Source organism: Platalea leucorodia (assembly GCF_965183815.1).
Source record: "Platalea leucorodia genome assembly, chromosome: 1".
NCBI classification, from domain to species: Eukaryota; Metazoa; Chordata; class Aves; order Pelecaniformes; family Threskiornithidae; genus Platalea; species Platalea leucorodia.
In genome coordinates, this window is record NC_138823.1 from 90,230,150 (window position 1) to 90,302,238 (window position 72,089).

The following is a 72,089-nucleotide window of genomic DNA, read 5'->3' on the forward strand; positions in this document are numbered from 1 at the left end:
TCAAAGAATTTTCTTTTACTTGTGTCTGTTATGGAACTGCCTAATTACTACTGTTAAAAATAGTCAGTCTTTGATAGGAAGATATGCTGGTGCCTGTTGAAAAAGAAACCTTACCTCCTCCTTTCTCTTATTCCTGGCTATGCAAGTGGCAGCATAGCCTTTGCCTTCATTATCACACTACAATACTTGAGGGAGAACTGCAATGACACTAAAACAGCTGCAAGCCCAGATTTTTCTGTTGTGTTTGGAGAGTATCGCTGACACCTTGGCTTTGAGTAATTGCTGATCAGCACAGAAAGGATCTGTTGTCTATGGTTCTGTCTCATTTATGGGAGCTTGTGGACAATTTTCCTCTGATGGCATGGAGGTAAGTGCCTAATAAATGGTAGGTTGAGTGTGCATGGAAAAAGCAAAACAGGATATCACACCTACATTAAGAAAAACAATTTGAAGGGAGAAGCTGACCAGTTTTGTTTTGTTTGTTTTTTTTTAATGTGTCTAAAGATTTGGAATAGTTCCTTTACTAGAGATTTTTGGGTGGTGGCATCTCATACCTATCTCAGAATGGAGTCTTGTTTAAAATAGCTCTATTTTTGCTTTACAATGAAAAGCCTAAAAAAATCACTGATCACTTCTAAGAGCCTGTCTAGGAGACTTTCAAGTACCAGAGTCTAAAAAGAAACAGAATAAGAGGTATTCAAACCATGCAGCTTTTTCAGTGGAGGGACAAAATGCTTTAAGTTAGGCACTTCAAGTCACCCAAGAGCCTTTCACTTTCTATTAACTGGGTAGGGAGGCTAGGCTCCTTTTCAGACATCAAATTTCAATGCATAAAGTAGACTGAATTTCTTTTTGATGACACTCCTGCTTTGAAGAACCTGCTGGTTCCCTATCCTAAAATAAATAAATAAATAAATAAATAGCGTTAGGGAAAACCCCAACTTTATAAAGTCAACTGCAATTTTGATCGTAGCTTATTGTATATCTGAAAACAACAGTAACTTTCACAACAGGATGACAACACTGAAGACTTCCCTCAAGTACTGCAACAAGGAGTAAGGCTTTCCTACAGCATTTTTATGGCTTCAAGGATATTTTTGGTACTGCTGAAAACCCTTTGGCTATGATTCCATGTGCATCTGCTACTCTGCCATTAAGGTATTGATCAGGAATAAAAGACCCATGTACTGGATACACACAGCAGTAGGAGTGCTACCAATTTGTTCTCCCACTAAATGTAGTTGATTGCTTAACTGTTTTAGTCTTCTCTTCATCAAGGAACAACTTAATATAATTTACTGCATTATTATATATTACCTGCTAGTCACATACCTGTCTCCTGTTTTAGATTATAATGCAGCATTAGCAGAATGCTTCCCTCTGCAGGGGGACAATAAAATACCGTGGAGGCCTGTCCCCATGTCACCTGCAAAAGGCAGAAGAAGCTAGAAGCCTTTCGCAAGAGCAGCTCCTGCTCCCTGTAATGCCACGCAGAGGTAGCTCACAAAGAGGACAGGATCAGCGAGAGCTGGGTCCTGTCCTTCCTCGTCCGTATATCTGCTCACAGAGGTGACTAGCCTGTGACACCTACATAAGGTTGCTGCTCTTGCCTGTACAACCAGGGAACGTTAAATCCTTTTCCAGGTGCTCCAGCTACAGTGTCCACACACCCTCCAGCATATGCCAACATCCAGCCGGTATGTGCAACAAAGGTGCATATGGTGATTAAAGCACAGATATTATGCCTTGGACTGGCACACCATCAGAAAGGAAGAATAATCTTGTGATTAAAATGCTGCTGTATGACTCAGGAAATCTAAGTCCAGGTTCCAGCCCCACCACAGATATTCTTGAATGACCACAGAAAAGTCACTTAATGCAACCATACAATGGAAACAAGATTTCCTTTTCTGTGTCATTCCTTTATCTTGTGTGTTGAGACTGTTTACACACAGTGTAAAGATATGCTCCCAGTGTGGCTAAATACAGAGACTTAGAGAGGCACCTCTGAAACAAGATGACACTAAGGCCCTTTTCAAATGCCAAGTGAAAAAAAAATATCAAAATATCTGAGAGCAGACAAACAATAGCATCAATTCACTCACTAGCTACTGAATAAAGTCATACAGACATCTTTTGCCACCACTACTCATGAAGTAAAGAAAGAGCTATACTTCTCACTTTCCCTCTTTTGTCAGTGTGTGGTTTTGTGAAGGCTGGTGTTCACGTGCATTCAGGTCCACTAGGGTTAAAGCAGTTGCCTTGTTCAAAAGGGCCATGTTAATAGATCCCAATGCAGGATGGAGGTAGTAGTTATCTTAACATTTCTGCTGCATTTAGTTATTTTTATAGCTCTGGACCTTTTTTCCTGCTGAGAGAACTGAATTAAAAAATGACTTTGAAAGACACTATAATCAACCACTGCTGGCTGCAACTACGTTGTGTATTTGATGTCTTCAGAAAGTACCTCTAGTTTAAAACCACAAATCTTTCAGTTTGAATTCTCTCCTGTCTCTGTTCTGTTTTGTTATTTCAGAGGTGTATTTACAGGAATGATCTCTAGAGTATATGGGCTTATATAACAAAGATATAAGAAAAAGTGAACATCACAAGATCAACATTTCATCAGCTATCTTTACACTGAAAAATTGACTTTTTTTTCTGTTTATGACTGATATTTACAAAAGAATGCCTCATGGACAACGAAGGAAAAAAAGGGCATTTGGATTTCAGAGCTGTAAAAGCTAATTCACACTTGAGAAAATTATTAGATGGAGACTTTCAGATCTGACTGGTCATAAGAGAAACATAATTGTAAAGTAAGCTCAAACTCAACAACTGCCTTTTAAGTCCAAGTCAATTATGGACAAGTCTGCAGTGTTACAGCTTCCGAGCACATGAAACTTAGCTACTACTGAAAATATCTAGCAAGGAATTCTTTGCTAGATATGAAAATGTATAAATATGATATATTAAAATATATGAATATGACACTGAAAAGAAGTGAATATGATAAATTTGGAAGCCTCTATTTTTTGAAGTTAGCTAGAATACTTTCTTTTCTTTGTGCAGCTATTGCTACTTTAACCTCCCCCGCCCCACCCCGCTTCTGAGAAAGTAATTTTTCTGCAGATTTTCCTTACAGCCTTAATCCTTTCCTTGCAGTCTTGCCTGCAGGGTAACAGAACCACGTACTTCATATTTGTGAGGACAGCCCCAAGGACAGCCTGGGGTCCTCGCTCCTCTGGGTCATTCAAGTTCTCTGAGAGACTTAGACATTGCTTCTTTGGCATGGCTTTACAACAAGGTAAAATCCAAGCAAATAATCATCAGCTCCTTACTTGGCATGCCTCATTCCATACCACAGACTATCACACCTTACACAGCAAACACAGGATTGACTATTTAGCCATTATCTTCCTCCCCCATTAATGTTTTCCCCACCTTTCATTCCTCAGGCTTTGACAATGAAGTGTTGATGTCTTCCTCTCTCTCAGGTTTGATGGGTTAAACACTTGCACCTGATGTTTGAGCCAGGGGAAGGTCCTTCCAGCAGGACCATGTGAGTATGGAGAGTATCTCTCACTGCATGGTCTCGCCAGGGGACTAGCAACTGACTCTCCTCCACAGGGAAACTCTGAAGCTGAAGCCTGCGGTCCAGTCACTGTGGCTGGCAGTTTGCTCTGTAGAATTGTTTGGGATTTAAGCAGGGTCAGTTTGCCTGGCAAACTCAACTGGTGCTGGCTGGGTAATCACCTAGAAGATATGATATCAGAATATTTTCAGTGCATCCCCACATCTTATACAAAATTAAATATAAATTAAAGCTTCCAGGGCAGAATCCTCCTTTTCTTCCAAAGGCAGTGGTAGACACTTTATATAATATTATCTCCTGACCTTGGTGACAGGGAAGGTCATGGAGCAGATCATCTTGAGTGCCATCACGTGGCAAGTGCGGGACAATCAGGGGATCAGGCCCAGCCAGCATGGGTTCATGAAGAGCAGGTTCTTCCTGACCAACTTGATCTCCTTCTATAACAAGGTGACCCACTTGGTGGATGAGGGAAAGGCTGTGCATGTTGTCTACCTGGACTTTAGTAAGGCCTTTGACACTGTCTCCCACAGCATTCTCCTGGAGAAGCTGGCTGCTCATGGCTTGGATAAGTGCACTCTCCACTGGGTAAAAAAATGGCTGAATGGCCAAGCCCAGAGAGTGGTAGCGAATGGAGTCAAATCCAGTTGGCGGCCGGTCACGAGTGGTGTTCCCCAGGGCTCAGTATTGGGGATGGTCCTGTTCACTATCTTCATTGATGATCTGGATGAGGGGATTGAGTGCACCCTCAGTAAGTTTGCAGACGACACCAAATTGGGTGGAAGTGTTGATCTGCTGGAGGGTAGGAAGGCCCTACAGAGGGACCTGGACAGGCTGGATTGATGGGCTGAGGCCAACTGTATGAGGTTCATCAAGGCTAAGTGCTGGGTCCTGCACTTGGGTCACAACAACCCCATGCAACGCTACAGGCTGGGGGAGGAGTGGCTGGAGAGCTGCCTGGCAGAAAAGGACCTGGGGGTGTTGGCTGACAGCCGCTTGAACATGAGCCAGCAGTGTGCCCAGGTGGCCAAGAAGGCCAATGGCATCCTGGCTTGTATCAGGAATAGTGTGGCCAGCAGGACCAGGGAGGTGATAGTGCCCCTGTACTCGGCCACTCGAGGTGGCCACACCTCGGGTACTGTGTTTAGTTTTGGGCCCCTCACTACAAGAAGGACATTGAGGTGGTGAAGCGTGTCCAAAGATGGGCAACGAAGTTAGTGAAGGGTCTAGAGCACAAGTCTTACGAGGAGCGGTTGAGGGAGCTGGCGTTGTTTAGCCTGGAGAAGAGGAGGCTGAGGGGAGACCTTAGTGCTCTCTACAACTACCTGAAAGGAGGTTGTAGTGAGGTGGGGGTTCATCTCTTCTCCCAGGTAGCAAGCAACAGGATGGGAGGAAATGGCCTCAAGTTGTGCCAGGGGAGATTTAGATTAGATATTAGGAAAAATTTCTTCATGGAGAGAGTAGTTAGGCATTGGAACAGACTGCCTAGGGAAGTGGTACAATCAGAGTCCCTGGAAGTGTTCAAAAAACATGTGGATGTGGTGCTTAGGGACATGGTTTAGAGGTGGACCTGGCAGTTAGTTTAACATTTGGACTTGATGATCTGAGAGGTCCTTTCCAACCTTAATGATTCTATGATAATATGACTGTTGATGAAGCCAGGGACTAATCTGCATCTTTCCACCAACAACCATAAACCAGAGCTGATTTTGGGGCAGTAATGGCACATACACTGGTGCATTCATAGTATAATCTGCCAGAATGAAAGAACAGGGTCTATTCTCTGCCTTTGTGCATTTTTCCCCAAGAATCTGAGCAATCTTCATGAGGATGGATGCAGTTCATTGTGTCACATAAATGAAAAAGGAAAAAAACAAAACAAAACAAAACAAAAAAACCAAAACCTAAAACTAACTATTCTTGTTAGCTGAATTTTCAGATCCATATTACACTCACCCAGGGTATATCAGTATCATTTCCCATGCTCAGTTTCCTAAATTACTATGCCACATCATCTATTAACTTTCACCTCCTCATTCAGTCTCAGTGTGAGAATAACAGTACATTATCAATTCTTGAAAATAAAATTAATGTTCATTCCAGTGTACTAATGGACCTTAATCCTAATGTGTGAAGCTTTGTACCCAACCCTCAAACAATGAAACTGTACCTAGATGACTAGGGAATAAAAGATCTATTATACTGGCACTTCTGTTTGAATAAAGGTTATGTCAGAAACTTTAGAGACACTGATGGTTGTTGGCATATTTAGAGGCTATTTAAAATGTAATAATCAGCAGCCCATAATGTCCGAGATGTATAAATACATACAGAAACGTAATTGAATGCGTGGGGTCTGAAAAGAAATTATGCTCAAGTCCAGAGTCTAGGACACTTTATAAAGCATATTCCTTTGAGGGGGGAGTACTATGGGACTGAACAGAAACAAGTGAAGAAAAAATGTTTTCCCTCTCCTTACTGATGCCTCTCATGCAAAGGCTCTTTGCTAGTCTGGTTTATTTAACCACCAACTGGGAAGAGCAGCACAACCCACGGTGCTGAGTGGGAGTGGAGGTGGAACCTTTTTGGGGTTCCTCGTGTCAAGAACCTTCACCTGATGCCTGTCACTGTGCCAGAGAGGCATCTCCAGGGCAGAGGTCCCTGATTCATAGCAGTGACTCGAATGGACGCATTTCCTCTTTGATTTATAGTTGAAATAATTAAGTATTTCTCTGGAAGGGTGTAAATTTGCACTGAATTCTCACATTGGTGGCATTAAGACATTACCTACATTAATGAGATATTGGGGGAGAGGGGGAATAGAAAGGCTGACTATGAATATCATCACCTAGGGGAAATAATTTTGAAGTGAGTTGATATTTATAGTGATTAAACAATTGTCTGAGGTTTTGATCCTTCAAAGAGGCATGAACATAAGCTTTAAACCTGCGACTTGTCACACTGGAGACAGTTCTGTGACTGCAAGTGACATTGCTTTTATGTTAACAATCATCATACCTAAAGATAGACTGGGATTTTTTTTAAGCTTGGGTATGCAGTTTTCTTCTTCTCCTGTAAAAAGCCCAGATTTGCTATATATTTGAGCTGACAGAGCTAAGCCAGTTGTCTGAGGCTGTTGTACAGTAAAATCATTTTTCACTCTTGACAGCTGATTAACACAGTGAGTTCCGCAACTAGCTGACCACTTGATGGTTGAGAGAGATGCCATGTTTAAAGCACCCCTTTTATGTCATTTCCTGTCTTTGTGTGATGTGAAGAAAACAAAGAAAGTTTAGACCCCATCCCAAGGTCCCATCAGTTATATTTGCACATCTCCCTTTAAAGGAAATAAAATATCCCTGGTGAATGACTTGTTTTCAAAATAAAGGAGATTGCATGAGAAAAACTATTACATTGCAGAGACCTCTCTGGAGCATGAAACATTGGGACTGGAGCACAGAATGGCATTTAAGAGCCACAGGAACTCACTCTTTACTAAAGGCTCAGCTCATAGTGCTCCTGTCCTTTTTATTCACTCAACTGAGCCTATCACTATGACCTGTAAAACAGTTATCCGCACCTATAGGGCAAAGACACCCTGGACTTCAGATGGTACTTACTCCAATTGCATACTTAAGCCAAGATCTGTGAAAGTATGTCTCCTTTCTTGCCACTCACAGTGAAGCTGCTGGGGCTTAGCTGCTGTGCTGCTTCATGAAGACTCCCCAGTCAAGAAGAACATTATGGGATCATGCCCTTATTTCAGCATTTTGGACACATCTCTGCAGAGAAGAGTAAAAGGTTATACTTCACAGCTATGATATCATTCTCGTGAGCTATATTTCAGCATGAGCCACTATAAAACCTCTCCCATGACATCAGAGCTGTGAAATATAGCTGACTTCAAGTGCAGAAAATTTCCCCACAGGAATAATTGTTTCCTGGCAATTGGCGTTTGAAGTACTGATCCTTTAAAAGGCTGGCACAAATCCTGTCCAGGTAATGCTGCTCCAGGCAGCACTGCTCAGGAAACATTACGTGCAGGAGCGGAGGTATGGAGCCCCACTGTGGGATTTGGCTGTAGGGGTAATGAGACGAGCATGGGGGAGCCTGTCAAGTGATGATTTTCACTCCCTCACACCTCAGCAATCCATGCAGACTTCACTAATAGCAAAATAATAGGTTTGCTCATATGTTGCGCTCCCTAGCTCAGACCCTGCCTCCCCGATAAGGCAAGCTGTGTGCGTACAGCCAGAGCCACCATCTCATCCGTCTTTTCACATCTGCACTGCAAGCACACATCATGACGGGCATGCTGTCACATGGCAGCTTGCCAGGGCTGCCACTGCCCAGGGCACTAATTAACTCACCTGGGCAGGCCCCAACCTCCCTGCAAAGCACCCTGGCAAGAAAATGGAAGTCAAAATCATTGCATGAGGCATAATCTCCTCTTCCATATCACGTCAGGGAAGATGCCCACCAGAACGGCCTCCACTCAGAGCCAGGGCTTAGAGGAGTGGATGTTGGCAGAGCCATAAAGGACAAGACCCTACACAGGTCACAAGGGTACAGGAGGAAGATAAGAAAGAGTATAAAAACCGGGAGAGAGTTAAAGCCACCTCAGCTCTCCCTAGCCCAGTGCCTGAATCTGCCTGTGTCCCCCTCTTGCAACCTGCACATTTATTTGTCGGTGCTCCATGAATCACACTGAAGGCAATTGTTGAACAGCTTGTAAAGCTTAGTCACACTGGCTTTTTCTGTTCCTCCTCTGTGAAGGTCTTTCTGTGGTGAGCAGCGGGTCTGTTCTTGCTGTTATATCTGTGTGTGTGTGTGTTTACCTGTGTGTGTGTATATGCCTATGTGTCTGTGTCTATCTCACAACACTCAAAGCCTTACATGGATACAGCTCCCATGACCTGCAGGACAGGGTTGTTTTTACCTACAGAAAGTTCACTGGCATTAATGAGGGCTAACTAAAAACCTTCCCTCTTCTCCAGACGAAACTGCACTGCTTCAGAGTTAATTGTACCTTTTCCATTCTTCCTCTTAATGTTAACAAACTGACTCCTCCTCAACCAAAAATTATCTTTTTACAGTATTTTACCTTGTGAAGCAGTAAAACAATATTGTTTGAACAGCCCTGTTCCATTACCTACTATCCATCTAAAAGCTAAGTGGTATTTCTTTATCGACAATTATTTACTAAGAGGAACTGTAAGAGTCTTGAGGTTATTTTATTCAATTTATTACTAAGAACAATGACAACCAGAAAAGTGGCTAACCCGAGTCTTCGTAAATGCTTTAACTCCATCAGTGTAGCTCAAAGGCTAAATTCTGTCTGATTCACACCTTTAAAAAACAAACACACATAGTATAGGGAAAAAATTCGCCTTTGATATAGAATATGACCAAAGTAGTGTTGCGTGAAATGCTTACAAAATAAAACAAAAAAAAATTCTCTTTTCAATTTGCTATAGTCAGACTGTCATTCCACAATCTTTATTTACAAATATTGAGAGCAGCTGTGTTGAATTGTGAGCTGGTTCAGAATGATTTATTGTTTCTTGATCAGAATATTGAAAAAAAAAACTTTTCCAAAGAGCATCTGTTCGAAACCAAATGAAAATTAATCAAATGATCCTTCTGTAACAGTATGGAACTGTTTGGACTAAAAATTTAACAAAGTGTTTATGAAAAATATATGTTGTGGAAGGTCTCTGTCAACTAATTCTGATTTCTTCAGACTGTAAAATATTCCAAAGCTGCTCATTAGGCATTTTGCATGACCGGTTACCTGAGACAGATAGTATCATTTCTTCTCCCTGAATAGAAGTTTTCAACTTTTTTAAAAACAAGACTGTCTGCACTACACAGTGATACTGTATGTATAGCTTTTTTCATTATTAAAATCATGCAATCTTCAGAGATAGATAGGGATCATTTTCATAACTGTTTTGTAGGTGCACAGATATTTAGTATTAGTAATAGTAGAAAGCAGAAACTAGTAAGAACCCACAAGTAGAGATGAACTAGCTGATTTTTTTTGTTATTTTTAGAAGTTATTAACGAAAGCATTTACGTATATAACTGTGTATTTAAAAATCTAAACCTCTGGAGGTAGGTAACTGAGAAAACCAAAATGTCCGCTTAACTTCCTACGCAGTATCAATCAGGTCTAGTATGTGGGAGATGTTGACAAATATGCACATTTATTTCACTAACCTGTTTGTCTAACACTTCCTAAATGAAGTAAAAGGCAAAACTCCTTAAATGTGGGGGAAAAATCCTGGAGTTATCTAAGTCCAGGTTCTTCAACCCATAACTATAGCAACAGAATGCCTCCTGGGAAGACAGTGTGCACTCTTGCTAGCCCTTCTTCAATGTAATAAGGTAACCTCATCAAGGTCCCCAGTCAGAAACTAATCAGTTACATCCCAAAGTCCAGGCAGTAAAAAGAGAAATGCCTGGTTTGCCTTAGTCGATGAATGGAAGTAAATGGAGTTAAAGGGGGAAAAAAACCCCACAAACCCAAACATCAGGACTCCTTCCTCCTACTCAGTATAGATTCACTCAGATTATTTGAAGGACCACTTGCAATGTTTTAAACCAGAAACAGCCCAGCTTTTCAACAATCACTATTACTCTTCTACTTTTTGGACTTGTTTGCTGTAGTAATGAATGTTAAGTACCTTTGAAAATGCTCAAAAACTTGTTATTTTTCTTTTCAGAGATCCTTTGAGACTGCAAAGACTGTTTAAAGAAGGAGACGGCATGAGACTGGATTCAGTGCAGTAAAGTAGGTTAGTTTGAGGACAAGGAAAAAAAGTCATTATTTAGACCTTCTTGTGTTGCCGTGATGAGAACTTACCATTGCTTCTGGCTGCTGTTTTGGGCTGGTCAGCCCCACCAAAGTTTCTTAACTCCATTATCGAAAAGGACTAGTGGCTTTCCAGAAAAGGAAAAGGTTTTGGTATTGTCTGGAAACAGCAGGCGAGATCTCCATCGTTCCAAAAGGAGCTGGATGTGGAATCAGTTCTTTTTACTGGAGGAATACACAGGAACTGACTACCAATATGTTGGCAAGGTAAGACTCTTTCATATGCATCTGTGTTTTGATTTTAGAAGCACTGGAAAGCTAGCAATAGCAAGTAGGTAAGAACAATGCCTGCTACAACTTTTAGTTCGCCTTCCTGTCTGCCTAGCTTCTGCTAAGGAGTAATTCAGCGGAAAGGTTAGTACACTTCAGCTGCAAATTGTAATCAACAACACGGAGTTCCTCATTTAACCAGCAAGTCCCATGGCCAATCATGCACAATTATCTTAAAGATTTTCCTTTTTATTTTTGTCTGGAAATAGTGCAGCTTAATTATAGGGTTGTCTAGGCCCGATTTGTAGCTTTAAAATGTAATATGCATTTTTCCCTCATGCTTATTAATTTTGCTAGAGTCAAACTATATAAACCAGAATAGGTTTTGGTCCCAGATATTTAGGATACACAGTACCCATATTTTGGTGAGGATTCTCTCTATCCAGCAAAAGGCAACCATTTCCTTTTTTATTCCCCACTGCACACAACAGTGCTGCAGCCATGAGGTTTTGTAGTGCCACTGAGAACTCTATGACATGACCATAATACCACAGGCCATGCTATTACAAAAAGTTGAAGTACACTGTGATTATACACTAAGAAGCAGCAGGCAGCTGAAAATTTCTAAGCTCAAAACATGCTGACAGTTAGAAAAGAGTCAGTAAAAAATAAGAATAAAAAAAAAAATCACAACTTTTAACTCTGAGAATATCCACCTCCCTGAGCAGCAAACCCCCATGTAGGTAACAACCTTTATATGAATTGTAGAGCTAATGCACCTGTGGTAAGTCTAGAGAGAGTCTACGCTGCCCAAGGTGCCATAGTCTATAGGAGTCTCTCTTGCAGAATGCAGAAATTATGCTATTGATGATGACATTCAAAGCAGAAAAAATACAGCTTAGTTTTCCAAACTAAAATGGGATTGTGTCTGATCTAGTTTGATCTCTCAAGCCTCTTAGCAAAGGCTGCAGATCACAGTAGTTTGACATTTTATCTCCCTCTGCAAGATTCCGAGCATTCCCATGAGAGATGATGGCTGCTTTTCTTGCCTGCCAATCAGCTGTCAGTCAAAGTTGGATGCAACACTCCTTTCCTGCTAAATGGCTGCAAGGCATGATTCAAATGAAGAGCTACTCAGCTGGTGTAATACTCATAGAGTTCTGACCGGGATAATCAGCATTCATGAAGGGTACCATTAAGCCCAATCTACAGGAAAAAGCCAAAGGCAGAGAGTCCTCAGAGAGGAGAAATAGAGAAGGAAGATAAGAGGGTAAGAAAAAAAGCTAGAAGAGAGTAAGAGGGAAGAACTAGAAAGACAGAGGCGGAAGGAGAGGAAACTTTACAAAGGGGAGGGGAAAGGGACATCAAATGGGGGCAGAGAATAGCAGTTGGGAGAAAAAGGTTACCTAAAGAGAGCACAAATAAAAACAGAAGATGAGACAGTGAAGGAAAAAAAACCCCAACAGGTAAGAAATATGGAGTCAAGGAAAAAAAAAACAAAAAACAAATTGAAAGACAGAAGACCTCCACACAATCTCCTATTTCACAGTCTACTCAGGGGGGTTAGGGCAATGGGGATCCCTTTCGCCAAAGATAAAGCATGTGGTGCTGAGGCAAGTCCTACAGCCTGTCATTTTCACTGTGAATTTTGACATTAAATCTGCTCAGCCCCAAGTCCCCCGTTCTCTCCACTGCAGAATTAGAGTATAAGTTATTGGCTTCAAAGGGACTGATGGGGGAGTGAGTATTCCTGCAGGATGAGTTTGCTCAGAGACAGTTAAAAACCGGTCTAGTTGGACCAGAAATCCAAGAAAGTTTGAACTGGAGTCATTGAGAGAGAAAAAAATGTGGATGATATTTTTAAAAGTTGTTGTTCTGCCTGTTGGTACTTTAATACACTTACTACTACAAAGCATAGAAACTACATATAACATATAAATGTCATTGATTCTGTGTCCCTGGGCTGTTCACAAGTGGCCTTTCACACGTCTTTGAAATGCCAGAACTGCTCACACCCTTGTAATTGAGCAATTAGCCAAGAGGCATGGAAGAGCAGCCATTTATTATTAGAGAAAGTTGAGTATTGGTGTGAGGATAAATGATAGAAACAGCTGAATGTCTCCAAATTGAGGTAACCAGGCAATTTAACTGAGCAATTAAACTTGATTGGTGTGGGCAAATGAGGATAATGAACATGTTTATGAAGCATATTTTTTTCTGAGAGGACTAAATGTTAACCTTAAATATGAACCAAAAATGGCACGAATATTTGGTTATAGTCCTTTTATTCTCTTATATCATAAAGAAATATGAACAGGAAAATCTTTTAAAACAATAGCAATATATGTATGTGAAGGGGAATTGTGCTTATGTCTTACTGTATAAGCAGTCAGACCTGGATCTTCTGGGGTTTTTTTGTTTAGTTAAAGCTGGTGGGCATTAACATCATAATTATAAAAAAATTATTCCATATAAACTACAAGAAAAAAAAAAATTTACTTGGGATGGTTTTACTTTTGTCTTGTCATTTGTTAACATCTCTTTAATTCAAACATCTACATCAAAATTTGAGATATAAGAAGTCTGTTGTGAAAGATTCTAACAGCATTATTTCTATAAACTGCCCAAATTACAGTTGTAAAATCCTGTAACTGTTTATACTATAAAAGCCGCATTTATATCATAATAGTTTTAGAGAGAAGGGAAAGAAAAGTGAAGGGGAATGTATTTAGGTTTGAGATAATAAAAAAGAAAGGTAATCTCTCTGAAGACAGAGCTCCAGGCAATACTGAAGACAGTGCTGAAGCATTAGCAGAGTCAGGGACCAGGGCACTACTGTGCTCCATACCCCGTATACTCTGTATCTAATGAACCCAAATGCTTTCCATCCTTTAGGAGATAAGTGCCTAAGCACATAGGAAACAAAGTAGCCTTTTTTTGGTACCCATGGGTACCGTCAGCTATTAAGAAGTGCTCCCCAGTTTTGTATGCTACACACTTTACTGTCAGCCCAAATATGCTGCTGTATCACACTGGACAAGAATATGTGGCTGCCAACAAGAAGCTCCCAGTGTTATCAATACAAGTTGATTGTATGCTGTGGCTCTGACACCAGATCCACCATTTTATTATACAGTTCTTGTATTCCTGAATTTCATTCCTGTATATTCATGAAATAAAGCCTTTTAAAAAGAGTAGAATTTCACACCTCCAGTCTTGGTTAGTCTCAGACATAATAATATAAGGAACTTGCAGAAAAATTCTAGACTGGAATTATTCATTGCACTGCTGAATAACTAGTGAACTACAGCTATTCATTGAAGTGTGATTGATGGGCACAGTGACATTTTAACCTGAAGATATCTTTTCTTCTGGTTCAGAAATTATGGCACTTGGCAGGGACTCAATCCCAAAATAAAATAAAAGGATTACATGAGCATCAAAGCAGAGAAGTGCCCAACACTACTACCTAGCCAAAATCTGCAATATTTGAGTTGGATTTTGAAAGAGATCTAGTTGTACCTATGGCTGCTTTGTACAATTTTAAAGGGCTGGGGTGAATGCAGCTCTAAATCACAGGTAAACGATGAAGTGGTAGTGCAGCTGTATATAGAAATATATGCTATGTTCCCTAGAGGTCTTCAGATATTCCTGGGCAAAAGAGTGAAAAAAATCTGCCCTGTTCCAAGATTATACTCAAAGGTATAGTTACCATTTGTATGCCCTTGATGTTTTTGCACAGCTGTCTCATTGGCTACATAAAATCGATGTACTGGCATCCATCACGGAGTGGTCTTGTTAGAGCACAAACCTACAAGTCATTGTTACGTAAAGGGATAGGAAGCCTCTTTTTTTTTTTTTTTTAGACTAAAGAAAGATCTGAACTCATTAACCCAGAAACAGCTTCTGGCAGCCTGCAATGGAAAGGAGCAACTTGCTTTCCTAACAACAACAGGAACAACTGTGGAACGGTTTTGTCACACTCTGTCTGTCTGGTACTAAAAGGAAACTTCCAGACATACTTTTCATTTTTGCTATGTCTTATTGATGTTCATATAGTTCAAGCAGTATGCCGCCTGGAAGCTATCTGATGTTACTACCTGTACAACCCATCATAAACAATCATCCTCTGCTGACAACTCCATTTTTCAAGGCAGACAAAGTCAAAGTCCTGCTGCTGTGTGGCTTGGCAAAGCAGAAAGGATACTGCATTACTCTAGGCAAAACCAGAATTCTTTTGTTTGGTGTTGAAAGAACCACTGGGAAAGATAAGTTCCCCACTGTCAGGAATGGTTTAAGGTACCGTTGATCCTGCTTTGGAGTAGGAGGGGATGAACTAAGTGGTATCACAACATAATTTCAGTACTCTTTTTCTTTCTTTTCCCTGATTTTTACTTCTGGCTACAACTATTCTGAAGGCAAGCAGAACCATTCCTTGTGGTGTATTTCACCAGAAGCAAATCAAACAAAGCGTAGAATCTCTCCAAACCATTGCAAGTAGTGGGACTAAGTCAATACTGAGAAAAATATCTGGCTGTGAGCATACACAAGGGGCTATTTGAACAAGGAAAATTATTGTCATGGAATACAATCCATGTATTTTCAGCACTTGAGGCGGTAATGAGTCACATTACTCCAATGGTTAAAAGGTATCGTATCTTAATTGGATGACATGATAACTAGCAAGAGAAACCTTCACTTTCTCTCAGATCTTTAGTATGCTAGCATTCTGTACTTATCATCAAATCTTTTGTTCCCTCAAAAAAGAAAGATGTGAAAAGTCAAACTAAAATGACTTTTCCCATCTGCACTTTTAACATGCTTTATGCAGTTCTGTTGGCAAACATTTGCTCAGTATTTGTTTTCTTTACCTTGTAACTTGCACTATGATATACACTTGATGCCTTCAGTTTCCTGTTCCAGACACAGTGACTATTTATTATCTTTACAAGGCCTAAAATTAAAAGTTCCACTTGTGACTTCTATTTACTCAGGGAGTCTACTCAAAACAGTTTTCAATTTATTTTGACACTCAGAATAGCCTTTCTCCAGGTCTGGATAATGCACTCTGCTTCCAGGAGAACTGGCAGCTCAAGAGCCAGGCTTTAAGTCTCTGAATGACCTCTCAGTCCTGAACAATTCCTGGGCTTGAAGTGGCTCACAGCAAAACTGAAGACAGCTGTCAGTCATCCCTAGGTTGCATCAGTCAATCTGAGGTGCTCTCTGGGTTGCAGCGCTGCCCACATTGTACACAAGGCTCTGGGCTGGACCCCTATCCCTGGCAAGTCCTCAATGATCTTCTTTCACAGCTAAATGTGCACATGAAATTTGACTTCACACTGTGCCTCTCAGAGGACGTCTGCACCCTTCACCATGCCAAAGAAGGAGGACTAAAGTTTTGCACCTTTCCAGATTTAGGCCCCTTCCAGCACACCATCTGTGTGAGGGTGCTGTGGTCCTGGGGGAGCACTAACGGCTGTCTGCACTACTCTCTGCAGAGGAACTTCTCTCTTAGCAGGGCATAGGGCTTTTGTGGGCCATTTATGGCACTCCTGCCCTTGCTCCTGACAAGTCACAGGGTCCTTTACATGTACCAATATTAGTTAATTGCAATGAGATGTTTAACTCTGTGGTGAAAGAAGCATTAAGACCAGCCTTTTACACATGAGGAAACTGATATACAGGGAGGTTAAATGACCTTATGCACAGCTAAAAGTCAGAAATTTCTAAAGTGAGATTAGACAAAAAAAAAAAAAAAAAAAAAAAAATCAGAGTTCTTAGCCCCTTCCCTCCCTGTTTAAATGATTAGGTCACCTGCCTCCCGCTTCAATAGGCTGAATACTTGTCATTCTCTTAAAAGGTAGAACAAATGCCATGGTGCATCTGCACTTCCTTTATTCCTCATCCATCATTCATATTTTATGTTCCACCACTTGACTTTCCCAACTGCCCTTCATTCCTATATTGAATTGCACACACATACACACACTTGTCTTATATTCCTCTTTGAAAGATTTACTGGTGCTGATAGAAGTTCTCTGTACTGTCAGTCTCTGTGGAATAGAGATAACTCTGAAATGAGGGACAGTTGAGAGGTTAGAGGCCCAGGACGACAATCCAGAAACAGCTTGCAGATTCTAAACTGTCATATGGGGGCTAAGAAAGGAGATAATGAGAAATGGGTGGGATGGGCAAGAATGTTATTCAGAAAATGAAAAGGCAGGAAATATAGCACAGTTAATGTTTACGATCATCATAATTGTGAATCTACTTGGCATCATCCTTGTATCCAAATGTATTACACAATATGAGAGCCTTACAACCATCTGTTTCAAACATACCGCATTTCCTACATTATGGCACACGATGGTACTTACAGTGTAGCAGTACATAACCTCCTCCCATTCTTCCCATTCCACCTAGAGAAGCAAGTAAATCCTGGGACCCTCAAGCCAATATTTCCGTTAATCCGTATTTTTCATTTTTTTTGCCTTGAACTAAACAATTTTGTTTTCTATATGCTAATGACCTGCTCATACCAGTGCTTGCATTTTGGGCCACATCTTTTCAGAGAGCATCCTGTCCTACCCTTGTCAGCAATCTGCATGTCTTCCTGAATTGTGTGCCCCTAGACTTCTGGCTATAGAAAAACAGCTGAACACATTAATCTTCCTCCCCAAGGAGAGACTGTGGGTGAGGTTCATGCTTTATTTTGGGTTACGTAGATCACTGGTCTTTGGAGCTGTGATTACCATTTTCTTATTTTTTGTATAGCGCAGTAAAGTCCTCACTATAAAGCTGCAATGTCATGAATATAGCACTTGCAGGCTAGCAACAGATTAAAAACAAACATCCCTCTCTCAGGCTCAAGAGAAAGAACCACTCTTATTCTACCATTTGTTGTTTACAGTTGGCTCACCAAAAATATTAAACCATAAAGCTTAGAGAAATCTCTTTGTTAAATGAAACTCATATTGTCTGTGACTCCCTTTTCTTTTGCTGCTGTTTCCCTCACTGGTGAACACAGGTTCTCAGTGGGGCAGCAGCAGACTGAGGTCTGTGGCCAGTCAGTGTAACATTTCAAAACACAAACTGAAAATGTGTTGTGATGTGAATACCTACTGTTGATCCGTATGCGCTAATGCAGACTGTGGCTTGCTTTCACCATTAATGGGGTGAAACAAACCTCAGCGTGCACTTGCAACTACTTCAGGATTCAGTGAAGCTTGTAGTTATGAAAGTCTGAGGTGGCAGATGAAGGAAAGGGAAGAATCACCCTCTAGAAGGAAAGAAGAAAGGAAAAATATCAATCCTTTCTCTCTTCTCTTCTAATTTCACAAAATAACCCAAACAGAACAACAAAGGTTGTAAAGAAATAAAAGACCGGGTGAGCTGCAAGTTAAAAACGTACGTTAAAGGAAGAGGGGAAAAACAGATCAAAAAATGTTTATGCTAGACCTATCATTCCTACAGTTTTCTTTTCGGAGTTGTTTATTTTGGAGTCATATCACCCAAAGAAGACTGCAGCCCTTCTATCCCCAACTTGCATATGCCGTGTTGTACAGAGCAGGGCTCCAGAAGATCTCAGCTGGAATGGCCCCTGTGTATAGGAATATCATCTGTCTGGAGCTATTTCTTACTTTGTCTCTTGGTGAAACATCAAATGACATTTCACCATTAGATGTCTATTGGAACAAAGAAGGTTTTACTATCCCACACAGGCTCACATAATGATCATTCAGTCATCTTTAGCATATTTGTCAGCTTTGCCCATACTATATCTTCATGTTGGAAGACAACATCAAGTTAAGTCGAGGCATTTGTATAACAACTTCTATGTTTAGCATCATGTTATCATTAATGGAAGGTTAAGTTCTCCCTAAAAGACAGAACCAAACAGTATAACTGTACTTTTGGCTGTATGACATGCTTCCTCCTATCCAGCAGCCCTCGCAATCAAGCTGATGGGGGCACTGGCAGAGGATTTAAAGGGCATGCAAACAGAGGTGTCAGAGCATTCATAGTTTCCTTCCACTCCATGCTCTTTCTGTGGTTTTACACATTTCAGGTCAGTTGCTTAACGCAACGTTAATGTTACTTACAACTGCTAAAATTCCTCACAGAATGTCCTGTACACATAGGGAATAACAACTGCCAAGGGGGCTGCGGGCAAAGAGTTAATGCCCTGTGGATGAAAACTCTTGCATATATATTCATGGTTACTGTAAACTGGTGTGAGCTTGAGCCTCATGCTACTTCCAAGTAACAAAGCCTGTCAGGATCTACACTATTCATCTGATAAACTCACCTCATGCAAATACCTATTATTTTACCTACAGAAAATATTTTATGAAAAATTCCTTTTAGATTATTTAGACTGATAGGATCACACCAATTATATGTGCTTCAGAGAGAATTCTTTTCTTTCATGAATACTAGATATGATATAATTGGGAGAGCATAGACACCAGTATTCTCACCAAAAGAATTCCAGGCTTTCCAGTCAAAATGAACCCGCATTCCTAGACAGGCAATGTTGGATCTTGAACTATTACCTGAAGCCTGTGACAGAATATCACTCCTGCCAGGTAGAATCACAGAATAATTAAGGCTGGAAGAAACCCCTAGAGGCTATCTGGTCTAACCCCCTCCTAAAAGCAGGTCCGATTAGAGCAGGTTGCTCAGGGCAGCATCTGGTCAAGTTTTGTGTATTTCCAAGGATGGAGATTCCACAACTTCTCTGGGCATGTCTCTCAGTGCTTAACCATCTCTCCTTTCTTTTTTTTTTCCTCCTAATATCTAATCAGAATTTCCCTCATTACAACTTGTGTCTATTGCCTCTCATCCTGTCTCTGCCTTCTCCAGCTCTGCCTTCTCTAGCTCTGCCTTCTCTACACCCTCCCATTAGGTAACTGTAAACAACAATAAGTTTTCTCTTCTTAATTCTAAATAAAAACATTTCTCTCTCTTCATACATCATATGCTCCAGCCCCCCCAAGCCTCTCGGTGACCATTCTGTAAACTCACTGCAATATGTTAATGTCTTTCCTGTACAGAGAAGGGGCAAAACTAGATGCAGTACTCCAGTTGTATTCTCACAAACTCTGAATGGAGGAGAATGATCAATGCCCTCGATCAACAGGCTACACTTTCGCTAAAACAAACCAGTTGCCGTTCTTCTCAGCAAGGACACACTGCTGATTCATGTTCAATTTCTTTTCTACCAGAATGACCGGATACTTCACTGCAAAACTGTTTTCTCTCCAGCCTGTACTGCTGCAAGGGATTATTCCAGCATAGATGCAGGACTTTGCATTTGCCTGTGCTGAATTTCTTGAGTTTTCCACCAGTCCATTTCTCCAGGTTGTTGTCCCTCCAGATAGCAGCTCTACCTTCTCAATACTGAGAGCACTTCACCCAGCCAACCTCCATTTTTTTATGATTTGCCAAACTGCTGAGGATGCATTCCATCATTTGAGTCATTAATAAAGACATTAAGCAGCATTGACCCCCAGTATCAACCTCTGAGGAACATCACTAGTAATCAGCCACCAGTTGGACTTCATACCACAGATCACAACCCTTTGAGCTTGGCTATCCAGCCAATTTTCCGCCCATCTTATTGGACATTTTTCCAGTCCATATCTCACTGACTTGTCTGTCAGGATACTATGGGAGACTGTGTCAAAGACCTTGCTAAAGTCATGCAATATCCGCTGCTCAGTACTTGTCCACAGTGCCATCCATGCCATCATGGAAGGCAATCAGGTTAGTTAAGCATGATTTTTCACTACTAAATCCATGTTAGTTGTTCCAAATCACCTTCTTTTTCTTCTTGTACCTGGATTTAGCTTCCAAGCGGATTTGGTTTATAACCTTCCCTGGAACTGAGGTATAGCTGGCCAGTCTCTAGTTCCCAGATCCTTCTTGCCTTTCTTTAGAATGGGTGTGACTTTCCCTGTTTTCAGAATTTAAGAACCTTCCCCAATCACTATGACTTTTCAGACATTATAGAAAGAAAACATTTCATCACCATCCTTAGATGCATCCAATGTTGTCCTACGGAACTGAGTTTGTCCAATTTACTTAAAAGGCTCCTAAATTACTGGGTTTTGTCTGCTGTGGAAAATGCTTTACTCCACCAGAATTTTCTGCTAAGGTCAAGGATCTTTGGAGCCTGTGGGCAAATTGCACTTTCACATCCCTGAGCAGTTCTTCTTTATTCATGAGTAATGGGTCCAACACAATGCATCCTCTGGTCAACTCGTCAATCACCTGGGTCAAGAAATTGTCTTATGACACTCTGCAGAAACCTGGGTTGCTTGCACACGGACATATTGCCCTTCCAGAAAACATCAAAATGATTAAAGTTCCCCTTGAGTACTATGGCCTGCAATCATAGGCTTTCCTCCATCTGCCTAAAGAAGGCTTCATCTACTTCATCTCTTTCAGCAGGCAGTCTGTAGCAGATGCCTACCATGATGTGTTGTGATGGTCTGTCCTCTTACCCACAAGCTCTTGACCGATTTGTCACCTGTTCCAAAGCAAAGCTCCATGGACCTGAGCTGATCTTTTGCTAATCCACCTCCTTGACTTCCTGGCCTGGCCTGGCCTTTCTAAAAGGCCTACATCTTTCTGTGGCAGCATTCAAGTCATGTGAGCTACCCCTTCACATCCCAACTAATGCACTTTGAGGAATACTCATTTGAAAGAAGAATCTACTCAATGGCAGCCTTGGCTAAGGTTTCCCATAAACATATTCCTAGGGTCCTGTTGAGATTTGAATGTGCAGCCTTTTAGACTCTACCTGCTGTCTCACACAAATCCTTAATTATCTGTTTACGCAACACAAACTTTTGATTAGAAACAAAGTTGGGGAACATGACAACATGGAGATATTTTTCCTTTCCCCAGCTTCTAAACTGTAGAACTAGATGATCCAGGCATGCAAATAGATTAAAGACTCAACTAAACCTGTTGATATGAATTAATTTCCTTCTTGTTAAGTCTTCATTTCAATCTGAATGTAGGTTGTCATTTGTTTTAGTGTTTGTCTATATCCTCCCTTCTCCATCCCCCTACTTTTCTCCCCGCCACACACACTTTTATAGAGCATATAAAATTCATACACATATTTCAGGATTTGATTGTCAGCATCAAGTGCTCAGAATATCAAAGGGTCACCTTTGTCAGTAAGCAAAGGATGAGCATTTGCTTTCAAGTGCATCCATCAGGGAGTAGTCAGAAACTGTTAGTTGCTGAAGAAGCCTGATGTTTTATTCAACTATATGCCAGTAAAAACATTTCTGGATATTAGGCCAAGGGGTTTTTTGTTTTGTTTTGTTTTTTTCCTAGTTCATCTTTAAGATATATTCTACCCTACCCCCACAAGAGAACAGAGCTTTTCACTGAATTAGAAATGTACTTGTTCATATACCTTAATTAAGGTGCTGTATTTGCCTACCATATAATTTTGAGGCATTTTTGAAATGAGAGTCCAGAGAAAACATTTTCTCAGTGATGAAATAAATAATTCTGACCACTGAAAAAGAGTAAATAACTGTCCCTGGGTAAATTCCCTGAGAAATCAAAGGCAATCAAAGCTGGGCATATAATACAGACTGATTTCACTAACTATACACATCACATAATTTAGAGATTAAGGGACATATACTAAAACAAATTATTAATTATAGACGTGCATGTTTGTTGAATGTACTTTTTTCTGAAAAAAAAAAAAAAAATTCTCCTGCTCTCAGTAGAATACCTGTTGTCATCTACTACTATGTGTGTTCCCTTTTTGATTGAGTAATGCAGTACAGGACAGAAGTCCCACTATAGTCAGCTGAAGACCTTCAAATTAACTGAAAAATATTTGGATCAAACCCATGAAAGTATTCTGTCATAAAATGGCTGGGTACACAATAAACCTCATATGATTTTTTTTATTCCCCTGTGTAATTTTTAAAAGATGAGATATATATATCCAGGCCTTTTGGCTCAGTGAATTATCTTTTCGTGCAAAAAAGGAAAATGGGACATAGTTTATACATTAATTAGTAAGCTTAAACAGTGGAGATACATTAACTATGCTGTAGGTGCCTTTTCCTATGCACATACCTGTCTTTCAGATATACAAGGATATCAGAATATTGGAACTATTTTGCTTTGACTTGGAAAAAAGCTATAATGAAAGTTGGTGCTCTTGAATTGTATGCACAGTTCTCATTGAAAAATTGGGGTTTAGGGGAGAGATTTCCCAGGGAGGCATTCATCCTTTTAGGGACTCATTATATTCCCATTGAAAGTCATTACAAGTTAGGCACTTAATTTTCCTTAACCCCACAGCTCACCCAGTAGAAATGAAAGCACATGTATTCCTTTTCACTTTACCACAGTCTTAAGATACCTTAAAATGTTATTTGAGCTCATACAGCCAGCCCCAGAGTGCAGGAACTCCCCTATCTACCCCATCCCTTAGCTAACCTGTGGTGACAGTAACCTTCAGCTGGTGCATAACAAACACCTGAGAGCAATTAGATTTTCTGGCATTGCAGCTGCATTAGCAATAGGCCATCCCCCCACCCTCTAAATGCAGCAGGCTGTGGCAAAGCTACAGTATTGCTAATCTTTACTCCAGTTAAACAATCCTCAGTCTTTCCACAAACTAACACAGAACAAATTACACCCAAAGCTCTCAAATCATGTTATAATCATTACATACAGAACTGGACATTAACAACCCAGTTTTCACTGCAGGGATAATGCAGAAGTATCAAAAAGTGATCTGTCTAGGATTAGACAGGAAGACTGTGACAGAGACAATATTAAAACCTGCCAGTCCTGTATTTGCAGCTACAAGCCTATCTTTCCCTTATGTATTTTGTGTTTTGTCAGAGATGCACTTAAATGTGCTTCACTCCTTGTTTGCACTTTTTTTTTTTTATACCAAGGAAATCATCAGTGATGCCTCAAACTAATTTTCCCATTTAGTCTTTAAGACTCACACTTGAATCCAATGACTGACTGTTCAGTTATGGTGGTATATTTGCAGTGATGAGAAAGTCTGTCTCCTAAAACAAAATTACTTGTACAGCTCTTTATGGCTTTCAAGGATTCATAGGCTTGAATTTTCATTCCTGATCACTGAAGTGTATTCACTAGGTAAGAAAATAACTTGTAATCTCTCCTAATCTTCTGCTCAGATATTCATGTAAGAGAATTTTCCTAGTACCTGACCTAGGGTATGACAAATCCAGGGGTGGCTAAGTCCTTTATGCTTTTTAGTAAGTGAACGCTGATGCCTCAACTAAAACCATTCCTGTCTACCAGGTACTGATGCTACCACACAGTTTAAAAACACTGGCAAAAAGGGATGATGTCAGTATGACAAAGAAATGCCAGATGCTGAAATAGATGGACCAAAAAGCATAAACCAGTTGGTTTTGTTTTGTTTTTTTTAAACTGGCTTGGCCTTCCTTGAGAGAACAACCAGAGCTCCATGTTTTTGTGAGGGTAATTGCAGAAGTCTGTACGATACTCTCTTGTTACCATCACTACTGTTTAGTTGCAGAGGGCTCTTTAATCTTTCAGACAAAGGCATAATGAAACCCAGCCACTGTAAGTAAAACTGGGAAAATTCAGTTTACGACCAAGGATTATTTTTTTTTTTTTAAAGTGAGAGGTCAGTTATTACTCAGAGGCAGAATTGTTTTGAGTTCCTTAGAGTCTAAAAGGAAGATTGGCTATCTTTCTTACTGTTATACAGTAGTTGAAAGAAATGCAAGAAGTTTGATAAAAGAACATGAAATTCAAGGGCCCATATGTATAGAGATCAGACTTGACACCACAGTCTCTTGTGCCTTATAAATTAAAGAACTATTTGTCTTTGTAAAGGCAAACTTTGTAAATTCTTGCTATAATTGTGCTTAGAGATAATAGGAAGAGGAACAAATAAAACTACATTACCACAGAAGAGCTGAGCAACACTCAGCTCAGGAGAACATAGAGACACCTTTACCTAGTTTGCAGCTTTGCTAAATATTCATTAAGATCTGATAATGAATTGCCCGGAGAGAGAAGGGCCAACAGAATAAGGTACCTTTCTAGTTTGATGTACTGCAGTGCAGGACGAAAGCTCTTGTGCCATTGTCCCTGTTTAATCACAATGAAGAGCAGCAGCAGTTGGGGAACCCAAGAGGGAAAAGAGTTGATAGGCCCTAGGCAACGCTGAAAGGATTGACACTTTCCAATTGATTTTTTGCAAAGCTGATTAGCTGTGGCTGCATGTTTGCACTTCAGGTTAGAAAACCCATTTGTGATTTTGAAGGGTGTGTAATAAAGGTGTGAGTCACCAGAGAATGAATGTTTATTCTTAGCTTCATACATTTAAAATAGAACAACAGGTTCCCAACTACTGTTTGGGCAGCCTACTCCATAAACCAAGGATCACAACATCAGCCAAACTGTTGTCCCTGTCTATCTCAGACCATGTGGCCTCACAGACAGCCCTCAAAAAGAGAATGAAAGGAGCCTTCCAGCCTGCCTGGAGGGTGTGAGCCTGGGGGCTCCAAAGTGAGAGCACTTTGCCTCTTGTCCCTGGTCTAATGACAAATTTTTATTCTAGTGCCCTTTATACTCTATTTCTTACTCCTTTTTTTTTTTTTTTTTTCCACTCCAGAGCCCTATACTCTTATTATAGTGTTTTTTCTATGCTTTGTTTGTATATTTTGAAATCAGATGCCACCATCTTTTATTCTCAGTTTGCCTTTTGAGTACCTGGTTGCTTCTGAATCTTGAAATGTTCTTAGTGCTTTTTGGTCCATTCATTTCCTGAAGTTGTTCAGCAGCACAAAACTGTTTTTTGGCTTCTCTTAGTGTCATTCATTTACAGGGCATAGATTGGCACTCCTGCTTTTGAGAGTGAATGAGAAAGATCACTGATATTTTGATATTCTCAAGAAACAAAAAGATAACATCACCCTGGTGGGTTCTTTTCCTAGGTGTTTTTTTATTCCTCTTATAGTTCTTGATATCAGGACAATCTTTTTTGCAGATGATACTGCTGTTACTGAACAATTCTATGTGACATCTAGCTTTTTTCCCCATTTGCAGTGGGTGCAATTTTAGCATTTTCTTGATTTTTTTTGAATCTCATGGAATTTTTTTGGTAAAAACCTCAGAGTTAGAGCTAAGAACCAGTACTTAGGTTAAAGGGGGCCCTTAGAGATTATTGTTTTACCCTTTCCCTGGTATACTCTGAGGCGGTTATCGTAATAAAAAATTTCATTTGCATTTTAATAGTCCAAGTATTTGATCCCTGTACCCTTTACCAATTTTTTTTTAATTTTTGCTGAGTTTTTCTTCTAGTATACCTGATTCCATGCAATCAGGGCTGATATGGTTTCCTTAAAAAAAGTAGCAGATACGAATTTTATAAAAAAACATAGTCTGATATGTATTACTATATTAAAAGGATTCCACAGCTGAATGAGCCAGGGTTTAAAGTATTTCTAGTTCTGCTATACAACCTCTTATAAACAAAACACCAAAAAGTAACCACAATGCAAATAGGACATAGTATATTTTCCAATAGCTCAAAGAAACCCACACCCCAAAATCTAGAAATCTTGTACAACCTCAGTAATTCTTCAGTGCTCTATTTCATTAATTTACTACAGATTTAATGTTTGCATGCCTGATTTCAGCACCAAATCTTATCCTTTATTGCTGACCAGAATATCCTACAGGAAGAAAAGGATGCTCTTCAAAATGGAAGGAATAGAAACAGGATAAAAATGCAATGTTCTTGAAATAGGAGTTACTAAAAAAAAATCCAATACACAATGAATGGTTATAAATTAAAAACAGCAAGAGAAGGAGAAAAACTTGAGTGTCTTAGTCAGTGATTGGATGACAGGAAGAAGCTAGTTTGATATGACAATGAAAATGGTAAATGTTTGTACTCATTTCTAATAGAGATAGGAAAATATTAACATCGTTGTTCAAAGACCTGTGTCCATTCATACAGAAGGAAGGCCAATCAAAATGCAGCAATTACAGAAAAATGACTAGGATCATCAGCCCTTCATATTTCGCCTTCTCTTCACTGGCTCTTTTTGGAATCCACTTGACTTGAAAACGAGAGACTGAGGTTGTAAACAGGATTCCAGCTGAGGACTCAGAAGTGCCTATTTTGCAAGCGAAGACTGGATATAGGCTGGTAGCCTAGCAAAGAAAAATAATGAGAACATATGGAATTATTATCTATAAATGTTGGTTGAGGAAGAATGCATATATGTGGGAGGAGGTTCTTAAAACAGAAAAAACAATGCTGGCACAAGAACAGCACATCTAATCTGGGAAACAAGATTCTTTCTAATCACCAGAGGGGCGATTTCTTCAAATAGGAACTGGGTACCTGTTGCACCTTTTTCTTCGCGAGGCATAGTGGGAAGCAAGCAAGTTAAAACTGCATCAACAAACTGAAACACTCAGGAATTCCCACTGAGCCATATTCAGGTCTACTGTATTAACTATAGTATAGTAATTATACTTACTATAGTAAACTAATCACTTACTATAGTTAACTAATTTATAGTGAACTAATTCTATAAACCATGACGTGTAAGGTCAAGAAAGTGATGAACAATGAAGACTGCTGATTGCTTAGGACAGCAGATGTCGGGTGAGCGAGTAGATGATAGATACAAAAAAGTAGGAATCTACTTTAAGCGTCTGTTGTAGCAGCCTAACAGCCCCTGTGTGGGAGTGCTGTTTCTGACAGCTGTACATCTAGAATCACGGTGCTGTCATCTGGTAAGGCTGGGTCTGTTTGCATCTCTTTTTTAATCTTGTCAAATATTTTTTGTTGTTTTGTTTTCTTTGAAAATGACAGTGCTTGAATCTTACTTCAAACTCCAGCTCTCCAGCTCTTTTGAGGATATAGGGTATAAATCTTCCCCTTCCAAATCCTTTATGTAAGAATGGAAAGGAATCACCTCTTCTAGTTTCTCTAAACACTAAGAAAAGTTGGAAGCACTGTAGCATCTTTCTCCCATTGTCTTCCAAATTCTTCTTTAGCATCTATCCTCCCATTTTTAACAGAAATTTAAGCTACATTTTTTGAAATAGTGGTCCCTAAGGGTAGGTACCTAAGTCTTGACATAACCTTCCAGATATCTGACCTGAGCAGATAACTAGCTTCAGTGCTCTAGCCTCTATCTCTCTCCATTCACCTCCTCTAAATAATTTTTAAGTCCATTAACCACTTTCAAATTGAATTTTATAGAGGAACAAAGGAGTCAGAACCATTTATTTCACATACAGTTTGGAAGAACAGTCACTGAAGAAGGCAAATAAACCTACATTGTGCCTTGACTGGTCAGCTGGTTGTTCCATAAATACACATATAAGCCACCACCAACCACAGTCCATGCTGTCTCTTCTCCAGCTACTATTTAGGGAACACAAGAAGCAGCAGTATTTTGCAGTCAAGAGGTTTTGAGGATGAGGGCTGGAGCAGGAAGTATAAAATACCATGCAGAGGACTAAGTGATATGAGGGAGAGTAGGATGCTTTGCCTTAGGGGTGAGTAAGATGGGTTATGTGGAGCATGGAAGGAACCAGACCTTAACATAATTGAGGCCATAAGAACATGGCACACACGTCCATAGGAAATCTGTCATTTCTGGTGATGCTGGGTCTTGCTCTGGATCTTGTGGAATATCTTTTTAGAAGAAAGGAACTTTTATGGCTTGAAATAAATTATTTATGTAGGTATTTGCCCTGATGATACATGATATAGTGTGTATATACGTAGGTATATGGAATGTATATATATATAGTGTTTCGGGGGTATTTTTTGTGCATTAGGAAGAAGTCTATACTTAAACTTCAGCAAAATATACATATAAATAAATACTTATTGCTTAATGTGCAAAACCAATGCCATTTTCCTTTTCACACAGAGTCACCAAGTGGAGTAAAAACTTTAGTGATGATTATTTGATGATATAAATGGTGTTGATTATGATATTAATTGAGGAGGTTGGTTGATGGTACAGGGATACAGAGCACTAGAAGAGACAGGGAAGAGTGCAAGGTTGTTATTATTCTGAAATAGAAACTGTGTGCAATATCATAGTATTAGCAGTTTCATTTTGAGTGCTTTAGTTTTTCTGAATGCCGTAGCATTACACTGTGCAACCTCAAGCAATATATGTGGTTGAATTTGTTCATTACTAGACAGAAGTCTGCTGTTTGGATCTATTCAATTTGGAGTGAAATCATGTGCTATGAATACTGCCAAGAGTAAACCCATGATTCTCTTTGTTAGGTACCTACCAACTGCCTACTTACTATTTTAATAATTGGTCTCTATTTCATTATTGTGTTAGGAGACAAAAAAGTGTGACCACAGCAAATCCAGAATAACAAGTTCCTCTTATAAATACAAACAAATAATAAGACACAACAGGCAGCTTATTTCTGGATAATTGTATGTTGATGGTTCAGTGTGTACATCCCAAGGTCAATTGACTTCGATCTTTGCTGAGGTTCAGTAACCAGTCTGAAATTCAGCGAATAGGGTGTTATATTCACAACAGGAAACAGAACGTGGTCTGCAGGATGGATGGAAAACCATCTTACCTACTGAATTGCCAGGTAATATAACCAGCAATATGACATTAGTGGGAGCTAAACTGCAATTTACAGCCGTCTTGCATAACCTAAAGCCACCTCATAAACGAGATTAACTATGCTGTTTAAATCAGTGTTATAGAGTGAGGTAGAAGAGGGACGTTATTTCATTCTGGAGAATATCCACAGCCTGCAATTTCAATTTTTTGGAATTTAATTACCACAGCTATAAAAGTACATTTTCAGTACAACCTTGTTACAAATATGCATGCTAGAAAGCTGCTTCTCTCTAATGTATTCCATTTAAAAACACAAAAAAGTTAGCGCTTAGCCTTAACCTATTAAAATATATGGGATCTCACCTTCATTATACAGTTTTGATTCTGCTGTTTCACACAGTTTCACATCAAGGTGAATTCAGCATGGTTAGAAAAAGGCCCTGAGGCACCACCAGCCCTGACTGTCCCTGCCCAGCCCTCAGGGCTCCCCGCACCTGCCCACAGCCCAGGACCCCATGTCAGACCCCCGGGGCTCCCCCCACCCACCCACCCCATTTCAGCCTCCCAGGGCTATCAGCCCCTGCCCCAGCAACACCACAGCAGGGCCAGTCTCCAGCTCCCCACAGCCCTGCTCTGCCCAGCTGTAGGCCCTGCTGAGCTGGGCCCGCCTGTGGGCCCATGTCCTGCCCTGTCCTCGGCCCGGCCCCGGCCCCAGGGAGGTGCCCGATGCCCGGGGCTGGGGCTGCCCCGGTGCCCCCCGGCTGCCCCGCTCCTGGCTGGGGCGGTGGGACGGGCCCTGGCTGCCAGGCCCTGCCATGACCCACCCAGGGAGCCACCGTCTCTCACCTCTGTTCAAACACACTGACACTGCTTCTTTTGGAAGTGCTGCCGACATTTTGGAGTATAGCTCATGACTTTATAATACCAGAGACGGGCAATAATGAATTGTACAACTTGACGCCAACTGGATCTGCTGTTTTCATGCCGTATCAGTTTATAGTCTTATTGCAAAAGCACATGAAAGATGCCCTTAAATTCTTCCCACATGGTTTGCTGAAATAATTCCTGTGTGGAATTCCTGCATGGGTCTAACTCAATTTTTAAAACCCTAGCAAAATTTTCCTCAAATGTTGTTTTAAAGAAGTGAAGCAATACTATCTATTGGAGATGAACACAAATGCTGTAAATATATTCACTCCAGAGGAAAAAAAAAAAAAATGCTCACGATTCAAATACTTTGAGCACAGCTTTCACTTGCCTTTTCCTTTCCGTCGTGCTGAAGACACTCCATTGCCACCGCCGTTGGTGCTTTCGGAGGGCTCTGCCAGAGATACTGCAGAGAAGGAGGCTACTCCAGATTGTGGCTAATTTGAAAATGAAAACAACAACCCTCCTTTTAAAGTAATTATGTATGTATGTGACAACAAGCAGAATGTCAAATACAGGCAGCTAATGCTGCAGGCCTGCGTGTTCTTTAAATGCTTGTTCCTGGAGGCATGAAGCCTTCCCTGTTTTCAGGCAGCTGTATTTGAATGTTTTGGGCCAGAACATTTGGGGGGAGCAGAAGAAAGACAGAGGCTAGATGGTTTTTATCTGACTGTAAGTCATTAAAAGCAAACCAGATGGTTCACTTAACAGTGGTATTAAAGTAAAATGCGTAAAAGTATGCCTAGGGCATAGTAAAATCTTTAATTTGTCATTCATCCTTAGCCTTAGCCAGTGATTGATGGATGATTTCACAGAAGTGTCCAGATTAGATTCTGAATGAATTAATTTACTCTAATATTAATACAGTGCAATTGCTGATGCATTTACTTTTTATTGCATAGACTTAGTTCTTAATAATTTTGCTTACCTTTGGGGTATTGTTCAGTTCAGTCACCACTGAGTTCCTATGGAAATAAAATATCTACCTTTACGTGGAATCCTAAAAACCTTGGGCTGAAGTAATTTTGTCTTGAGGAATGGTAATATGATACAGCCCAGATGACAAGAGCGCTGTGTCCTAAGACATTTTATTCTATCCCATGACTATCTGCCATGGCCCATTTACCTGACCAACTTTATGCAGAGGATAATGGACACTCTTTTGCAACATGAGTTAACAGTGAAGCTATAATATCTTGCATTGGCTAGGATCAGTCCTGCTAAAAGCATCTGCAGTATAATTTATACACATATCTCATCACAGCAAAAGTCCTTTGCAATGAGGTGTCTGGGTAGTGAAAAATAACTTCAACTTGAAAGGGGGGAGGGGTTCTTATTACTACTCATTTCATCCTCATAACCTAACAATGGTGTTAAGATTTATATACAAAACCATCAACTGTATTTTTAAGTGCATCTCACCTCCAGGCCCTTTTCTTGGCCTCAACTTGCACCATTTGTTTCTCCTTTAATTTTATTCCTTTTTTTTTTTTTTTTTTTTTTTAACCTGGTTACAGGAGCAATTTCCCCCTTCATATAGGTCACACAGGCAAAATGTTGCTTCCAAGATAAACTGACACTTAAGAAAAAATAAACCAGATGATTGTCTTTACCTGGATAAATTTTTTCTACCAAGCAAATGGTCAAGGACAGATAACGTAATCTAAAATAATAAATAATTTTTTTGGATATTTTCCTCACAAGTGAATGTTACAAATTTATCATCTAAGAGAAACTTTTCTAGAGATCTGCTTGTTTTTTCCAATATATAAAACCAATTTTTTTTTCTGAAAAAAGGGAACAAAATCCAAACTATTTTGGCCCAGCTATTAAGTAGTTGATGCTGGTGTTGTGATATAAGCCTATGCCACAAAAGCCCTGATGACAAGCAGTTAGAGGACTATCCCAGTTTACTGAAATCAAACTGAGTGTAATCATATCTTTTGAGACCCTTTGTGAACCAGGTTCTTGAGGCCACACATGGTGACACATTTTAAGTTCACTGTTGGTTTGAAGAGCAGGTACACAGCCAGCCTTAGCTCTACGTAATACACACGGGTACTACAGCGGGTTGACCCTCGCTGGATGCCAGGTACCCACCAAAGCTGTTCTATCACTCCCCCTTCTGAGCTGGACAGAGGAGAGAAAATATAACAAAAAGCTTGTGGGTCGAGATAAGGACAGGGAGAGATCATTCACCATGAGCAAAACAGACTCAACTTGGGGAAATTAGTTTCTTTATTACTGATCAAATTTGAGTAGGATAATGAAAAATAAAACCTAAATCTTAAAACACCTTCCCGCCATCCCTCCCTTCCTCCTGGGCTTCACTTTATTCCCGAGTTCTCTACCTCCTCCCCCCGAGCGGCACAGGGGGACAGGGAATGGGGGTTGCGGTCAGTTTGTCACATGTTGTCTCTGCCGCTCCTTACTCCTCAGGGGGAGGACTTCTCACACTCTTCCGCTGCTCCAGCGTGGGGTCCCTCCCATGGGAGACAGTGCTCCATGAAATTCTCCAATGTGGGTCCTTCCCATGAGCTGAAGTTCTTCATGAACTGCTCCAGCGTGGGTCACTTCCACAGGGCGCAGTCCTTCAGGAACAGACTGCTCCAGTGTGGGTCCTCTGTGGGGTCACAAGTCCTGCCAGCAAACCTGCTCCAGCCTGGGCTCCTCTCTCCACAGGGCCACAGGTCCTGCCAGGAGCCTGCTCCAGCGTGGGCTTCCCACGGGGTCACAGCCTCCTTTGGGCACCCACCTGCTCCAGAATGGGATCCTCCAGGGGCTGCAGGTGGATTTCTGCTCCACTGTTAACCTCCATGGGCTGCAGGGGGACAGCCTGCCTCACCATGGTCTTCACCAGGGGCTGCAGGGGAATCTCTGCTCCGGCACCTGGAGCACCTCCTCCCCCTGCTTCTTCACTGACCTTGGTGTCTGCAGGGCTATTCCTCTCACATATTCTCACATATTCTCTCATATTTTCCCCTTCTTAAATATGTTATCACAGAGGTGCTACCACCTTCACCGATTGGCTAGGCCTTGGCCAGCGGCGGTTCAGCCTTCGAGCCGGCTGGCATTGGCTCTGTCAGACATAAAAGGAAAGCTTCTAGCAGCTTCTCACAGAAGCCGCTCCCTATAGCCCCCCTGCTACCAAAATCTTGCCACACAAACCCAATACAGGTATATAGGACATGACCTCCCCAGGTCTCACTCTCACAGTAAATAATCCACATACAGACTGGACAACTGAACACTTAGTTTGTTCTGTCATGTCTTAGGAAAGTTGTAAAACTAAAGGTATTGAAGTTGTAAAGGATCTTGTCAGAGGGAATGTTTATTTTCAAAAGTTAGTGCTTTTGCTGAAGGGCTAGACATTGAACCTTTCATGAAGATCACCTCATTCTCAATATTGATGAGTCATTACACTGAGATATACTTTGTTTTGATATCCAGAGTCACAGTCGATCTTACACAGTGGAAATTTCACAAACTATGGACTTGAAAAAGTCACACAAGTTTCCACTTCTAGCTCTTTAGGTGGTCTGGGCTAGGTAAAGAATATTATGGAAGACAATTCCCAGTGGTTCCAAAACCTTTTCTAGCTTGACCTTTTTTTGCTACCTTGTTCACTGAAACCAGGTTTAATTAAATCGATGATAAAAATAAGTTTGGGAGTTCAGCCTATAACAAGTCTCACAATAGCAAGATTCCATGATTCATATGAATTCATGATAGTCTGTTACTGAGGGCTGTTTTTATCCCAATATGATACAGACAAAGTTAAAGAGGCTTTCAAGGCAAACAAAAGTTGAATTTTTGATGTGAAACAATTACAAAAAATACACAATTTTAAAGAAAAAATTCTTTTAATACCTTTTCTGTTGCAGGTTGCCTTTGAGAAAAATTATACTCAAATATCCTATTGAAATTACATCCCACAGTAGACTTCTAGTCTGACTTCTTAAGAAGCAGGTCTAACAGATATTTGTCAGAGGCTGCGGTTATATCTAGTAAATCATGTAATTCCTCTGGGGCCTGTGGCTGAGTATATTGGCCAACTGAATGGGACTCAGGAGACCTGAACTCCATTCCAGGTTCCAAGACTAACCTTCTGAGAAACTTCAAGTTTCTATGCTTTTTCATCCAAAATACCGAGCAAATGGTATTGACTGCTTTTATGAAGGTTTTTGAAATCTGCTTATGAAAAATGCTGCATACAAGCTACTTATTGGTATTCTTATTATCAAGAGAAAGGGCTCTGTGCAAAATTACATGGGATGCCCATTTTCTCCCTGAAGGAGAAAATTAAGAAGAATGCCTCAGCATATCTGCTAACGATTAAACATGATATAGTCCTGGTATTTTGTATTATTGGACACTTTTGGAATGTGAGGTGACAAAGAGTTTTGCCCTTAAAGGCAGACTTGTTGCATGGAGCATGCTTTCAATGAACAAATCTTTCTCTTCTACAAAGCATGCCATCCAGCAATGCTAAAAGTACTTTGCCAGATAGTCAACTAGGTATTTTTTTCCTAACTTGTATGCAGGAAAAGAGAAGCAAAGAGCTCGTTGAGAAAGTCCAGCTCTCCTGACTCATAAACATGTCTTTTCTATGAAATCAACAATTTCCAGGAATCTGCTACCTAATAGACCCTTTTTTTTCCCATTGAATTTCATCACCTATGCCCTGACTTTAGGCCATTTTAATGTTTCATTTTTTTATTATTATTTTTATTTTCTCTACTGTAACAACAAAATAAATTGTAGTTGATTAGCCTTGATTTTAAGGCCAGGAGGAATAAATAAGCTTTTATCAAAGGAACAGCCATGAGAGTATGATTTAATTGGTCATATCTTGCATGTGAGCTAAGCAGCATTTCAAGAGATGCAGAAATCTCCTGGGAAAAAAAGGTGATTGTTTGGGCAGTTCATGCTTTGTATGCTAATTACCATCATTCTCTTCTTTCCCCTGCCCCCACCATGTTTCTGCTTGGTCCATGTCCCTTTGGATAAGGCAACTGATCTCTTCATTGCCAGTGCTGGTATGGTCTAGTATGCCTGCCTGCCTCTGCTCTTAGTTTGCCACATCTGTGAATGCATGTATTTATCTGCTATTTGTGTATGTAGTTAGTATGTTATTATGTTGTGCACTGTGTGGTATGTTACATAATGTCCATGGGGCGTAAGAGTAGAGCATCCAGAATTTAAACTCAAGAAGTGGCTGGCCTGGCCACTTTTTAATTCTTTGCTTGCTGCAATTCCTGAATCCAATGTTTTTCCACTGTAGAATCACACTGTCCTACGTATTCCTAGGATTCCACCTAAGCCACTAGCATTTACATCTGATTGATGTATGCTTAGCTTGGGAAAGTGATCTGCAGCTTCAGTTCATGGTTTTCCTCAGGCAATTTCTTACAATATTGCAGACCATTTCAATTCCAACATCAAGACACAACTCTATCAATTCACTGCTGCTACTGTGGTATCGTCTCATTTCCCAAAAGCAGTGTACAGCCTTTTGGCCAGGTATTAATAATAGGAAAGCACGTATCGTGGTATCAGTTAAAGTAGAATTGTATCCCAATTATTTATTTTCCTTTCTTTTTTTTATTCCCATTTCACCACCAGCTGCATTCAGACCAGGATAAAGGAGATGGATCACTTAAGTACATCCTTTCTGGAGATGGAGCAGGAGACCTCTTCATTATCAATGAAAACACTGGTGACATCCAGGCCACAAAGAGACTAGACAGGGAAGAAAAGCCTGTATACATACTCCGTGCCCAGGCTATAAACAGAAGGACTGGAAGACCAGTGGAACCAGAATCTGAGTTCATCATTAAGATCCATGATATCAATGACAATGAGCCAATGTTTACAAAGGACGTTTACAATGCCAGCATTCCCGAAATGTCAGATGTTGGTAGGTGCTAACTAATAATTGATTTCTGTGGACTTAATGAAGGGCCAAAAGTTTACAGGCACTGAATAGAGACATCTGCTGTTTGAGTCTGGAGTAAAATCACCTCAGCCATTTAAAAAAAAAAATTCTAACTCTAGGAAAACAGTGACAACAGTTTGCTAGAATCAGAGGTGTCAGCTGAGTAAAACCCACTCCCTTGTGTTGTACCACAAAAAATGCAAGTTAATACAATCGAGTTTAGCTAACAGTGAAAGTGAGCTGAGCTAAGCTGTGTTACATGACACCTGAAAGAGTTTAATATGCTTTGTTAACATGATTTAGTAGCAGTGTAATAATAAGGAAATCCATGATCACCTAAGGGTGTCCATACCACCCCTAGATCTGCTCAGCAACCCTTCTTTAGTTCAGAAGGGCAAAAAAAATGGAAAAGGGCAGGTGCAGAAGTGGCTGTACACACTTCAGGAGCAAAAACTGTCACCCGAATCAACTCATCACTGATTCTGAGATATGCCATTAACTTCCTATGACCTTTGTTGCTCTTTTCATGCAAAAGAAAAAAGCTCCAAAGTCCATTGAAGTGTACTGAAATCTTTTGATTGATTTAAAATGTATCAAGCTGTAAGAATCAATCAATAAAAGAAAAGAAAATAACTTCATTGAAATATGATTTTAAGATTGGATATTTTCCAGAGAAGTTGACAGGTTTTGGTTCTTTGTCTCTGATTCTTAGGGAGGTCATTTTGATTTCTTTGTCAGGGAGCAATGGATGGTTAAACTGCAAGGAGAACATTTCTAATCTGAAATAATATCCAGGGAGAGAAGCATTAATTAATCATAATCAAGAACGAGATTAAAATAAAGCTCAAGCAATATGAAAATAAAGACTTTGGGGCATACTCTCTCCTCTCATTCATGGGACGTGTCACATGGATGAAACCTCATCTGGTGAAGAAAGAATCTAATATTCACGTTTTAATATGTGAAGTGAATACTTTATTCAGAAATCTGTTTTAAATGCTAAAACCTAAGCTCATTTTTTATGTTTGTTAACACTTTGCTAGGATTCAACACCATTTCTTTCTCTAGAAGACACGTGAACAAAACAGATTACATTCCTATGTCAAACACCTTACAAGCATGAGTAAATTTGCAAAAGTATATTCTTGACCTAGAGTAAAATTCTGAATGCCTTCAGTATCTGGGGAAGGGTATGTTTCTGGTTTCTTCCTAATAAATATGATGAAGGATCTACATATCCATTCAATAACCGTGTCTTTTAATGAACTGAGAATAAGCCACCTATCATTTTGGTTTTATATGTATGTCCTTTATGAACAGAGAAACTCCTACAAAATAAGAATATCTCTAACTTTCTGCACAAGTTTGACCTGAACCTGAACCATGGTTTTTCTACCTCATAAACTGTCTTGGCCATGAAAAAAAAACTGTGAATAAATTTTCTTTAATTTATCATTGCAGGTACCTTTGTTGTGCAAGTCACTGCAACTGATGCTGATGATCCTACATATGGGAACAGTGCTAAAGTTGTCTACAGCATTCTCCAGGGACAACCATATTTCTCCGTTGAATCTGAGACAGGTCAGGGGACCTTATCTGTCATTCTATGACAATGTCTGTGATTTAAAATGACATACTAAGCCTAGCTAGGACATATTAGACAAAAACTTCAAAGAGATTACATCTTACTCGGTGCAAAATCTGACAAACTTAATAGAGCGATACATCTGTAAACATGACACCTACATTATTTTAATCTTACCAGCAAAGTCTAATAAATACAATTAGTACTGGATGTGAACCAGTTTTCAATCATTTTTAACAAGCAGTGGGTACAAAGACTGCCGTGGATGCTTAAATTAAACCAAATAGGTTGGCTTTTAGAAGAAAACGAGAAACAGGTGGGTGTGGAAAAAAGCGCTTAACCCTCATAGATCTTCATAATGGCTAAATTAAGACTGAAGGCTTGTTCAGGTGTTTTTTTTTTTTCTCCTTCTGCTTCTTCAAAACTTGTTTAAAGTAATTATAATTTCTGTACATCTGCAACATATCACTTTAATGCTAATTTTATGAAAGAAATCTTAATTAAGAATGATGATAGAAGAGGTAAAAATGGCTGTTGCACTACACTAGAAGATCACAAATAGAATCCAAAACTTCTGAGTTCTCTTTTTGGAAGACATTTAAATTATACACAGTGACTGGAATTTTTTATGGGCTGAAAAACAGACAGCTTTGGAACCTGTGCATGTAAAACATATGAATTCTGGCTGACTGAATTTGCTGTACCATTGACTGTCTGACTACATAGATAATCTCTTCTCAAGATTTATAACAAAATTCTCCAACAAGAAACAAAGGAACTCAAGAAACTCCTTAAATGGGAACATCCATTGTGATAGGTTGCTGGAAGCTAGAGAAATTGGTTCTCTTCAGCATCCTTACAGGAAAGGAATGGATTATCCTAGACAATCAGGTTTTAGCATTGTTTCTTAAATAAAACTTAGAGGCTCAGGCAAGGAAAAAGAAGAAGAGATTAGATGTCTCAAAGAAAAACCTGAGGTCAAAAAATGTACATAATTCTGAAAAGAGGGAGAGCTAAGATCAAAGGAAGCTTCCCTTCAAGCATAAGGTATTAGATACTACAAGCAAGGATTTTTGCACTGATGCACTCATTCTGACTTGGACAGTCCGCTATGTGCTCTTCTATCTAGAGTTATAATAAGGATAATGTAGCTGGGAGTTCACCAGTGAACCAGCCATGGAAATCAATTGCAAAACTCCTAGAGAGAAATAAGTCTCTGTCGAAGCTGCTGTGAATTTTGCCATGGATTTCAGTACTTGAATTTCACCCCTTTTGCCTATAAAGGAGTTAGTTCTTAGCCTTAAGAGACCCAGTGAGAATGCAAACATTTTGCTTCATGGTAAATCTGAATGATTGAATTTCAATAGGAGTTGGCCTCATAACTGATATTTGTGCCTTTGAAGAAGGAAGTGACTGGCTAAATCATTTCAATCAATGTATAAATAGAAATATATATACTTGGGAATGCTTGGATGCTCACAATTTTCTTAATTAATTTCTCTTCTCCCATTTAATGTTGTTGTATTGCCTCTTTAATGATGTGTTGCTGAAGTTAGGTTTTTTTTTTTTTTTTTTACCACGTCTGTCAAAATAAAAATATTGACAGAACAGGAGAGAAAGGATGGAGCACATTATAATGAACAAAGAGCCTTTTTCCAGTTCAGTGAGAGACTTTAGCATGGAACTGAAAGGGGGTAAATAGTTATGTAAAATAACACTGCTCAGAAATAGGTAGAACATCTTTCTGGGGATGCCACTAACATTGTGTCTGTCACATAGGCAGCAGCCTGAGATATGATATGACAAGTCTGTAATTTAATGTGCCATCTCATAACAGTAAATATTTGTACTGGGCAAAGTTTACTTATTACGCAGAGATTGTTTTGTTCTTTAGGCTGTGAGGGTTTTTTTAATAAGAACTTCCATCAAAGTCAGTACCTTACTTGTGAATTCCCCCTCTTTAATTTTCATGTTTTCAGGCATTATTAAAACTGCTTTGCTAAACATGGATCGTGAAAACCGAGAGCAGTACCAAGTGGTCATCCAGGCTAAGGACATGGGAGGCCAGATGGGCGGATTATCAGGAACCACCACTGTAAACATCACATTGACTGACGTAAACGACAATCCACCTCGCTTCCCCCAGAGTATGGAATATTTACGTTCTATGTTTTTACAGTAAAATGGATAAAAATTGTTTTGTTTCTTTTTTCCACCTCAGATATTGTTTCTGCTGTCATGAACTTACTGAGTGTCAGACCTCCTTTAAGAAAGAAAAAGACAACACACAAGCTAGCAATAGAATTATGCTAAGGTTAATTGCAATAACTGGAAACATATCTTTAATAGTTTTACTCCAGTTGCAGTAGATAGTCTGAGAGGTGAATTAATGTACAGAAACATTATTTTTCATACCCATTAAATAGCTTTGACTGATATAATCTACATTTCTTGATCAATATTAGTTCTATTAGACCTTGTCACTGACTGCGTTTTAAGGTATCTGTTCTAATTTAACATATTTAAGTTTTGAAACATATTTATTTAAGTACATAAAATGACCCCAAGAGCAATTCTATCAAAATGAATACTTACACCCAGGAAGTATTTGCCTCAATGGATTTTCCTATATTCTTTGTATACAGAAACAAAAGCACGTACATAAATATACCAGATATTTCTGCCTATTTTTCTTCCCCTGTCTGAGATCATTTGGTAGATATCTCTGTGACATTTAAGGGAATCACTTGAGCCAGATCTCTTAGAAAATAATTTCTATTAATGACCACTCCTGGCCATAAGTGATTCAAAATGATTCAGCTTTCATCCACTTCTCTTTCCCTCTCTTTCCTTCCTTCTCTCTTTCTTTCTTTCCTTCCTTCTTTCTCTCTCTCTTTTTCTTCTTTTTTGCTTTGTCTAACCACTGCTCTGTGTGTGACGTGTGTGTATCACAGTGTCAGTGTGTGTCAAAGTCAAGCGCAGCTGTTAGAGAAAATAATTGCAGATACTATCAGACAAATCAGCAAGCTTTGGCGGTTAAGTCACTGGGAAAGTTATTGGAAGCAACTTGTCATTTAAGTTCAAAGTCTGTTCTTAGCTGTGGGCAAAGCGTTTCCATTTAAATTAGGGCAACTTAAGAGAAAATATAGCACTCTGCCTCCAATGAATTAATTATCTCTGGACATAAGTGTCTTCAATATAAAAGTCAAAGATACAGTTTCATAATGCCAACATTCCCCAAGTAGAGTTTTTTCAGAGGAGAGTTCAATGTAGCACATTATTAACAGGCATTTGGCTGGATTTGGTTTTAGTGTTACTAAGCTGCGTTGGCCTCTGGCAGTTCTTAATATTTGTCTTTTGGCCTCAAGACATTTTTCATACACAATTTTGATATGGCTAACAGAGATCCTGATACTGTCTAGAAAGGGACATATGTTGCTAAAGATGCATGTATGTAGGAAAACAAAATGCCCATCCTTCATACTAGAAAATCAAAAAATAAGTTACTTTTATCCACATGAAAGTAAGGCAGAAGCTGAAGGCTGTTGCCCCAGGAAGGCCTGAAGACACAGCGACTTGCTAACTCATCTGTGCATGCCCAGCTAGGACAGTGGGCTGAGAGATGGTGTCCAAAGTACCATGAGCCTGACTGACAAAATTTCCTTCTGTCTCTGCTGTAGGCACATACCAGTTCAGAGCTCCTGAGTCTACGCCACCCGACTCACCGGTTGGCAGGATAAAAGCCAATGATGCTGATGTGGATGAAAATGCAGAGATTGAATACAGCATCACTGAGGGGGATGGATATGGCATGTTTGGAATTACCACAGACAAGGATACACAGGAAGGAATTATAACTGTCAAAAAGGTACACATCTTAACACACTTAGTCCCAGCCTCTGAAATACCAGTCAAAACTTTATCTATCTAGCACATATTTGTTTCCCATTTTTAGTGCAATGAGTCATTTATTAATTTGAATGCTGTCTATTAGGAATCTTTACATTACCTATGTAAAGTTTCTTTTATACAAGCAATTGAGGTCCTTCCTCTTATACCCTCTTTACTAAACCAATGCACATAGTTTGAAAGACCTGAGAGAGTAAATAACCTAGGGAGTGGGATATGACTGAGAAAAATTTCTACAGTCTGAACATATCCACAGAATAGCTCAAGAAGGCACCACCATCCAACTGTGATGTTTTCCCCATGATGCTTACAGGATTTGCTCACTTACTAGAAGGTGCTGTGTTAAGACCACAGAAATAATCAGTGTCACATTGCCTATTTTGCACTATCTGAAGGTCTTGAATTGTATAGCTATAATGTATTAAAGTACATAGATAAATTTCTTTTGACTCACATTTTGTAAAAATGTAATTAATAAATCCATCAGCATGCTTTTGCTTTAGAAAAAAAATCACAGCACCTTGCTGGATCACAATGGACATCATCTACTAGGTTGCACATTGGCTGTCAGAAAAGGTTTGAGAAATATTGTTTACAGTGGGTTATCAGGCAAGCTTGATAAGGTTACAGATATCATCCTCCATCAGTTCAAGTTCAGTCATCACTGGATAGACATTGTGTAGATTTTCCGAACATGCACTTGCTTGTTGATATCAGTACGACACCTGTCATTACTTGTTTTTTAGGAGATGCCTTCCAGGGGCTGATTATGATATCAGTCTAACTCTGTTTGAATTTCTGTCTGTTGCTGACAGAAGCTGTGAATCTTCTACAACATAATGGAAATACGGGGTGACTACTCTCTCCCCACATTTCTTTAAGTACTGTAACAGAGTCACTAAATGCTGCTGCTTCTTACTTTTAACAGAGTGTAATATAGTCATAGCTTTTCATAAAATCATATTTTCCTTGATGGGTGGTCCTGGATGTCCAGACATAAGATGGCACAGTGTTTTGTTTCAGCGATGGAATGCCAATATTCAAACAAGCAGCTCCTAGAAAATCTTCCCCCCTTTAGTGTGTGGTGCTTAGAGGCAAGGAATAGATAAGAAAACATCAAAATGCCAAAAATGTCAGAAAAGAAAGCATGAAGAGTTAAGACTATTTGAGAAGGAAACATTAATTGATGTTTAGGAGTTCAAGGCATAGAATTTCCTGAAAAAGTGGGTTTTTTTATACCGTATCATCAGTAGCATAGAGCCCTGTCTTTCTCCTTTCTGCTGGTTCAGTCTCCTGTTACCTAGCACTGGCCTCTCCATGACATCCCCATATTTATTTGTCTCATCCAGCTGCAAGCCACAGCAATCCCCACAGACCTCTCAATTTTTTTTTTCCCCTCTTCCCAGGCATTGGATTTCGAAAATAAAAACCTGTATATTCTGAAAGTGGAAGCTACCAATACTCACGTGGACCCTCGATTCCTCTACCTGGGGCCATTCAAGGACTCAGCTACAGTCAGAATTCAGGTGGAGGATGTAGATGAACCCCCCGTGTTCAGCAGACCAGCATACATAATGGAAGTGAAAGAAGATGTTCCAATAAACAGTGTAATAGGAACAGTAACCGCTCAGGATCCAGATGCTGCCAAGAACCCTGTCAAGTAAGCATAGACTATTTCAGCTTGTGTGTAAATCTTTACAGCTTTAATTTTGCTTTTTTCATGTCAGCACCCCCCCACACACACTTTTAACAATGAAATTGTTCAAGTATGCTTAAATATGGAGTATTGTAGACAGTAAATGGTCTCTCACACTTGACCATATCTAGGTATGTGTGATTGTGTTTGCATGGCCCTTGCATCTTGAATTACATCCTATCCTCTTCAGTAACTAATGTTTGTGGTTATTTCTACCACGGAACAATTAACTGCAAAGAGAGCACTAAGAAGATGTTAGTGTTTTCCTTCCACCTTTAACATTTTCCAGTACAGTGCGGTGCATCCTCTTGGCTATATGACAGGGGCGTGATTCAGCAGCCCTTTCTTCTCCCATCCGTCCAGACCTGCTTAACAGAGGTCACATTTACCTCCTCTAAACTGCAAGTATAAATGCCTTAAAAGCAGCTCCTGTGCGCACACAGACTCTGATCTCACTTGTATCGGTGTAAGGTTAATAAGATAAGAATCAGTCTCATGGACTTCATAAATTATGCTTGCCATGAATCAATAAACTAATCTTAGAGGAAGTGGAGGAAATGTTAAGGTTGGAGTAGCTAAACCTAAGCCTTCATTTTTTGTAAATTAACAGGTACATTGTTTCAGTACATTTCAAAACATACTGGAGTACTTAAGTCATATTGGATAGAGTATAAAGGAACTTTTAAATAGTTGTGTGCTTTAATTAAATTTCATTGCGACTGACAAGGCAGTAAGAGGAGGAAATGAAAAATACAGCAATATTAAATCCAGGTCAATTTTCAGCATGTCTCTGGGTTGGGCACCTTGGAAATGCAATAGTAGTCTTAAGATCAAAGTAAACAATGCAGATTTAATAAAAATCCGATCCATCAATACTTTGCACTTCTGCAAACAACTATCTTTCATCAAGGTATCTTACAATGTTTATGAGGCATGAGTAAGGTTTAAGCTCTCAGCTCATCTTGTGAGAGGGGTAAATATTATTGTCTTAATTTCCTAGATGAAGAAACTAAATCTAAAACATTTCTGGCAGAAACCCTCTCTGTCTTCAGTTTACATGTAATGCCCTGTACATGAACTCTTGTTCAAGACTAAGCCTTCTAATTTTAATTAAGGTTTGCTTTCATTTATATCATGACATGCAAAAATTATATGGAGTTCTAGACTAGCAGAGCATAGTAACTTAAAGAGCAACATGTTTTGCTGACTTTGGTGAAGCCCAGGGACAGAATGAACACCTTCTATAGCATGTCTTCATGGGCGTGCTAGCATGAAGATGAAAAACTGGTTGGGGTGACACCCAGGCCCCTTACAGTTTTCATATGAACCTGCTTTTTTATATCTAACGACACTGGAGAGTGAGGGGAGTGCTTCCCTGCTTCCCTCTGCTTCCCTGTGGTGATAACTACAATCATTTGCATTTCACACCAGCACCAGCTCCTAATTATAAGTGATTTACAGTGGATAGGGATTATGCTGTTCATTGTTGAGTACTGCCTACTGGCTCTTTTCTATTAATTGAATGTGTGTGCTAAAACTTACCTTTCTTTCAAAGGACAGTTCTTTAATATAGTACAGGTACTTTGCGTATTAAAGTATCAGATAATTATTGAGCAAAATTTAGCAGAGGTGTCAAAATTGATGCAGTGCAGCAGAAAACTTGTCTCCTTTATACTCTAATAGCATGCAACAGTCAAGGTGAAAGGAGAAGAAAAAGAAAAATGAGGAAGAGGTTAGAGTAATAGAAATAAACACAGCAAGAAGAAACATGAAAATCAGTAAGAGGGGAAGGAAATCAGCAGAGAGCAGTAGACTGAGACATTAGCTTGCAATAAATGTAATTTTATGGTGCTAATATCTTGGGTATCTCCTAGAATTTAGGGGCACGGGTTGAGTCTGCATCTTTTTGACAGGGTGATTTTTTTTTTTCCATCATGCAATAGAGATGCTAAATCTGATTTTCACTCTGAGCTTCGGGGAGGATGCAATTAGACTGTATATATATGACTTGTCACTTGCTTGTCAATTTTTCTTGAGGGTTAAAAATAAAATCTTTAGACACTTGATATTACAATGAAAATCTTCCATTTTCTCCTCTACTCGAGTGAAGATATCTCTTTTTAAACAAACTGAGCCCTAACTCTGTTAGATGAAAGCCCCTTTGATCTTCCATTAAAGGAAACCTTCACAATATCATTATGAAAATGCATTATGAAAAATTCACACACATATCCCTTCCTGACCCACAAATCTTCCTGACTTGTGGTTACATTAGACAGCAACCTGCTGAACATCAGAAGACAATGAAGCAATAGCAAAATATGAAGCGGATATCTGCCCTTTTTGTAAGGGTACATAATCGTTCATGACCTCTATATTGGTAGAGCTACATTTCATCAGTCCAGCCCTTATAAATAAGCTTTGCTGTGATGCAACATTAAGAAAATACAAAAATACACCAATAGATGTTTGGCTATATTTGAATATGCATCCATGCGTAACGACATTAATATACTCCTGAGTAACACTCCACTGTCCAGCTGTGTTATAAAAAAAAGTTTTGCATTCTGCTTGTGTTTGATCTAAACAGAAATATTATGAGCTGCTGCATACTGAAAAAAATAATGCTGCAACTGGCACTGCTGTATTGTACATCAGATCTTTTTAAATTGCTAGTTGAGTTTTTTTGCTATAGTAACTCCTCAGAGGCATAATGAAGTTCATCAGTCACTGGAACTGTCTCCCTGCTGTGATTTGATTTACTAAAGTATCCCAGATGAAAATGATCTGCAAACAAATGTAAGGCTTAATTTTGTTTGTGTATTTTACTGACAACATATTTGCATGTATTAGATTCTCTCTTTCACCCTCCCCTTCTTTCCGTTATGTACAAGGAGAGACTGGAATCTACATAGATACCTTTTAACTTCCTAGCTTGTCAATTCCTCAAGGTTTGAAAGGGATGAAGTCCTGAAATCTGACAAATACACACCAGTAATTTCATTAAATAAATGTAAAAATGAGTTTGATGTTGTCTGCTTAATTCTTACTAGGTTATGATCCATAAGTCAGAATCACCACCAATTCAACATAATTAACAGTCCTTGATCAAAAGAGACTGGATTATACAAACTGAGAAACAGAAATGACACTCTAGCTTATTAAAATCATCTTTCTAGACCAGGGTTAATAGTATAATTAGAATATACTTTAACTGCATTGACCTTGTATGTATTTTCTTTTGGATATGAAGAAATAAAATTAACATTTCATTAAGAAGCTGTTCTCTGGTTGTGGGTTTTTTTTGGTGTGGTTTTTTTTTTTTTTTTTGTGGGCTTAACTTTCCACTGTACAAATGACTGAATACACATATGGTTTTACAAGGATTTATATTTTAAAATTCTTAGTATCTTGAAGAAGTCCTCAATGTTACAGCTCTGGTAACCTTAGAAAAAGTCCAGAACAATTTTTTTTTTTTTTTCATTTCTTCCAGATACTGTACCACAGACTGAATTTGCGAAATCTTGCAAAGTAAAGATAGTGATTACAATATGCCAAGGCATTAAAATGTGCTAAGGCAGTAAGATATTTTAAGTCCATTCATAATATGAAGCATGAGTGAAAGCATAATTGAAGAAAAAAAACAGCAAATGGACAACTCACGCCTAAAGCTAGTTGCTTATATAAATATCTTGCTGAATAAGAGCCTGAAACATACTATTACAGTTGGCTGGAACAGCTAATCTATGGAAAATCCTGATATTTAATTTCAAATAGGAATGCAAAACCTAGGTTTACTGCAAAATGGAAATACCAAAGTATTTCAGCTGAAAGATATGGAAATGAGCTACAGAATATCTGAAAAATAATTGAATTCACAAAATACCAACATAATATCATATAAAAACCTGAATGAATGAAAGTTAAAATGAAATGTTTACCATATCAAATACTTACTTTGTCAAAATATAAGAGAGTCAGACCGGTTTGTATAAACTTGTTTCCATCAAACATTTCAGCTAAGTCAACGAATTCACATGTACTATTTAGATTTGGACAAAACAACACAGCTTGCTGGAGCTGTCCATCAGTCAGCTCTGCGTATTACATACCTTCTCACATACTCTTTTCTAGCTGATGGTAACGTTACAATGCTGCATAAAGGAACTAGATTAGTGACACCACAGCTGACTTCATGCAGCTGAAATTGTGGTGCTGTTCGTCAAGTGACAGCAATGAATAAAAACTAAATCAGCTCTTGAAAAACTAGCAAGGTGTGCCTATGCAAGTCCTACCAAAAAAAGTTAGCTTTTTGTGCGAGTACCTTTGAATCTCCTGTGGTTGTTTCCACAGGAATTTAATGTGGAAAAAGAAAAACAGTTTAGTGCAAGTAATTAATACTTGCTATAGTTTTGTTTCGAAGGCAGGCTACGCTAAAATTCTTATTTTAGAATAAGACCAGTCTAATTTGCTGTGGATATTGTATCCCATTTTTTTTACTTGCAAAGAAGAAAAAAAAAATGTAGTTACAAGATAATTAGCAAGTTAGTTCATTTTAAACCTTTGTCAGAATCACATGTTTCAACTGGACTCTTCTATTCCCTCCTTCTTCCATGCAAGATCTTTCTCAGAAGTTAAGAGACACTGCGCAGGCACTGGGAAATCTGTGCAGAATAAGGCACGTGTCACACAGCTGCTCCTAGGGCAGAGCAGGGAACAGAAATTTTTCTTCAGCCTCTATATTCCCCTCAATTCTGTAGTGGCAGTAAACTCTGCCAGTCATTCTCCTGGCCCAGTTTTCATCTGACTGCATACCAGCTCAGCCGTATCTTTACCCTTGTCTGGACACAAGGGACAGCAGTAGCTGCCTTGTCTCCATCGACGTGGCCTGCAAGGAGACCAAGGGACCACACTGGGCTTCCTAAGGCTCTCTCCTGGATTGTACATCAGCACACATTTGGGCTTGAAAGCAGAGCAGAATAATGCAATTGCATTCTTGCTTTAGCAACATCAGAGACATATTTCTTTCAAAACCCCCGTAATTTATGCAAGAATTTTCTCTTCATGAGAGATGAGACCAAGTCACAGCATTTGGATCCGGGTGGTAGCACCCTCTCCTGTGAACTGGGGAGCTCCGCTTTTAAAGTTGGATTCAGTTCAGCAGAAAAAGCAAAAGTTCAGATTGAAAATTTGAATCCGTATGTAGACTCTGAGCTCCTCCAGAGCTTGTTAGCATTCATTTTCACATCTAGATACCATCAAGCAGGGCTGGGCATGTTAGTTATTAAAACTACAATTACAGCAAACCTTTACGTGATATGTACTATGGAATAATGAATCTCTGTTCTGTACTGACTTGTTTTTGGGGAGCAGTCTTTTTAAACACTGGGAAGTGAAAGGCAGAAATGCACCCCAGCTGACAAATTTTATATCAGAAATTATTTGGAACAGTTGAGATATCAAACCATAAAAAGAGGGTTTTATAATGGGAAAGCCAACTCAGCCTTAAAATAAACTTCATATCTTTCAGGACACAGACTTCACATTTCTCACTAAAAACAAAGCTTTGATGATTCTCAGAGGTATGTAAATTCTGCAGTAATTCATTTATTCAGTGACAATGCTCCACCTTCTAAATCAAATGTGTCATTATCCAGTAGCTCAGAACTAGCTCTTTGTGTGAGTATATAAAGACTCTGAAGCCTCTGCTGAAAACAAAAGGCAACCCCATTTACTAGCTGTTTGATGTCTAGTCTTAGAAAATGGTTTAAGAACATAGAAACTAAAAGGAAAGCATTATCCTAACCCCTGTCTCTGTATTTGCAGGTACTCTGTAGATCGACACACTGATATGGACAGAGTATTCAACATCAATTCAGGAAATGGTTCGATATTTACTTCAAAACCCCTTGACCGGGAAACACTGCTATGGCACAACATTACAGTAATAGCAGCAGAGATCAGTAAGTCAAACCTAAATACCACTGCTGTCCCTGATGTAATGAATTTAGCCTTCTAGCTGAGCGTGTGAAAAGCACGGCTGGACAGATGTCAGGTTATATGGATAGTCCGCTCAATACTAATGAAGAAGCAGAAACTCTGCAAGAGGGGGTCTGCAGTTTTGTGCTTGCTAGGGACACAGTTCATGAAGAGGTAACTTAGCTGAGCAGGGAGGAAAGGTAACAATTCTGTGTTTTCTAATCAGTAATAGCCATTTTTAATTTTGAACATGATTGTTGAATTCTGAAATTGGCATGCAGCAAATAGGATGGTTTAAAGCCAAACTGCATTCCATGGCTGAATTCAGTGTGATCCAGACTGAATATAGCACAGGCTGGATGTTTTCAAGTAAGACTGAGGTGACTGGGCTGAGCTAGGTGCCCAGATTGGAATCAGTTTTAAGGATTCCTGTTTTTAACTTCTTTCACGTCCTTTGAAATTATGAGCTAGTTAGTTACAAATCAGTCTGTCAGTTTAGGGTTGCTCAGAAGAAGTAATCTTGTGATAATACTAGTTGTGTTGATTTTAGGAGCAGAAATGCCAGGGATCTAGATAAAGACATGTATGCTAGGTGGCCTTAATAAACAGTCCTCTTTATTTTAATACATTAACTATAAGCATGTGTCATGCCAAAATATTAGGGAAGGCAATTCTATTTGCTTTTGCAGAGTCACAGTGACTATGATTGTGAAGCATGGTGGAATGGTAGATAGATCTAATATAAACACCAGTTCTGAGACTGTCACAAAGTCTTTGAGCAACTCAGAGGCTAAATGTTTTGGTTTTGTGGGGTTTTTTTTAAACATAATCCGAGATGATATAAGCTCTACTTTCTTATGTTGTGTGTATGTGTATATGGCTCAATCAGCTGCTGAACAGTGAGAAGAGTGTAACTAAGGAGTACTTGACTCCAGCTTTCTTTATGCTGTAGGTCTTTTTAAAACTGAAAACTGATGTGAAACAATACTATTGAGGCAAGCAGACAGGGTTATGTAAAAGAGAGGTGGGCTAGAGCCTACAGGAATTATGTTTCTTAATAGTTTTCTCCCTCTCTTGAAAGTTTGCACCTTTTAATGCTAGATATGCAGTTTCAGCATAGCAAACACTGACTTCTGACTGACTGTTAGTCAGGTGTTTCTGTTTCTATTAAGTCTTTGAAGGAGTAATCTAGGGTCAAGAGTTGTACATTACAGACTGAGCTCCTGGGTAGAGGAGAAGGGAAAAATAAACACCTAAAAAGGAAAGAATAGCAAGAACATTTAAGAAGCATACTTGCATTGATCCCAGTGGAGCTGAAATAATATACAGTATAGAAAATTGAATGCTCTCTGAAAACCAACTTAGCATCTATATGAAATACTCATTTAGTTCCTTGCCTCCTCCCCTAAGGATGGACCTTCTACTGGGCCAAACCCTCTCAACTAAACCTTTTGTGTCTGACACAGGCTTCCATCTTAATTACTGTTCCTCTTTAGTCCAAATCCTTCCAGGCTGCCACAAGCTACTTCCCAGGCTGTGCTTCACTGAGCCTAGACCAAATTTGGCATAACTGGGGTAGATGCCTTCCAAAGGCAATTTTCTTGGTTGAAATGCAGCTACTGTTTAAACAAGCCTTGGTCTGATCCAGGCTACCTCACTAATTTTAGCCTCAAGAGACTAGACTGGAAAGCACCACTGCTTAATGCTCCTAGCCAAAACCAGTACTTTCTAGCAAGGCTAGCTAAAGTCCCATTCCACTAAATTCTAGCTAATCACTGCTTCTGTTAGTGACATACCATCACATCAAACTCCAGGTATATTTCACTGAAGTAATCTAAAAGAAATATCCAGTCAAGTTACAGGCAGGATACGCTTTCAGATGGTGTTCCCTTTGATATTAAAAAAGTAAAAAAAAAAAAAAAAGTCATAAAGAGAAACACCTTTCAGTGATGACTGTTCTTGATTTCATTTTACAGTAGAACAAAAAATGAAAATATAGAAGTTGTTTTGCCTTTAATTGTCTAGAATGATCAGTAAGTGTAGATAGCTTCATTTTTTAATGTTCTTCTTTTTCACCATTATGAGCTGCAGTTGCTCAGCAGCCCGGAGAATCATGCTGTGAATGTTGCAAACAAATAGTTGGTGAAACACTGGGTCAGTACATCTGCCACAGTCAGCAGGCAAACTGGCAATAAAACTCAGTACACAGGGCTACTGATTTACAGCTGCAGAATTACAGCTGATTTACCTGAGAGAATTCCCAGGGTATTTTTAAATATTCTTTACTTAACACTTAAGGGTAAATCAAACATTGGCAGAACTTTGAGGCTGTATTCAGAAGAAAAAAAACAAAAAAACAAAAAAAACAGAAACAGTTTTGTTGCTGGCTCAACAGAAAACATACCACTGTAGAGATGAATAGATTTAAGCAGTTTGTTGAGTGAGATTTTTTTGGAGATGGAGCCCAGAAATAATTAAAGGATAATGCAAACAAATTAACTTACATCAATTAATTTACAAAAATAATTTGAAAGATGACAAAAAAAGACTTAAAGATGCATACATATATTTCAACTTACATTTCCATTAAATCAGAAAAAAGGCCCATGTCCATAGAGCATAGAGTTTTTATGAAGCTTCTATTTATTACAGTATCATTTTAAATTCTGAGAATTTTAAGTACCTAGAAATAAAATGAAAATATCTAGTTCATGGTTCAAAAAGCAGGAAAGAAAACAATTGTAATTCTTGAGAGGAGAAATACATTTGCCAATATATTTGAATGTATTTGTTAGAAAGGTATGCCCTTATAAAATAGTCTTGCCAATAGTCCTGCGACTTCAAATGAATACCTTTGATTTCTGCCTATTATAAAAATTCAACATTTGTATTGATGTATTTTAGCATAGAATTCAGTCTAGTCTATATTATACATAAACTGTTATTTTATACATTGAATGAATTTAGCCCAATGGTTCATATTAGAAAGTGGTTTATGCTTAATGGAATCATATTAACTTCAGTGGGACTGTGGAGCTTTAAAGTACAATATTTTGTCCAAATGACTGAGCTCTGTAATATAAATATACAGTGTCAATTTTGGAGAAGGCATTTTCAAATTTATAATAGTATGATAAACACAGTAATGGGACTTTTATTAAAGCCTAACCCAACAAGCTACTATAATAAATGCTTGTAGAAGCATAGAGAGTCTTAGATCTGCTATATTTTATTGCACTATTTTTTTCACTTGAATCATAGGTTAAAATGCATTAATAAATTATATTAACATGGGTAGAAAATTAACGCAGCAAAACTCAGTGTGAGCCCTCATGAAAGGGAGGGGGGTGGTATTTATTTTAAATTAAACTAATTTCAATCATCACACTCATTCCCTCATAGATTTCACACACTCGCATTCCCACAGCCACATACTCCCAGGCACTGAGGTGGGTATGTCTGGGTGACCTGGTCTAGATCATTTTTTGTGTAATGTGGAGCACAAAGGACACAGACCAAGTCCTGGCAATGTCTCTTGGTTTCCTTTTGACTGGTGATGACAAATTGGTTTGGGGACAGGTCTTGTACCTTTTAGGAGTCGATGGTTATTGTGATGTCACTTTTTAACTCGCAGTCTTGCCTATTTCACCATTCACGGCTCCTAGGCGAGGTTGCTGCCTGTTGCCTTTCTTCCTTATTTTGTGTATCTTCATGACTAAAGCCTGTCTCCCCCCAACAGGAAAAGGAATGGTCCAACAGGACCAATGGCCCAACAGGACCAATAGTCCAACAGGAAAAGGAATGGTATATACAATGTGGTGCATTTCCAAATGTTTTCATTTTCATATAGAAAGATGACAATATTTTCATCAGTATTTTGTGCTCGGGAATATCCTTGCCAAATTCAATCTCTTGACACTATGCAGTCCTTATAGGGAAAAAAAAGTTTACATACGGGGATCTGCAGATTCTATATAGTGCTTATGTTCTTCAGCTGATACATTTTAGTGTTAACTCTAGAATATCAGCCAAGTCAATTCATAACAGATTAGAAAATATCTGGGATTACAGCCACAGTTACTATTTATATAACGTAATGGTAATCATGGTAGCTTAAGGAACTGCGTCATAAGATTTGTAGGGGACAGAATATCATATATTACAGGTGAAGAGGAAAAAAACCACTCAATCCCATCTTCAAGACTCTTCAGTCTTCCTGTTTCAGAGTTAAGGAAAGGAATATGTTCTAGAAACTGTGTTGCCACCAAACTGTATCGTTAATAAATAGATTTCATTTAATTCCAGTATCATATTTTTATGTATATATATATATCACATATACATTCATAATCATACTTGGAGTGTTCAAAGGAATTTGTAAATGCTGGACTCTTACCCAATCTTATCTGTATAGCTTACACAGAATCAGAGTAATGATAACACAGCATGATTTTGTGGATTCACCCCATAATGCATTCCCCAGAAATAAACAGAATATAAGTGGTGTGTTGTGAGTGAGAAGAATTAAGGCAATGTGCCCGTCCTGCACTGAATCAGTAGCTGGGCTAAATAAAATCTCTGTTCTTTCTGGTTTTATCATTTCAGACAACCCAAAACAAAGCAGCCGTGTCCCAGTGTTCATTAAGGTTTTGGATGTAAATGACAATGCTCCAGAGTTTGCCATGTTTTATGAGACCTTCGTCTGTGAAAATGCAAAGGCAGAACAGGTGTGTTGTCTGTAGTAAGAAAATATTCCAAATTAATTGAGTTTTGCTACTACTCTTGCATCACCTCATCAAGAGGTATACTTCGCATTGCATCAAACTGTCAGTTTTGCAAAATTAAATTAAACAGTGGCTGCACAGTTTCTGATTATGCTTAGTATTCTTGCAGCTAATGTGACAGTATGTTTTACACTGTTGTTTTCTGTACTGCACCTTGTTATCCCTGATTCATTTTCATTCTGTGATTCTCTGCTTTATTTGGGCACCTCCACTGTCTCCTTCAAAACCAGTTTCAGGTCTGTAACTGTTACAGGTCCTGTCTGTGATAGAACTATTTCCTGCCCGATAGCTCTCACTCTGCCAGTCCTATTACTAACTGGTTCAAAGTAGCAGATAATTTGGAAGATTCAGCCAAACAATTCCTGTGACATGAGATTTGGGTAGATAAATATACAGTCAGCTTGGACTGTCTCACCTTTCATCTCTATTGCTTGTCACATGCAAAGGTTTCCTACCCGTCTGGAGTGGCATCAACCCAAGCCTCCTCTTGAATTCAACATAATTTTCCTGCCAACTTTCAAATTCGTTATGTTACTGACTGATGCCGTGGAATACATGGTGATTCTAAACAGCATCAGCAGCACATGGATCACTTTTCTTAAGCTCGCCATAGCAGCATCAGCTACCTTAAAGCAGAAGAAAAAAATGAATACAATAAGATTGCTTTACAATCCTAGAGTAAATAACTAAGCGTAAGGTCCACTGACTTTGAAGATAATTTTGTTCTTATTGTTTCAGCTGATACAAACATTAAGTGCTGTTGATAAAGACGACTCTTACAGTGGACATCAGTTTTCATTCTCCTTAGCTCCCGAGGCAGCCAGCAGCTCAAACTTTACACTACAGGACAACAGAGGTGAATTTCTAGGAAGGCTTTTCTTTATTATTTCATCCTTGCTTTCAGTCTCCAGATGAAGATCTAATGTGTGCTTTGTGTTTCCAGACAACACGGCAGGGATTTTCACCCGAAAAACCAGATATAACCGGCATGAAATGAGTACCTACTTCTTGCCAGTGGTAATATCAGACAATGACTACCCTATCCAGAGCAGCACTGAAACGGTGACTATTCGAGTATGTGCTTGTGACCATCGAGGAAAGATGCTGTCCTGTAGCGCTGAAGCCTTGGTTCATCCTACTGGTCTTAGCACTGGGGCTCTTATTGCCATTCTTCTCTGTATTATTATATTACTTGGTAAGTAGCTCGGAGGTATTTTGTTCCTTTCATGGTTATTTTGCATGGCTACAAGTGATTATACCAAGGCTAGGACAAGAGCAAAGCAAAGACATCCTTGTCTTATCCTGCATTTGTATTATTCTATTTCTCCTTCTGAGGGCTGCTAGAGATATGGTGTATAGAACATATCCTATCTAATCTTAGCTATCTAAAAGTTAGCAGTGACCAAGCAAGGGGAGACAGCTGGGCTCCACCCTCTGGTCAATGGAAAGAGACAGGCACCTGTAGAGAGACATTCATCCCATCCTGTTATTGGTATCTGAGATGGACCAGGCTAATCACCCTCTGTAGGTGTTTTTCTCTTTCTGTTGACCATAGAAGGAGGCCAGATAACTTAATTTTAAACATTTAACTTTCCATGTCTAAACTGAGGAGAAGCAAGTCTCAGTGCTTCTGTTCTGCTGGAAAAGGATGCTGAAATGCTCTCAAAAGCTGCAGGGTCCTCCCTTTCAAGCACCTGTGATTATGAAGAGGTTGGATCCTGAGTGTGGAGGATGTACAGATCTCTGGCTACAGCACTTACAGGTCATCAACATTTATTTTTTTATAAAAATAAGGACAGTTTGCAACATGTCTCACATTCCTCTCACTCAGATTCCACCCCTCTTGTACAGCAGAGATGACTGGTCCCTCAGCCATTAGCCATAGTCTATTCATCTGGGAGATCTGTACAATACAACACAGGCAGTTCTCAGGGAGATGTTATTAGTCACCTTTAGTATTTGGCCAGGAAAGAAGGCAGTCAGACCAATTTTATAGCAGTAGGGTCGAGCAGGGGAGAAAATGTTTCCTCAGTGATTCCATTTCTTTCTACCATGCTCGTACCTTCCTTGGACATGCTCATCACCACTGCAGAATTATCCTGATCTTTACTGTTAACAAAATTTCCCTCTCCTGTGATGAGTCAAACACCATGTTGTGATTCTCAGACTTTAACAATATGGTCATGGCTTGCCCAAATAAGCACTATCCCATTTTCAGAAAAGATTCCCACAATAGCAATCTTACCCCTAATTCGCCATTAAATTCATTTTTCAAAACATAATATCATTGCCTCTAAGGGCTGAGACCACTTTGTATCAAGTTCCTTACCAGAAAAAGAAATCTAATGCTGCAGGTAGTCTTGCACTCGTTAGTACAACTGTGCTCATTAATATAAATCTGACATTAAACGATTTCCTGCTTTATGTCAATCGAAAATAATTGATTCTGTGTGCTAAGCAGCACTTTATGTCAATTACTGCTCACGCCACCATGCACCATAAGCAGATTTTCAATTAACTCAGCTATATAATTTTCTATTTTCAGGCTGGTTGCAGGTTTGCATGTGCAACCACTACTGAGTGAAAAACAATACTCTGGGCAGACCTGAACCACAACTTAAAGTTTAGCAGCAACAAAAAGTGCCTGTAATTTGCTAGGTTTATTTGCAGTTTGACTAAGTCTAGCAGCTTATCAGGAGGCCTCAGATACTGCTGAACACTGTCATGCAAATAAAGGTGATGTACTTTAACATATATCTTCTAATGGGGTTTTTTTGCCTGCAAGTTCAGCACAAAATAAGAAAACCCAAGTATCAGAGATGTGACATAATTATCAAAGTCTCATCCTTGCATATGCTGTGTAACACCTTTTTTGTTAATGAGATACTTCAGCAGCCCTTCCATGTAAAAACTATCATTCCTACGCTTTCTCAGATCGTTCTACTGCTCGCTATTCTGGAAGCCCATTCAAAATTGACACTGTGTTTTTTTCAGGTTCTCCAAATTTTTCTCTAGCTATTTCTGTTCTCTCACATAGACCTTTCCCCAGTCCACCCACGTAGTGTCACAGCTTTATGCTTTTAAGGAAGAGAATTCTCTCTTACTGCATTTTTGCACAGCAGCACAAAGAAGCATCACTCAGATCAGGACTCTTACGTGACACCATAAGTAAATCCTCATCATTAGGGTGAGAGCCTGAAGCTTTCACCATCGAACCAGCCATCTTAATTCCTTCAGTTTCATCGCCTCAGTTATTTCCTTTCAGCACATATTAACAGATGTTCTCCTTTACTCACGCTATTCCTGTGGTAAAGATAGATACAACAGGAATTAGAGAGTTTTCCTACTTTATCCGATCTTCTTGGGATCCCTCTATAGTCAATGGAGAAAAAGAGTATAAGACTCTTCCACAACATGCCTGAGCACACCTACAGATAGCATCTTGCTCTAAGCAATCCTGCAGGGCAGCCCATCATTTAAAAAAAAAAAAAAAAATCATATTTTTGTCTGTTGAAGGAAGCTAAGAAAGACTAGTTTCAATGGGCTAAAATTTTGTTTTGGGGATGTCCTTACTCCTTGGCGTTGCCCTTAAAAGGGTTACAAATGAGGAAGGGACTGCCAAAAAAAAAAGTCTTTAACAGTTATTGTGCTTTGACTCACACACCGTTTTAGAAACACAGCTGACATGAAAGATAATTTTAAACCACCTTATTGTCTCATATCAATGAGTTTAGGCATTTTCTGATTTGCTTTGTTATGAAAGATCTATAAAGACAGGAAGATGTGTCATTTCTCAGAGTTTGCACAGCAGAGCTGAAATACTGGGCACTGCGGACCTCAGACTATGAAAACAACAGTGATAGGATCCCGGCTCCTTGCTGCTGTTCATTTGTAAATATTCAGTCATTTTCCATCTTAAGGTAGAATCTAGCTAAGAAATCTGAAATTAGCTTCTAAAGGAAATAACGTGTTGAACATATCCCCTCCCACCCTCTGTGCCCACTTCTCCAACAGTACTGGGGATCATTGTTGAGTAAAAATATCTAAATTTTTGATCAGGGCCATGGAAAGAGTTCCTGCCCTCCAAATAAATGAAATATATATACACACACGAACTTTAGAATGAAAGGCATAAAATTATCTGTTTGAGAAATTTCATGCCTTTGACAGATTAAATAATGCCATTACCATATCTCATCAGTCTAAGATTTAAGCTGTGTACTTTTTTAAGGTGATGTACATTGTAAAAACACGCCAGGGAAGTTTATAAAACTTGGACTTTGTGCTGCCTGCAAATCCACTCCATATTCCAAGCTTTTTTTCCAGATGAGAAGAGATTTACTCATCTTGAAATGCAGCTTTGCTAACCTGTCATCATGGCCCAGTACATACTAGCCTTGTCCATAGCACAAGTTGCATCTCATCCCAGGGGTTCAAGGCAAATAACACCTAATGTTACTTATTTTGGAGAAAGTGTTTCTCCCTTCCCAGCTCTCATGAAACCAGTTGTGTTCTCAAGGCAGCAAAATTGCTATATGACTCTGGGTAAAAATGTGCCTACTGACAAAAAAATACTCCACTTGGCTTCTTAAAAGCTTGACATCTCCTTTCTTCTAGTGCATATCCATGCCATTTCATCTCCCAAGGTACTCAGAGGCAGAGCAAGCACAGTCTGAAAACCTGACGTGCAAATGCACCTCATGTGCATTTGCAGTTTTGCAAAACATCTTTTAAAACTTCGGATTCGGGCAGAGGCACAGCATTTTTTCTGGGTTTTAATGGAGCTGGGGATTAACCTTTCCCTTTCTCTTCCCCTGTTATTTTTGTTTCCAGTTACAGTGGTGCTGTTTGCAGCGCTGAGACGGCAGCGGAAAAAAGAGCCTTTGATTATTTCCAAAGAAGACATCAGAGACAACATTGTCAGTTATAACGATGAAGGTGGTGGAGAGGAAGACACCCAGGCATTTGATATCGGCACGCTGAGGAATCCCGAAGCCATAGACGATAATAAATTACGCAGAGACATCGTGCCAGAAACACTTTTTATGCCACGGCGGACTGCAACAGCGCGAGATAACACAGATGTCAGAGATTTCATTAACCAAAGGTTAAAGGAAAATGATACAGATCCAACGGCACCCCCGTATGACTCGTTAGCAACCTACGCGTATGAAGGTAATGGTTCTGTGGCCGAGTCCCTCAGCTCCTTGGAGTCGGTGACTACGGACGGAGATCAGGACTACGATTACCTCAGTGACTGGGGGCCTCGGTTTAAAAAGCTGGCAGATATGTATGGCGCAATGGACAGTGACAAAGACTCTTAATATGTTGCCTTTTTTCTTTCTTTTTTTTTTTTCCTTCTCATTTTCAGAAACAGCATTGAGATATGTGAAGTGGTTATTTCTTTCTATTTCTCCACAGCTGTCTGAAAGGGTTCTCTGTTCTACCCGTTCTAATTGTCTAATGACTGCAGTATGTGTGGATCAGCCGTCAGAAAACTTTTTCTAGTATCATTTTATGAGCTTCCAAGAGGCAAAAATTCTTATTTTTTAGTGCATCCAGTTTACCAAGCCAATCTTACAGGCACGGCAGTAGTGGAGGGGGAAAAAAAGATCAGATGGGGAGCAATATTTTTACTTGTTCTGCTTATATTGTAAATTGGAGTATATTACTGTTTAAGCTCACTTGCTCTTTTTACTTGTAGTCAGACTATTCAGCTCAGACGACTGCTCTGTCAATTGTGTATTGCACATCCCAATGTAATGAGGTACGCTAGTTTACCCTATGTATTATAGTCAAAAGTAGTGGTGATGGAATGAAGGTTTATTATATGAGTAAGCTGAGAAAAAACATCAAACATGCATTTTACTCATGAGGAGGGTAGGAAGACCTAACGGTCATTTAAATCTAAGTGTTTTTCTAGAACTTGCCATTGCCCCCAACACACTGAATCATACTAACACACACATATATATAGTTCATTGACTGCTATGTATATATTCTTCTGACCTAGCATTGCTGGAGAGATATGTGTGTGTGCATGTGTGTGCGGTCAGTAGCCCCAATATCTAATTCTTAGATGGTTTCCCAGTTCTAACCCAGACTTGCTTTGTGATACGGGGAAAGTCATCTAATCCAACTCCAGGTTAGATCATGACTTGGAAGAAGGAGCAGATCATAACTGTGCTTTTCTTCGTACTTCTTCGTTTTGCCTCTACCTGCACATCAGTTCAGTGATGGTCACTGTGCTGGGGAGGTGAGAGCCAGACTTTTCATATCCATCTACTTCTGCCTGTTCTCATGTGCAGGAGAGCCTCAAGGTGACTGCCACCCATTGGGGCAAAAGGAGCAACTGCAAAGGAGGAAAGAGTGCTTTTTTGGTCCTGACCTTCTCTGCCTGGATGCCCAGGGTGGCTTCCCAACTGACTTTCTGCCCAGTTTTGCTATCTGTAAAGCAGGGAAATAATGCCTACCTCATCAGGATATTGCAAGAATTATATAAGTCATTTGGAAAATGCTTTAAAGATGGAAAATGCTGGCATTCTGCCAGAGGAGGTAATTTCTCATGCTTTTGGGTGGTGTGTTTTTTTTTTTTTTTCCGGATTCAAGCCCTGAATGCACAAGTAAGCAAGGATCAATTGTCATTCCAGTGGCCTGAAAAATAGGGTTTATAACTATAACTCATTTTTTTAAATTAACTACTCAGCCAGGGTTGTTAAAGACTTCACCAAAAGGTAAAATTTTAATCATAAGTTTCTCTATGTGTGTTTATCTGCTTTGCCAAGCTAAGTAATTTTTGTCCAGGGGTGGGGTGAGGGAAGATGCCATAGTCTCAGGCCAAAACAATTTTCTTCACAGCTTGTGCACCACTCTGTATTTTTGTTGGTTTGTCAAATGCATGCAGGTGCTGTTCTTCAAATCCAGCCATCTAGGAGAGGCTATCTGGAAAAAACTCTAAGGGGCTGCCATGGGACATATCCAATTCCAGGAGCTAAAAGCCACCCTGCGTCCCAAAGCAGGGACACAGCCCACGGCACTGGGTCAAGGAAAGAAGGAATTTTTTTTTTTCTTATAAATATACTTCATACATAATTAATCTCATTTATTTCATTTTGAAACAGTATTTAATACTGGAATTACAGGCATGGATCTATTTTCCCCCTCCCCCTAATCTTAAGTGAATCAGTTTGAAAACTAAACAACAGCTCCAATTTACTCTAAAAATAAAGAGAGAAGGGAACAAAGTTAATAAACAGAAAATTAAAAGCGATTAAAAATTAATCCCTGGAATTCATTACTCCTAGACAGTTAAATAAAGAGAGCAGTAAGATTCCTGAGTATTAGACATAATTTCAGGTTTTGCAAACTGGCTCACAGCAAAGAGGATGAGCCAGCCATGCTGCGGTGCCCAGCTGGGACTGAGAAGGACTCCTTCGTGGGGGGGAGCACTACATGTCTACAGGTTTATGGCAAGGCAGATAATGGCTTGCAGATGCCCAGCATGATCGATTAAATGGGTTTTCACAGTAGAGGAGCCCAGAGTTTCAAAGGGTCCTGAGTCCCCGATCTCACTGATGGAGGCCTCTCAAAGTCCAGTAGAGCGTGGTGCCCAACTCCATCATTTAGGGGGACTGAACCTGTTGCACCGGTCACAACGGCAATGGCACAACTAGGCCCTTATTATGTCCTCCTGAGGGCCCCTCTGTAATTTAAGATGATAAAAGCCTTTGAAAATCTAGCCCTTCATGCCTCCCTTGAAATCAGAACATCCAGGGAGCAACCTGTCCAAAACCTGGCTCTGGCACACAGGAGGGACCATCTGGATTTCAGATACATGGAGGAGCAGCAGATGCTCAGCACCACCTGCCACAGGTCCCCCACCTCAGGCCGCTCTCCTCATACAGTCAGTGGAGACAGCATACCCTCAGGGGGCTCTCCCAAATGACTCCCTAAGGCACACCTTTGTCCTACCCTTCACCATGTGGGGTTGCCTTGAGCAAATCTCCTCAAGCTCAGAGACCAGCTGGATGCCCAAAGTGAGCCAGTGAGCTGTTCCTTCCCCTCCTCAGGCCCCAAGGAAACCGATTCATGTGAGGAGGGGATGACAGAGGTGGCTGTGAAACCACACACATATTTGGCTCTGCAAGCCATCCCTGGCTCACAGGGAAGAGGGAGTCGCCATCGCTTGACTGAAGACAGACCTTGCGCCCTGAAAGGGCTGAGCCACCCTGCAGGTCAGCTTGCATTAGTCACTCCTTGGGGTGGAATAACAAGACAGGAAGATCACTGATCACCTTGTAACTACTTTCCTATGTTTGTACAGTGATTTTGTCTGATTTAGTGATTGTCAGTAGCAGTCCAAGCTCAAGTTTCTTTTTTTTTTTTCCTTTGAATTGAAAGCTGATTTTATCTTGTCCATTGAGTGACATAGTAAATAATAGAGTGGCTACTCATGCCTGTTGTGTAAATATATTATGTATAAAATTATGTTATGTCATCACAAATATGGTGCCTCAATAGCAAATGGATTCTTCTAAGAAAATTCAAGGCAAACTCGCATCCAAATTATTATTTATGCATCTAGGTTTTAAGGTCTATTTTTTTCCTACAAATTAGACAGATTTAGCATCTCTCACACAGCAAGAGCAGCTCAATTCTGTCTAGTCTTCTTACTTGGCAGTACCACAAAGTGCAATTTATAAAATCAGTACTGCATTTTAAATATTGAAAGTGCCATATTGCAGTGAATACAAAACTTTGCAGTAGTATTTCTTTGCACCTTGTTGCATGCCGGCGTGCTAGATGATAGAAATGAGTATTTAACAATGCTTTCACACAACGCTATAACTGTCATTTATAGATAAACAAGTGTTAGACTATGGGCTATGAAGTGAGTTTCAAGGCTGTTTTAAGCCTGCTTTTCTTACAACTGCACCTATTTGAGAAGAAGAAATATTATTAGGAAGTTTAGCTAAACCAGGTAGAGAGATGAGCGATGGGCTTTTAATTTGGAAAAGCGTCTAACCTAACAACAGGGGACCTATTAGAAGATACCAAGGAATTCAGCGGACTTGACACGAAACAGGGGCGTGTTTACATGGGAGACGTTTCCAGCCTTGTTACTGCAGAACAATAACATCTCTACATCTGAAATGGAATAAGGTTTCTAGTAGAGTTATACCACCCCAGCTCCCAAAACAGCCACTTTATCCCAGGAAAAGGATTTTTTACTCCAGAAGAATGATTATTTCAGGTTAAAAATGATTCTATCCCACAGTAGCACCAGTATGGGGAGATGCAGCAGGGGAGATGCACCAGCACATGCCTCCAATGCAGTTGTACCAGGACATCTGTCTGTGTAGACAAGCGCTTGGAAGAGAGCTGAGGCAGCAACTTGCAGCAAGCTCTGAACAAGGGAATTCGGGGGTTTCCACAGGGCTCTACTGACAGTACCACAGGACCATCCAAGCCTGACGTAGACGGAGGCACTGTCTAACCATGAGAAAAACAAGTTGTCTATGTGTTTCTGTTATTGCTGGTAAAAAAAAAAAAAATGCTGGGAAAGATTACAAGAAGAAGAGGAACACTCCACCTCTACCAACAATATTTTCTAAATCTGTCCTAAGAAACTGACATATTTTACTGATATTTTTTATTTCATTAGTTATCAGGTCTTACTTCATACTATGGATAGGTATTTCTCAGCTGTGAAATGTGAATGGAAGAGGCAACCTTCAAATAATCCAGTTTTGCAAGTAGCAGGCTACATTACAAGGCACAACATTTCCATTTCTCTGTCACAAAACAAGCAAAAAATCCCACAAAAACCAACTAACTGAATATCTGTAGTACCATAAAAAGCAGAACGGTCATAAAGAAGTAGAGCGGGGAGAAATGGCTTTGGGAATGTGTGTCTGCACATGTACAGTATGAATAAAAAGAAGGGAAATAATGACCATTGGAAGCTAGTCGTGTCTCAAAACCAGACTTATCCATGTTGAGCAGGGGCAACAGTGCATAGTCACTTCTAACACTTCCAGGTTTCCTAGAGCAGCCAAAGGGAGATTTGCAGGGATGGGAAGAAAGATGTCATCTTTTTCCAGATCAAGCAAATTAAATCCAGGCCATTTCCATGCAAATCTCTAGGAAAGAAAGTCCCTTTGTCATGATTATTACTAAAGTGTGTTAAATTTCTGTGGCAGATCTATCTTGGTGGCCTTCTGCAGGGTGAATTATGGACAGTGATTCTGAGCAGGTAACTCACTGCTAACACCACCATGTTAGCCTTCCTGCCACCACCGATTTTAAATCTCTCTGTGTTTCCTTTGGCTACAAGTAGTATTGAAGGGTTTCAGAAGACCACTGTCCCAACTGGATGCTACTGTCCCCTGCCCATCTGTGTTTCAATTAACACTGCAGTCTGAGGTCCCTTGTCAAATGAGAGCGGACAAATTAACAGTCATTATGCTACTTCCAATGAGTATGAACTGTGACGTAAGTTGTGAAGGGCAGTTTTTTTTCCAGTCCCTCTAGACCTGTGAAACAACAGCCACCTCCAATAAATGTCAAAGCCACAACTATTTTATTTTCAGTTTAGTCTTTAGAAAGGCTTGTTTTCTTAGAGATTGTTTCTGTACTTAAGAAAGAAGACGAACAAAAGCATATTTAATGTCTACAGCCTCATGCATTGTTCCAGAAGGAAGGAAAAAAACACGGCAGCCAATGCAAAGTTTTAATGGCAGTCTCTCCCCTCAATAGTTTTATTTAGGCACAGCTGAGACAATCTTGATCCTGCCCATCATTTTGCAATATTACATATTTCAGACCAGACCTGTGTTTGTCATACACCAAACACTTTCCTGAAGAGTTCATAAAATTCAGCAGTAGGTATCCAAAAGCCATGACTGGGGTTACAGGGAGTACAAGATTCAGAGAACTGGGAGTTTCAGGAAGAACAGAAAGTGAATTGCATGGGGGGGGCAGGGGAAGGTAATCAGTCATACGCAAGGCAGGCCCATGGCACTTAAAAGCCACAAAGCTGTCATATTATGCATAGAGTCACTGGATTTCAAAGGAGCTTTTACAGAACCTTCTCTTACTTTTTTTTTTTTTTTGGATGTGTCTTTTTCTTTCTTTAAAAAAAAAAAAAAGAAAAAAGAAGAAAGGAGGGAAAAAAAAAAAAAAAGCTTCTAACTTCAAATTTTTCCTTCCACAAGGTGATTTGACAAATAAGGTATACATCCAGCATATAGAGAAATCCTTTCCACTCCCGTGGGCTTTTGACCTTTCCTATGTGACTGCACTATTTATGTAAATATACTTGGAGACTCTTTCTATAAGCTTTTAGTTTTCTACAATCTATTACTTTAGTGTTTATTAAAGAAACAAATGTATAGAATTATTAAGCATTCAGGTGAACATAACAAAGAAACAACACTGCAAACACAAAATTGTTCTGGATTTTGACACACAAAACACTCTTCAGAATCACTGTACTGTTTTAATTCTGTGAATTTCATTGCTTTGAAAAATTAAACTTAAAAGAAAGGCCTTATAATAAATGCTATGTGCATCTTAACTGTGTTACTGAGAGAAATCAATCTGGCAAACTCCTATTGCGATTTGTGATTTTTAAACCCTTAAAATAAATGCTTTTCGGTATTGATTTTTTTTTTAATTAAAAATACTTCCAAGCATAAATTGAACCTGATGCCACCATCTGTGAAGATTTACTTGCTGGCTTGCTCCAGCCACACAGTCTCTCGCGATGTCATCCCCCGGTTGTGCCAAGGGAGCCTCAGCATCGGATGGATCTGGTCACTGCTCAGCACAGAGGGACATTTGCAGGTGATAAGATTTTTGTCACCCAAGAGATTTACACCTAGAAGCTTTCCTGTGTTGCAGAGAGACCCATGCTGGAATGATTATCTATCTCTTCTGCAGCGTGGATGAGCAATTTGTTATGGTCAGACGGCAAGTGTGCACTCTCTCCCTTATATTTCCTGTTCACTGTACTGGCTTCTTTTTGGGGGGTGGGAAGCAGGGGGAAATGAAATTTAAGGATTTAATGAGAAACCAATTTGAACAACAATTTCTCACAGACAGAGTGAATTTGCCTTTTCGCAAATTGATTTTTGTAACAAGTTATTTATATGATACTACTTAATAAATTGTTTTTTCTAACTTGTTTTTTTTTTTTTTTTTCCCCTAATTCTCTCAATCTATGGTTTGAATTTACAAAGCTGTCATAAAGATAAACCTTCAAAAAAGATTCTGCAATCACTTTAAGACACAGGGGTAAATTGGTTCAGTTTTTCAAATGCCATTGTTAAGTGTCTGGCTTGCAACATGCTGTAAGAACAGCAAGATCACTATCCTGGGATCAGTGAGGCCTCCCAAAAGAGTGATATAATTTCAGAAGGCATCATTTAGTGATGCTTACTATGAGGAGGATATTAGTCTATGATCACATGCCAAATTTTGACTAGCCAAGGTTTCCCAGGAAGTCAGGAGGAGTTTTACCCAAGTAAAGCACATGGAATACCTTCCTTGAAGCATATAAAGATCATAGAATTTATAGTAGCACTGTTCAGTTATTTGCCTTTCATTGTATGAGGTCCAAAAAAGACTTAAAGGCTCAGTTCACTTATGGAGAGTCCAAATGTCATTTGCAATATCTTTTTACATAAGGAGAACAACCTCCAGAGAAAATTATTCGTTTTAACACTTCCTTAATAAAAGATCTGTCTACATCCCCAGAAATTCCATCATGATTACGTTTCTTCCTAAATACAAGGACAAAGAAAAGAGTGGGAAAGGTCACAGCAAAGTAGTACTTCATCAAAAGCGTTAAAATGAACCACAAAAAGCAACCAGTTTAACACTGAAACCCGGATGAGGTTTATGAAAGAACTGAGGAACTTTTGTAACTGGTGAGAGGAATTAGCCTAAACAGCCTCCTGCAATCTTTGGTGGACCTCCAGAAGAAAACTTCTGTATGAATAGCCCAAGAAACCAGCTTTTTTTAGACACTCAATAGTAGATCATAAGGCTATAAATACATAGGTCTACAGCGTGATTAAAAGTGTTTATTTTTACCTATCTCATTATGTGGAGACCAAGTCACAGAAACTAAGCACGGCACTGCGCACGGAGGATGTATCTGCTTCCCCTCCACACCCTCCAGTAAGGGTACACACTTGCAGGTGCAAGCACAGAGAGGCTGCAATTACCCTGTCTCTTGGCTCTGTTACTTTTTGCACAAGATTTCACAAAACATCAGCTTGAGCTTTTAATCTTCTAAATGAAGACAGTAGCAGCAGCAGGACAACCAGGAGGTTGTCCACCTGCTGAGAGGTGGTCTGGGCTCTGCAGCCCTCCATGTGTACTGAGGCTCCGAGTGCCAAAAGCAGAACAGAAGGACCCTACCACTTTTATTTACATGAGAGAAGAATCTGCCATATTTCTTATCCTCTTATTTAATTTACTATACCAAAGAGCACGTCAATCACAAAGAAAAGGCAACTACAGGCTAGTATTTCAGCCAGAAAACACATTTGATTCTCAGACATTAATTTACCAGGTTTATCTATGTAAAATAACTCCCCCCCACAACAAGCAACACAAACCCCCCAATATTCATCTTTCATTAATACTACCAAAGTCATCACAGAGACAAGTTAGCCAGACAAGCCATTAAAGCCTACAGTCTCTTACTTTAAAAGAAGTTTAACCAGTCCTTGTTGAATTTCAAGGACAGCTCAAACAAGGAAACCAAAGAAAACAGCAATACATTTAACTGATACTTTAATACTTGCATAAAAACTGCAGGAATAATCACTTACATGAGCAGCCAAGTGAATTCAGTGTTGGTCCTTCCAGTTTTAATCTCAGATAATATTACTTTTGATGCTGTAAATGAAATCCAAGTTTGTTGGATAAAGTACAGACTTTTTTTTGTTTTTTAAAAAGTACATATTCTTATCCAAAGCCTTTGAAGCCTTTCCTCTTTCTTACCAGTACTAGCACATCTTTCTGTTTTTAGCACAGCCAGCTGTCTAGCAAATACCCATCCTCCACATTTGTTTTTCTCCGATCTGACCACACCAACTAACAGGTTCTCAGCAGACGATTGTCCTCACATCAGTTCCACAAGTATCTCTGTCCCTCCAGTCAGAAAATCTGATTCCACTTTCCTTATTCCCCACAAACTGGAAAGCAAACATGAGCATTATCAGAAGTCCTCAGTCACTATTTCAGAATTACTCTAGTACTCATTTTTTAACTTTGGCAAACAACAGAGTGCACAAAACCATGTATGTTTTTATAGCTGTGGAGATACTCATGGCCTGATAGGGCCTTATCATGTATCTTACTTTATTTAAGCAAAAGAGAAAAAACTCACTAGGATCAGGGGAACAGAGACAGGAAGACTGTATGCAAGGGGACATACTGACCTGAATCTTCCAAAAACCTTGGGGGTGGTTCCTCCTTTATAAAAAGAAAAACAAAACAAAAAGCAAACTCAAAAAACAAGAATCACCTGTATACAGCTTTCCTTGTACCCCCTGCTGGAACTTTGTCTTTCTTAACTCAGAACTGTGCTGGCTGTCTGCCCATGCATGCATCTTAATTAATAAATAAATTAATAAATCCCCTTCTGATTGCTTTTACATGTTTTTCTAAACATCTGCTTCTACCTACATTGTTAGACAAAGCTGCTCTCTTCTACAACTCAGCTGGGGAACTTATTTCTCTTTCTCTCTCAGGATTCAATCGGGTATTTCACGTCAATTATCTTAATTGGAAGCAAGCTTAACCCATTTGCCAATTACAGCTCCAGCTTACTAGAACAAACAAACTCTCAAACCTCCTTTAATAAAATACAATAAAACCAGAAACACCCCCAAAGAACAAACCTAAACTTTGGTAACAAGACATCGAAAAGAGGACTGAATACACGAGCTCTAGTCAGTGAAAGAGTAAGGAAGCTGGTGTTGGGAGAGAAAGCGAGAGTGGGGGTCCAGCTGGCTTGGTCTCTGACACAGCATTCCTATAAGTCTGCTTATTGTTGGCTCACAGAGGGTGCATGCTTCACCCTGTTACTCATTTCATGTACTTTTCTCCCCCACGTACCAAGGCGTCCCTGTCAGAACCAAAAAACAGAGCTGGGTGCACCTTTGTTTTGCCACTGCTGGGCATTTTGATGGCCTAACTTTTTTATAGAGTACGGAGCCAGGTTCTCTCTGCCGCCTCCTTCTCACACCGGTCCCAGACTCCATCATTCATGTTCAGATGGACATGAACCTAATACCTATTGCCAAAGACAGAAAGCCTAAAGGAATAAAAGTAATCCAGTGACAAAAGGACTAAGCCACCTGTTACTACTCCAAATTATGGCTGGGTTAGCCACACCTCTTCACATGGCCTTCATTCTCTTGCTTACCCATTTTTTGTCACTGTCAAATGCATCAAATCTAGAGTTTCCCGGACCAGACACACCCCTTATTACATATCTGTGAAGACAACAGATTTCAGCCTTTCTATTTGGCTTCCTGTGGATGCCACCAGCTTTTTGAGAGACACCCACCTTTTATGCACATGCTGGATACTAGTCTAAGAAGCTACGAGTAGAAATTATTCCATGTGTTCTACTATCTACTTGCACAGAGTGCAGGATAAACAGGAAAAATATTTAGCCCACAGGGTTATAATATTCTGCCCACCCACAGCATCTGCCAGGTACTGATCCAATGACGAGTGTTTCCCCCTTGCCAAGTTTGCACATTCAGAAATAGTAACTATGATGCTATTTTGATTTTGTTGTTTTCTGGTATTGTCAACATTTCTCTAAACAATTTTTACAGTTGTTTTTGAGAAACAAAGAAAAGTCAAAACTACACTTTGAGATTCACCGTTCTAATATCTTGGTATTTAATCAACCTGTAATATAATATTGATTACAAATGCCCTGGAGACAAGAGATTGGTACTTTCCTTTAGACCAAATACTTCATATAGCTCTTTATTGCAGAAAGAGCTTTTCAAATGTTTTAATACCAAATATCCATCTGGCCCATGGGCTCACTCGCTTGCGCAGTCAGAATTTTATCATTGATTCTGGCAGGAGTGAAATGGGACTGCTGAAAGACAACACGTTAACTGTTTGATGACCAGCATGAAGTGCAGCAGAAGACAAAGCGACTCAGATTATAGATGTTGTTCCTGAGGACTATGAATTAAAAGAACCACATGCAAACAAAGATTTCTGGCAGGAGGAGATATAAAACATTGTGCCAAGACTTCAGCATTTCATTTTGTTGCCCATTGACAATTACCTTGCAAAACCAAAAAAACCCCTCATTGTATGTCAGCTGAGACATCATCAAATCCTGTCACCTATCTCCCTTCTCTCTCTCAGTTCCTCTCCACTGGAAGGTCGGGTCCCTGCGGCAGGCAGCACTTGCTTTGTGCCAGCTCTGGCCACCCCTCCTGCATACCCAGCCTCTAGACCAACTGGGCCAAAGCTGAACTGCAAACTTTTCTTTCATTCAGCTCTTGTTCTTGCATCTCCTTTCTTTTATCCTCTGGATAGCCTACATACATTCATAAACATTTACACTGTATACTAACTATATACATATAAAGCTGTTTTGTGCTAATGATTACTCAGTCTTATCACCTTACTCCATCCTGTCTTTTGAAACCCTGCCAGGTACTTAGCCCACGCTCTGGTTTACCCCTACAAGTGTGAATGAACTACTCACATTTCACTGATGTACATAGTTCTGGGCACTCTCTAGGTGACTTTTAATTGTCGGTAAAGTCCAAAAGACCTTTTCTGTATGTGCAGTACTGCCAGCACACGAGTGATTCCTGTCATCGCTGGATCTAGTATTGTGATGAAGTGAGAAAATGCAAACTCCAGAAGATACTTTGATTACTCAAGGGAAAATGCTTTCCACTTAGACTGCCCAATCTCTTTGGGACAGCAGTGAGTTAGAGGCCACCAGAACTCTTTCTAGGCTCCTCAGCAAATAAGGCACATTTTTTATTTGGTGTGAGGGCTGTTGAGTACAGGAAAGGGAGACAGAAATATCATTCCTCCAACACTGAAAGGAAGGCCCAGAAAGTAGCTTTAGGAAGTCCTTTTTCCTGTGAAAACAGTGGCCAGCTAGTGCTCTCTTCCTACCCCTTCATCCCCTTAGTACCAGCCATGGAAAGAGGAGAAAAGAGTCTGTCCGTTTGTCTCTCCTAAGGACAAAAGGGGTTGACACTGCAGGAAATGTAAAGAAGTGCTAAGGGTCAGCTGGAGAAATGTTGTTCCTGACGGAAATATAACTTGGACTGTCATAAAGTGTTAGTGGACATATTTACATCTCTCCCGTAAACCTGAACCATTAATATGGCAGGCACACGAGAGCTGATCAAGGGGAACTCGGAAATCCAAAGACTGCTCCAAAAAATATGGAGTTGGTTCCTAGAACCTGATGGGGGTTCAGAAACTGATGTTGAATTTTTTTCTATTTTATGATTATTCAGTCTGTCAGTTCACTGAAACTAAAGGCACTAGTCCTGGTGCATAAAATGAAAAATATGCATAAATCTGGGCAAGACTGGTGCCTTAATTTATTCAGCTCTGGGACAAGGATTCAAACTCTAATCAGTCTGGACTGTTATTTGAAAAAACACTTCCATGCTTGTGAAGACATGCTGATATGCTGCAGGTATGAGAGTTTATACTCATGACAAAATCATCATATGTACTGCTAGGCACTGTCTGTTCCAGTCCTCAAAAACCCTGCTGCTTTACTGCATTAGATTTCTCATCCATTTGCTGTAGCAACTCCAAGTCATTTACCATGAAGTCAGAATAAGAATACTTAGAGAAAGAAGCTTTGGAGAGAACTCACAAACATGTGAATATGCTCTAGGCCAGGATTCATTAACACA

At 39.6% G+C, this 72,089-nt stretch overlaps 1 protein-coding gene across 1 annotated transcript; it reads left to right on the forward strand.

Annotated features, from left to right (window-relative positions):
- Positions 1-10,448: 10,448 nt before the first annotated feature.
- Positions 10,449-59,462, forward strand: LOC309589246 (cadherin-6; the record flags this gene model as incomplete). The annotated part of the gene is made up of 11 exons (XM_082309211.1): positions 10,449-10,676; positions 35,873-36,167; positions 37,647-37,766; positions 39,750-39,917; positions 41,451-41,638; positions 43,086-43,339; positions 49,202-49,338; positions 53,960-54,081; positions 54,877-54,994; positions 55,082-55,333; positions 58,972-59,462. 11 exons carry the CDS (start codon positions 10,449-10,451, stop codon positions 59,460-59,462), a joined length of 2,373 nt encoding a protein of 790 aa, XP_082165337.1.
- Between the last annotated feature and the right edge of the window lie 12,627 nt (positions 59,463-72,089).